The 54,007-nt window shown below is 32.8% G+C and overlaps 1 protein-coding gene across 3 annotated transcripts; it reads left to right on the plus strand.

Moving 5' to 3' along the window:
- Positions 1 to 2,351: 2,351 nt before the first annotated feature.
- Positions 2,352 to 48,856, plus strand: LOC148623203 (coiled-coil domain-containing protein 186-like). Of its 3 annotated transcripts, none has more exons than XM_088573812.1 (19): positions 2,352 to 2,464; positions 7,182 to 8,708; positions 11,260 to 11,380; positions 11,919 to 12,047; positions 18,134 to 18,346; positions 18,931 to 19,050; positions 20,853 to 20,957; positions 22,374 to 22,472; positions 22,861 to 23,090; positions 23,450 to 23,630; positions 28,073 to 28,147; positions 30,819 to 30,903; positions 31,106 to 31,185; positions 33,047 to 33,244; positions 33,846 to 34,003; positions 35,394 to 35,463; positions 38,489 to 38,512; positions 40,084 to 40,233; positions 41,916 to 48,856. In XM_088573812.1, exons 2-19 carry the CDS (start codon positions 7,192 to 7,194, stop codon positions 42,003 to 42,005), a joined length of 3,645 nt encoding a protein of 1,214 aa, XP_088429938.1. In that variant the 5' UTR covers positions 2,352 to 2,464; positions 7,182 to 7,191; the 3' UTR covers positions 42,006 to 48,856. The 3 variants fall into 3 exon arrangements, with proteins under 3 accessions (XP_088429938.1, XP_088429940.1, XP_088429939.1); XM_088573813.1 differs by having other exon boundaries at positions 2,381 to 2,397; XM_088573814.1 differs by lacking the exon at positions 38,489 to 38,512.
- Positions 48,857 to 54,007: the final 5,151 nt, after the last annotated feature.

Consider the following 54,007-nt stretch of genomic DNA (forward strand, 5'->3'; position numbering starts at 1 on the left):
TTTTCAACTATTTTTAAAAATAGCAATTTTCAATTTTCTATGGGGCTCTCGGCTCCCCTTCCCTGGTTCCTCCACTAACTAAATAGTAATTTATTCGATTTTATTTGTAACTCAAAGTACTTATGTACTGAATAAATTTATATCGACCGTTTGTATTTTTAAACCTCAAATAATCGTCAAATTGCAAAAATATGGAACAAAAGTAAAGTACGGTGATCGAACGTATCTAAACACAAGCATAAATGGTTAATATTAAACTCTTTGTTTTATTATTTTTTTTTAATTTAAAACACACACACACAATCACAAATTCACGATGCATCGTAACACTGCGCCAGTTTGCGGTATATTCAGTTTCGATATCGGTTTACATGGAACACCTAGATTAATGTACACAAAATCCTCCTAACCAGTGCATAATTGAACTACAAACTACTATTTGACCATTCTCAGTCTTTGAATTTTCAGCTCGAAATTCAATTTATCGACGTAAGGTCGAAGCAACTATCAATGAAATAAATTGTATCCTTAGATACATGATCCTCTCAACTAGCTACATTTCTCAGTTAGTAAGATATATAGTCAAGTGCTACAGGTTATTCCACAGACACCTATGTGTCACGAAAAAACACTTAGTTTCTGGATATATAGTTCCAAAGACACGTACGTTAACATACTCATAAACGATAAAGCCTTAAAATGTAGTTTCAACAATGGTGTCTAGTGTAGGGACATTAGTCATGCACCTACAGCTCTATTGTAATAACATACAATTGGCCAAAATAGTCAAATATAGATTAAGAATGATTAAGAAAAAAGCAATAACACCAGACCAAAAAACGACGATTCCCGAGATATACATTATCGAAATTTCTATGTTATCGTCTATGCAAAGTTCCATTTTTATTTGTCATCTCCGTGCTTCCGATGTCACGAGACGGTAACCGTAATAAAAATACACGATACAATTGCTGATACGTCAGGATGGTTTTAGGAGGTTATGCTACCCCTTTGTAAAAAATGGCCAAAATATGAACACTGAACCCCTTTTCTTTATACATATTTTCTTGATCGGAACAACCCCCCTTTCTACCCCCTAGGGCCTGCATGAAATATCTGAGGACAGCTACTCCAATTAGTATGCAGCATTCCTCTATATATTTCATTTCTATGATTTATGACTATTTATAATATCGTGGGGTTTCATTTATAGTTTAACATCAAATGGTTTATCATGCATCTAAAATAAATAGCTATAGGTAACTTAAATATATCGAGACTACATATAGAAGAAACAGGTACTGATAAGATGTTGGAGATTAACACTTTTTAATTTGATCGTTGTTAATGCAAACCAAATTTACAAGTATATTCAGTTCGCAGTAAAGTTGTTTATTCAATGGGTTTGTTCATTGGTGTAAATAACACAGATTTGAATTTGATATATTAGAAATACCTGTATAAAGGTGCCCTAACTATCTGCATTTGAACTTGAATGAGGTATGCCAATGGGACTACTTTCCCGTGGTAGTGTAAGATAATTGCAGATGCCACCAGGCTTTACAAAGTTAAAGGCTCTGGCGACTGCTACATGTATTTATCAATTATGCCGTCCGTGCGAGATCCGGCAGGGTAGTCAAGGACGTTAAACCCCCCTTTAGAAGTTTATCAGTTCTGATCTTCGATCTAAATTGATAAAAGTTGAGTTGAAGCGAGGCATCTCAAATCTGGGATCACCCTTTTCTAGGATTTATACTAGTGAGGCTGCGTATTTGATGATGGGATCAAGTCCCTGTTGATGTAACTAGATGAGCTGTGAGCTTTTCCTGATGGACAAACAATCGTTAAAAAATGATTGTTATCTTGACTATATTGATTGAATAACAATTTAAAATTTTGGATATATATGCTTTATAGTAAAGTGTGGTAATAGGGGGAGACAAGTGGTACAAGTTTAGTTTTGAAGTATTATATATAAATCTCCATGTGGACCGGGGGTCGGGACAGACACTTTGAAAAGAAAGGGTGCCAGCCTGGTTTCTTTAGAAAAAAATGGTACTGGATATTATTTACCATTTTTTGTCAATTTCACACAATTTCCAACAAAGGAGGGGTGGAAAGCCCTAGCTGCACCATCCACCTGGAAACGTCACTCAGTGCAGACTTACTCTCGGATGCATTCTAGTAGGACCGCCGGAATGAGCCTATTGCATCGGCAATTGACTTAAGCAAGGAACAAACAAACAAACGAAAAAAAAAATCAAACAAAACATTTATTTATAAATAATATGTTATTTTGCCCTAGGAAATCAATATTGAAGAAACTTACATCGATCAGTCCAGAAAATTCCGAATGAGGTCATGTGACTTTCGCCATTTGTGTTGTTGGCATGTCAAGTACGTTAGAAAATGCCCTTTATTATGGTTAAATTTACAACAAGGTGCATTGAAGTGTTGTTTTAAGGTAAAACTACACAAATCTAATTAAGCTCTTTCAAGTTTCTCTGTATATAGGATAAAGCATCCAGGTAGAATGATTGATTTTATTGATAAAGCACCTAAGAGATCACCACTTACTTAGTAAGGTAGACACCCGAGATTTTTTTGACGTTGAAGTACTTGTATTATTTTCACTTACTTTTTCCTGAAAAGCATATCTCGGCAAAAATCGAGCTTTTTCGACACACAAGTATTTTGACTTATAGATGAAAGGACAGTCTGACTAAGTAAATGTATGCCAGTCCACTTTCAAAATCTATACTTTCACATTTTCAACCCCTGGCAAATGCACTTAATTTCAAACATGCTATACATGTTACGTCCTGAATTAAACTTTCCAGGAAGTATAACCTTTGCTTTTCATTAAAAAAAACAGGTGAAAAAGATTTGAAAAACTTCAACATCCTAACAAGACCTCATTTCCCTTGTTAAAATGACAACAAATACATGTATATCAAATACAAACTAAAACTATAGATTAAGGTATAAAGACATTACAAAATAATCTTTGAAGACATTACAAAATAGAACAATATTTTTTTTGTTCAATAATTCAGAACAAACATTATCTTATGGTAATAATTGTTACTTGTCATATCATTCCATCACAGTTGTTCAAGTTCCAATGAGTCCAATAAGATGTTTATACACTAAAAATTATATAGTCATCATTGTGGTACACAGCTAGATGAAATCCATTATTCAGGATACACAATGCTTTTGTTTATGCAAACTAAGAAGTAAAGTTCTTAAAATAGTAGGAACCATGACACAGACTCCAACAGTGTGTTTCCTGGTATTATAGCTTTGGAATTTTCATTGTCAGTCTTTCCGAAACAGGCTATTTCCGAAATTTCAAAGATTGTGTAAAAGTTAAATCATTTATGGAAAACACATCCATACATGTTAGCCTCTGCAAAACATCTATGTATTTAGGCTAGAAACCACTAATTCCACTTCCCATAGGCTTCTAAGCTAATTTCACAATATTCAATGGCTTCTCTGGACTTTACCTTAACTTTAACCTGCAGAGGACTATATATCAGCATGATTCTACATATGTCAGCTCAGAATCCTCAGAATGGCATGCGGGGTCAGCAGACTTGCAGTGCAGTACTGGTCACCGGAAGTGAAGGGTCTATAAATAGCATGGGAAATCCCAGTGTTTTCACAAGATAGGGGTTATATTTAGAAATCATTATGGAGATTAGGCTGCACATCACAAGAAGCAAAATGCACTTATAAAATGTACAGAAATGTTTTTCCTTTCAGAAACTGTTTAAATTTTTTAAATGAGATGAGAACTTTTTTCACAGCACTATGAGGAACAGGGGTAATTTCTGCGTAGGACTATTTTTGCGTACGTTCCAAATGCTCATTGGTTGAATTGGTGGTCTGTAACCTAAAGAGTCACTTTCTGTCTTAGCAAAAATAAATAACTATACAAGTATCTTCCTATACACATACTGAATGCATTTGCAAAGTTTCAGTGAAATGTGACAAGCACTTTTTTAAATATTTGATTTTTAAATATAGGGTAACCAAGTTGCGCAAGCAAAAAAGTGACAATATTCTACCATACTTAAATGCATTAAATATTTGCAAAGAACTTTTTCTGACTTTTCAATTAAAAAAAATCAATCATGACTTGTTTTTTAACAATATTAATAAAGAGATAGCCTTTAAAAGTAATCATTTTCTGAAAAATTGGTCTATTTTTTTAAAATTTATGTCTGACATGCTTCCCCCTTTTTCTTGATCACATGTCAAAAACCTTAAATCTTAAAATGTTCACAAAAGGTGATATATTTGGCTTTAAATTTGTAAATACAGTGTTTTCACATTCAAACATGATCAGTAAAGGGCACATAAAGCAAAAAAAGTACTCAAAAATGGATTTTCCATGTTGCCATAAGGAAATGCTTATATATCCTTAACCGCAGTAATGAAAGTGAGTTTTTCCTCATTTCTAACCAAATTTTTGCTCAAATCTACACAAAACTTGATTTCAAGTGCTGAGGTAAATATAGCCCTATAAGTTTAATATTTGATATTTTTACTAAATTTTCTACACTTTTTACAAGATAGGACATAAAAATCAGCCAAAAAGACCAATTTTCCATAATTTGGACCTAAAACTTAAAAAAATGCATATTTTGAAGGATATTTGTAGTGTATTCCTCTCATGGCAAAGTTTACAAGATCAAGTAGTTTAAAGCTATTCCAGTCTAAAGCTAAACCACTAATTCCACTTCCCATAGGCTTCTATGCTAATTTCACAATATTCAGTGGCTTCTGTGGACTTTACCTTAACTTTACCCTGCAGAGGACTATATATCAGCATGATTCTATATATGTCAGCTCACAATCCTCAGAATGGCATGTGGGGTTAGCAGACTTGCAGTGCAGTACTGGTCACTGGAAGTGAAGGGTCTATAAATAGCATTGTAAATCCCAGTGTTTTCACAAGATAGGGGTATATTTAGAAACCATTATGGAGATTAGGCTTCACATCACAAGAAGCAAAATGCACCTATAAAATGTACAGAAATGTTTTTCCTTTCAGAAACTGTTTAAATTTTTTAAATGAGATGAGAACTTTTTTCACAGCACTATGAGGAACAGGGGTAATTTCTGCGTAGGACTATTTTTGCGTACGTTCCAAATGCTCATTGGTTGAATTGGTGGTCTGTAACCTAAAGGAGACTGCAAAGCATCTTAGGTCCAATAAATTATAAACATATCTAGAGCTTTCTGTAAAGTCTGAATTTAAAGGGTTTGAAGCATCATTTTGTTCTTGTGATCTCACCAGTGTTGACGTCAGAAAATCTGGTAATTCAAACAGATCCCACGGATTCATGATTTTCAAGTCCAAATAGTGATACTGTTTTAAATTCTCCATGTGAATAACTAGCGATTCTCCACCATTTAAACAACTAGGAATTCTCCACCGTAAAAACAACTGGGGACACGTTGTTCAACTATTAAAGTATAAGTCCAGAAAAGTCAACCAAATAATAAATATGAGCTGGGCATTCCTCTATTTCAAGTATTTAATCCACTGATCTAAATATATCATTTATTATGATGTTATATAGATTGTACAATATTTTACAAATAATTTTACACTCGGTGTTACAAGAGTGGAGCATGATGGTAAGCTAACTAAAGATACAAAAAGTGCAGAGAATATAACACCCCAAAAACTCCTCCCACAAATTATAAATTAAACATTAAAAATTCTAACTCTGACCAATGGCTAACTTTCTTAAGTTCAATCGAACCAAAATATTTACTTGTCAAAAGCAATTAAGTCAGTGGAATGTTCAGCGGGAATAGTGTCATAAAATGTTATCAAAATAAAACTATAGATCTTTATCCTATGATGCTGGGAACAATCAACAGATGGTTGTGAGAAAGTCTCTGCATACAACTGTTAAAATTAATCTTAATCCCGATCTAGCTAATTACCATTTACTATTTACTGACCCATAATTAACCCAATACATAACAAAATGCTGTAATGGTCTTCTTTTGAATTTGTTACCATCAGGGAGTGTATACTGGTCAGAGAGTAGATCTTGCCACTTTTTTCACAGAAGCAGTTCTCATCAATTTGCTGAGCAGTTGTTTATTTTTCCACTTAAATTGTCCTTGAATAGCACTTTTGGAAGATTGTCTAGTCTGCTTTTAATAACTTAATATAGTTTTGAATTTTGTCTTGAATATTTTAAATAATGATTTTTCATAAACTCAAAGAATGTTAAAAAAATTGGTTGGCAAGATCTACTTCCTGACCAGTTCACCACACATTTATTATTTATGATGCAGAATTGTCCCCAGCCCACCCAAATATAAACTTTTTACAGGTAATCAGTTAATGTCTAATATGGAGTAGGCATTGCCTATAAAAGTGAGCGCCATGAGTTTCACCAAGCATAATTGAAATTTCCTTTTACCCTCACGAGCAACTCCAGCAAAAGCTTTTTTAAAGTTTCAAAATTTGTACTTTTCTGTCCCCAATACAAGATCCCCATGGAAGAGGGGAATATTTTGCACATACAATGTAACCTATGTAAACAAATACACATCAAAGATTTTGACGCAACTGACCCTCAATTTCAAGAATGTAATGAATGCCTTTCCTATCTCAGAAAAGCTACTGTTCAATTTGGATAATTGGATCAAAGCTATATTTTTTTTTGAGGCAGGTTAGGTTCTTGAACAGCCTGCTGAACTGAACATAAGAAAATATATAAAAAAAATAGGGAAGACCTCAAGATGATGTGAAAGGACTTATTTATTTTTACTGAGACATGCTCTTTGATCAAACATTTTTTAATTGTTCATCTGAAGAAAATCTAAAATTTTGTCCTTAAGGATAGTAACTTTTTGTTACTTGTGGGACATTACTTTTTTTCATCCAAAAGCCACTGGATTCTGCAGTCCTTAAATACACATATTTCAGGTGATTGATTTCACCAAAAATCTTAAGTGTAAAATGCTTTATAAGTTATTACGTCATGATAAATCAAAGTATTGTGATGTCATAACTTACAACTAATTTTACATTATGATTTTTTTGTGAAATTGACGCTAAAATTTGTGTATTGAAAACTTCAATTTCCATGTTCTTAGTCTTACACATTTATAACTTCCAATGTTTTAAAAAATATTTTCAGACAATTAAAAATGTCAGAAGTACATCTTGAGAATGAAGATATATTAGAAAATCCTGAACCAGAAGCAGACACTGATTTCCATGCAGAAGATGAATTTCATTTGAACAGTCATGCTGAAGATGAGTTTCATATTAGTAACAGTGCACCAAATATACAAAACAGCTACGAATGTGGACATGAAATTGGTTTGGAAGTGAATTTAAATTGCAATGATACAGAACTTCAAAATGTGACTTCTGGCATTGTAAATTGTTCTAACCCAGAAACTAATGATTTAAGACTACCGGACACTGATACCAATGTTGCAACTAGATTCAGTGGATTTGAAACTTTAGAGACTGATGCCAGTGTTACAACTAGTTCTGGGCTGGATGGTTTAGAAAATGTTGAGGCTGATATTTATGATGACTTTGAAGCTCCTGAAGATGAGATAGGTCATGACATACCAGAGGCAGATCTCTGTGATGTGACAGGTCAAGTTGATGATGTCAGAACCAACTTTTGTTCTAATGTGCTAAATAAGAATGATAGCATTCAGTCAAACGAGTCAGCCCAAACATGTTCTGAATCAAATGGGGCTTTATTTGTACCAAATGTGTTAAAATTGACCAAATCAGAAAGCGTTGAATCTTGCGAACCAGAATGTGATCAGGAGTCTTCCTTACAAAACATTGACACAGCTGATGATATCACTGATTCTGTGGGTATGCCTTGTGTCTCAGCTAGTATACTGGATATAACTGAGACTAATTCTGGTTCACATGAAAGTAAAGTTTCTGATGAAAACTCTGCATCATGTGAAAGTAAAGTGTCTAATGAAAACTCAGCATCACATGAAAGTAAAGTTTCTGATGAAAACTCAGCATCACATGAAAGTAAAGTTTCTGATGAAAATTCTGCATCATGCGAAAGTAAAGTATCTAATGAAAACTCAGCATCATGTGACAGTAAATTGTCTGATGAAAACTCAGCTAATAATAGTATTGATGAAACTATTGAGTGCAATGGGAACTGTGATGAAGTGGATGAATCAATTCTGAAGGAAAATTCTAGTCCTGACAATGCATGTGTTCAGAGTACATTCAAAGTAGTATCTAGTCAATCTAATGATGATGACGTGCCATCCAACATTGAAAAAATGTGTTGCACAGACAATATTGGCGAAGGCCTTGGGAGAAGTCCTGCCGGTAGTGATGTGGTGTCTTCATGTAATACTGTGACTAATAATACAAGTGATCAGAAGACTAATGTAGAAGACACTGTGGCTGCTGATGATGAATTATTATCAGAATTAGACTCAGAATTAGGTGGTGTTAATGGCTGTGCTGCAGCATTTGATGATAACATTGAGAATGTTACAGATTATAATCTCAGTGAAAAAGAAAACTTGCAACATATCTGTTCAAATAACAACTCTGACAATACTGTTGATGAGGTTGTCAGTAAAAATGACAATTTCAGTGAAGAGGCGTGGCAAGTAATTCAAAACTTACAGCAAAAACTCACCAAGATAAGGCAGCAACTAAAGTGAGTATATGATAAAAGTGAAATGAACTGCTTAGTCCACTAATGTACTATGTATATGCTTGATATGTACATGTACATGTGTATGGTCAAATTGTTCAGTATGTCAATATCAATCTGCATGCATACAGTGTACATGTTCAAATGTACAATTTATACATATATACTTTTTGTATTTTGAAGAAACAGAACTGACCACAATTAATTTACAAAATTTACATGTAAATCTGACCTATTTTTCTTGCTTTTCTGCTGATACAATGTACATGTATCTCCAAAAAAATGATACAGTGGATTTACTGTATCATACATTTGGACAATATGATACATTTACTTCCACCCATCTACATGTATTTAGGGTTTTATATTATTTGCAGCTTAAGTAAAATAAACTGAATTGTTCATTCATACCATTCATACATTGTACATTGTACATGTATATGTTTACATTTTTGAAATACATGTACACAATGTACACATGTAGGGTTTGTTGCACCTCAAGCATGTCAAGATTAAAGTTATCACTTCAAAGTTACATAGCTGTTATTGATTATTTTGAGTGAGTGTTGTGTGTTCTCATCTTCACTGTCTTGTGTTTTTAGTTTAATTCAGTGTATAGCAGAGTCCGAGTTGCTCATTTGCTTTTTTTACTTTGTATGTATTGTTTTAGTTACTTTGTTTTTTAGTGTGATTGTCTGTTTTCCATGTCTGGTCTTTGTCCCTGGATTACATTCTTTGATTTCCACTAGAATCTTGGTTCTATTGATTACTCTTGATTGCTTATTTTATAGTTTTGTGTCTTTTACATTTTGAAGTTGTTGGTTGTTTCTGACAAAACCCAGTCTCAGTATTCTTTGCTTGGTCTTTGTCCCTTGTAGTGATGTTCTGATGGTTGATTATAATTGAAAACGTAGATATTTTTCAATATCTGGTGATGATCAATTATTTGTCTGTCCATCCATCTGTTACATACTCGTGTCCGGACTGTAACTTTTTTTGTATTTTGATGAAGGCTTTTGATATATTTGTATTTTGAATGTGGGTACATGTAGATCACCTAATGACCATGTGTCATGTACCATGGATAAGGGCCTATGACCTTGAACTTTGACCTCATGGTCAAATTCCTGTTTTTTCATTGACAAACTGATGTCTGGGCTGTAACTTTTGTCTTTCAATTTTGGTTTTTGATGTTTGGCATATGAGTAGATCACCTAAAAACTATGTTTCCTGTACCATGGATAGTGACCTGTGACCTTGAACTTTGTCCTCAAAGTCAAATTCCTGTTTTTGCTATGACTAACTTATGTCCGAGATGTACAATGTACATTGCAGCTATTATCTTTTGATGTGGGCTTTTGATATTTGGAATGTGGATAGATCACTTAAAGACAGTGTGTCGTGTACCACAGATAGTGGCCTATGACTTTGAACTTTGACCTCAAGGTCAAATTCTTGTCTTTTCGGTGACAAACTCATGTCTGGTCTGTTTGACATTTTCTTATTTAAGAAAAATATATTTGATTCCATACCTCTTTCTCAACTGGTAAATATTTCTGTTGAATATGAGTGCTGCATTGAAAACTGAAAATATTGAGTTGGTATGCTTTTCCCAAATCTCTTTTGTATACATGTAATTGCCAAGGTGGGGCCACAGAGATTTTTTTGTCATCTGTCTTGTCATTAAAATGTTTGTAAATTGTCAATTTCTTACCTTTTTAAAGTGCTTTAGTGACAGACAAGATTCTGGTCACATGACGGGGAATCAACAGCGAAAGTTGTTTGACCACTCAGACAATAAATAATTGTCATACAAGTGGAAATATTTCAAGTTGACTAAAATATAAGATGGCCCTACAATTACTTATTATAACCAAAAGCCACCTGTAAACTATGTTAAAAGTCATTTAAAAAATAATTTTATTTTTCAAAAATGTTTTACAGTGCTTAAGCCAAAATGGCCATATAATGTTTAGGGTAGGCACAAAAAAACAGGGTAGGTAGGGTAGCAAGAAACAGACATGTATTATTTTTTATTAAACTTATGTCCGTTTTATCGATAATTGCATCAGACAGGCAACTCCAATGATTCTAATTATTTGATAATGGATTTTCATCTAATCCCAATGTTAGTCCCTTAACTTTCAAGGTTTGGCTTTTGCTCACACATGTAATTAGCTACTTTGTAAAGGTTACTTGTAACTACTCATGATTTACTGTAGTTCATGTTCAATGTAAAGTTCAGCTACTGATAGAACGTGTAGATAATTGGTTTAAAATAAATATACAACATGTAAGTCCCTTGACACATACAAGACTATTGATCTATAGTAACAGATGATGGTTAAAAATAATTTTTAAATATACAGTAAAAACAATGGTTTGATCTACAGTCTTAGTATCATACAATGATTCACAGTGGTTTGTTGAAATCTGTATTGTACTCAATACATTTTATTGGCATGTCATTTTGACATACATGTACATTGTAGATTTTTTAAAAATAATATCTGCAAATTGGAATTTACTATTTAAATAATGTTGTTTTTGATAGAAGTAATGAAGAATATAGTGATCTGAAGATTAATGAATTGGTAGCAGAAAAAGAGAGTTACAAGAAGGAACTTGAAAAGCAGCACAGTTCTGATGATCTATATTTACCACAGATTAAAGAGGTACATTAATGGGAAATATCCAAGAATAAGGGGTCAGAAGGGGACTGATAATTCAATTCTTGTCAAATTTAGAACAGGTTCAAATGTTAAATCACTATCATTAATCAGAGCTGTATCAATCTTGAATGCTGTATCCAAACTTGTCCTAACTCTGCAGGGTTTGACCATTGCTGTCATATCAAGCAGTGCTTTATGAAGCATTTAAATATATACATGTACAACTGTACTTTACATTACTATATTCAAAACTATTGGTAGGAATGTTTGCAGTCTGGACACATACATATTTTTGCATTGTATCATATGACCATGCTTGTACAGAACTCATATACATGTGATAATTAGCAGTCTTTTCATGTCAGTATAACTGTACAATATCATTAGTACATGTACATGTATAGGCAAATAAAACATTCAGTATATTTATAATACATGTACAGTTTACATGTAGGTACTTTTGATACTAATACCTATTTGACCTTTCATTGTTTTAGTTTTGGTTTGTGTCTTGAAGATGCTGACTTCTTGTATTTTACAGTTGGAGTACACAATATCCCAACAACAGAAGGAAATTAACAGTGTACGGAGCAAACTGTCCAATCATGATGCTGCAGCTAAACGTGCTGTAACAGCCCTACAGGGAGAAATGAAACAGAGAATTGATCAGGTTTGTAATGTGCTGTAACAGCCCTACAGGGAGAAATGAAACAGAGAACTGATCAGATAGGTAATGTGCTGTAACAGCCCTACAGGGAGAAATGAAATAGAGAACTGATCAGGTATGTAATGTGCTGTAACAGTTCTACAAGGAGAAATGAAACAGAGAATTAATCAGGTATGTAATGTGCTGTGACAGTTCTACATGGAGAAATGGACCAGAGAACTCATGACATGTACACTATACTCAGTGACATTTGTATTCTCTAACACTAAAGTCAGAGTTTTAAATCCATGTTAGGCAGTGAAACACCATATCAGTCAGATTTTTTGAGAGAAATGTGAGTGTTACATCCACCCAGCTGGGACATCATATATTCTGGTTGTTAATTGTGTATGGAGAATCACTGACCTGCGTGTGAAATTCACCCAATACAGTGAAGTTAATCTCATTGATCTCCACTGATAATATGGATGTTAGTATACCTGAGCTTCCAGGTCACTGCCTCCAAAATTCATTTGGGACCCCTGAAAATCACAACAGGGGGGTCCGTGGACTTGTGAAAATTCTTAATCCAATCGCCGAAATCTATACTAGTAACCCCGGTCAGTCCAGCTTTAATCCAAGCTGTTGGCACAATAAAACAGCGGTTGAGACGATTAGCATGTGGTATTAACTATTGACATAATAATGTGATAATTGCAAAAAAAAAAAAGACATTTATTGTTGAAACATACTTCATAACTGTCCTGTAATGAGTTATAATTAATTGCAGTCCATTTGATGACCAGACACATATCGGAGACATTGTAAATACAGTGAAACTTCTCCAAACTGGACCCTCAGAAATTGGTCTTCACTTCAAACCGACCGTTTTCAAAAGTCCCTGCCACTATATCTTAAAACCTGTGTGTTTTGTCTTCAATAGACCAGCCACCCCCTAAAACCATACATCGGCCAGTTTTTCACAGTTTTAGTTACATATTTCAAAGAAAAACAACCTCTCAATTCCAGCCGCTTGGTTATTGTTCACCTGTAATAAATGTGTCAACAAAACTGTAAAGGATTACATAATATTACATAATATTAATAATTCATTCACTGACCGGTTTGCATTTAATCAGTGGACAGATGATAATTTATGGGGACAGTAGTTTAAACAACAAATTTAATCCAGACATTACATTTTGTCATTGATTGGCTGTTAATTGGTGTGTACACACATCAGGCAACCTGGGTAATTTGATTTTACGATCTTTTAACTGTCAATTAATGTGACTTGTACCCAAGCCAAAACAACATAGGGGTGAAATTATTAGACCTTGTTGATCGGTAATTTACGAAAACAATACAAATGATTAATTACCATCAATAGCCCTTTGATCTTTAATACACATTCTTTCAAAACCGTGAACATTATTTTGTCGACAGTACCGTTTATAAAATCTAATCATTTACAAATGATGCAAGCTTTGAAATGTAATAAAAGGCCAGAAGTTTTGAATTGGCATTAAACATGTCTCAACCAACAAACTGACTAGGTGTAGGGTTATAAACCGGCCACCCCTATAAACCGGCCATTTTTTCTTGTTCCAGTGGTGGCCGGTTTGGAGAAGTTTCACTGTAATGTGTTCATTTAAATTTCTAAAAATAGACAACTATATATGTGCCAGGTTCATCAAGGGATTATTTTTATATGGAAGTAAATATTGGACGGCATCAGTCGTTTAACAAAACTGATCACTAAAATAAAGATATATGTAGATAGTATTTGAAATGTGCTTTAAATAAGAAATGTCTTGGAGTTAACTTGAAGAATTTTTAGCAGTAAAAAATGACCGATTGAGTTTGCTGTCTCGTTGTCATTTGGACAACGTATTGTAACTTATAACTATTACTGACAATGTTCGTAGTTCTGATAAAGGGCTTCTACTTTACAATTCTTATGTACACATTATATAGAAGTCTTGAGACCTGTAATTAGTTTTGGTTATTTCTGGAAAAGCTGTTCAATTATTACATAAAACTATCAGGAACTAAAGCTTACTGTTGTTACACTGGAATCAAATTACAACAATCAGTCAAAGTGTTTGTATAATTAATAGTAATTATTAATTTAATAGGGCAAAATTTAAATATCAAAAGATTGCATTATTACTTTTAAAAAATATAAACTAATATTTCTACATGATATCTCCTAGTCATGGGACATACATGTAACTGTAAATAATGAATAACACATAAAAAATGGTAATCATGTACAAAATAAAAAAAAGTTAGATGATGCCGAAGTTTTTATGACATCACTAAATTTTTATCTTCACTGGAGTGCTCCAAATTACCTGAGAAACAGAAACAGAATATACATCATATCTTACAATGAATTCCCCGTTATGCCTCATTGAATTTTATGACTATTACAATATACAAACGGTCAGTGTTGGCTAGATGGAATATGAGTGTTAATCACTCAAAATATCTGTGTAACATGGAGTTTCACTAAGGTCTAACTTAAGAGTTAGAGAACCATTCCTCTCTGTGTGTAGTGTAGCTTGCTTTTTCACAATATGTAGTTGTGCATACTACCAGAAATTTTTGACTCATTCAATTTTGTGGGAGTAATGCCCATTGAACTTGGAAATAGCATGAAATATACTACTGAAGCAGATTGTACACTCAACACCTCAGAAACAACTGAACCAAATTTCATGATACTTCGTAGGTTGTTAGGACACAATGTGTAGTTCTGCATAAAAACAGGAAATTTAAATTTTCTTAAATATACAAATGGAGCAGCTTGTCATTGCAACTCCTCTGAAATTACTCAACCAAATCCCAATCAAATTGGTAGGTATCACAACATGAAATGCTGCAGTACCTGTAGCCTTCAGCACCTGTGTATGGAGTTTTTATACCACAACTCATGTTATACCAGAGCTTGCCAAAACTATATGTCTTTTTCTGCTGTGCTCAACTTCTTACAATTAGGCTTTTGGAACAGGGTTATATTGTCACAAGATTAAAGTCATCACTCCACAAGTTCTATGGTCATCCTCATGAACTTATGAAGCATTACAGTGTATCCATTTGCATCATGAGGACCTATTTGTTCACTGTGTCATAGTTTTCATTTCCTCTTTCATCTACCCCTGAAGTGACATTTTATGAGCATTTCTAGAAATGCAGAAGACACTTACCCTACCAGTGCACCTGGTCAGTCCTCTCAATTGGAATCTGGGTTGGTCACTTTGTACATGTTATTTTGGTTATTTCATGTTATTTGATGTGTCTAGTCTTTGATTTTTATGATTACCAATCGTAACTCCTTGATTACCCTTGTTTTGGCACTTTGTGTTATTTTTCTGATTACCAATCGTAACTATGTTCCCTTGATTACCCTTGTTTTGGCACTTTGTGTTATTTTTCTGATTACCAATCGTAACTCCTTGATTACCCTTGTTTTGGCACTTTGTGTTATTTTTCTGATTACCAATCGTAACTATGTTCCCTTGATTACCCTTGTTTTGGCACTTTGTGTTATTTTTCTGATTACCAATCGTAACTCCTTGATTACCCTTGTTTTGGCACTTTGTGTTATTTTTCTGATTACCAATCGTAACTCCTTGATTACCCTTGTTTTGGCACTTTGTGTTATTTTACTGATTACCAATCGTAACTCCTTGATTACCCTTGTTTTGGCACTTTGTGTTTAATGGATTAACAGGTGTCTCTTTGTTACTTATGGATAATAAATTTTCATTTCCTTTAGAACAAAGGGAGACATACATTTTAAAGGCAAAAGCATTGTGTAGAGGATGGTAGTCCTTGTTTTTTTTACTAAATGTATAGTATGAAACAGGAAGGAATGGTGACTCCATGTACTGTAAAACTACTTTTATTCGTGGGTACCAATTTTCGTGGTTTAGGGAAAACATATCAGTTCATATCTTGAATTTGTAGATTTGACAACTCTGTCATACAAATGAATAGAAAATTTACTTTTCATCGGGAACCAAATTACCTAACCCATGAAAACCACGAAAATTAGTACTCCAGGAAACAAGAATACTTTCACAGTATCTACATAAACAAAAGGCGTTTAGAAGCCACATGAATGTGTTCATATATACTGATTTGTAATAAAATATATGGACTGATATTTAACTGTAATCATTTGATCCTCTATACATCCATTACAACATACAGTAAGCCTAGCTGATATCTTTTTTATATTTATTATATGCATAAAAATTAAAGATATGTTTATTGATTTAAATGAGTGTTTTAAGGATATACATGTACTGAGGGTAAATATGACGTGTTTCATTTTATGAAGTAATATTACAATATGTAGAATACATGTATACTATAGAAACTAGTTGTAAAGGATTTGATTCTGCAAGGAAGGATCTGGATGGAAAGAACAATATGTACTCATTATTTTACACATTTTTTCATACTTTAAAAAAGTAGACTTAGCCAATATTAAAATGTTATCTTAGAATCATTGGTATTGTAGTGTCATTCTTAGTGTTGTCGTTAGACACTCTGTAGGATAAATTGAATACTAGAATACTACATTTGTATTAGATTGTCAAACTAAGGTTCTATTTCACAAAAGGAAGGTTGGTATTAATTTTTTAATAAGACCACAAATTTTCCTTCAATATTTTGGGAAAAGGCCTAGGACCCATGCAATTTGGAAATGAGCATGAAGACAGCAACTTTGGGAAATAATATATATACTTGAGGAAAAGGATTTTTATACAGTATTATTTAAAGAAATAATTTTTAATTTTTAATTTAAATCTTTTATAAAGACCATTATAGTTTCCATTGTATTGAGGTGACCTCGGGGTGACAAATTTGATACAGTTAAATAAAGAGAGGATTTATCATACAAATATCAGTGTTAATCATGTACAAATCTTGAATCAGTGTTTAAAGTAACAATTCTGTCCTCAGTCAGGAGATGCTGGTCATTAATGTGTTTTCGTGTCTATACTGTGAAAGTACTTTTTTTCGTGGATTAGGCAGGAAACACAAGTTCATGGATTCTGGAATTCGTGGTTTTTAGGTTTTCAGTTTTCACATCTATGAAAATATCTTTTTTATTGGTAACCAAAATGCGTGGTTTGGCCTTTCCACGAAAAACACGAAAATTGGTACCCAACGAACAAAAATAATTTCACAGTATTTGACTTTTTAGTTTATTTTGTAGAAGTGTCATTGTTCTGTTACATTGGATTTAATTACTTTTGTTGTCCAGGCATTTCAGAGCTTATTTAAAGGTGTGTTTACACTTATTGAAGACCTTTAGGTGATCTCTGAAAGTATTTACTATTTTCATAAAGGTTATACGATGGTGCATTTGTGGCGTTTCGCCATATCTGTTCATTTTTTCTATACAAAAAAGGGGCCAGAAACAAGCATTTCATGTTGTTGGGACATTAACTTGACTGTATGTGAATGAATCTCTCTGAAATTGTTGTACAAGGTGCCATACCACAAAAGGATCACTGGGATTGACTTTAGATGTTTTGACTTGAACTGATAGGAATGAGGGGCCAGAAACAAGTAACTTCCAGATAATAACTAGAGTGAAAGATCTCTGAGTTTGTACCTATTGTGCCATACCACAGAAGGGAGGATGGGATTGTTTTTGGGGGTTGCAACTGGAACTAGATATGAATAAGAGATCAAAAAAGGGGACAATGCAGTTCTGATCAAATTTTTTTTCCTGTGTCAAATATTTAATCACAATCAATTTTCAGAGCTGTATCAAGCTTAAATGGTGTATCCATACTTGCCCCAAATGTTCAGGGTTCAACCTAAGCCCTGCAAAATACTTCATTGGGTTATTTATGGTCCCAACTGTTTTGAGGAATAAGGAGCTGAAAAGAAGCATTTCATAAGCTTCAACTACACATGTGTAACACAAGAATAAGCATTTGAATTTTTTAGTAAATTGTCCCACAAGGTCCTAAAAGTCATGTAGAGTTGTTTTTTGTTTTTGTTTGTTTGTTGTTGTTTTTTTTTTGTGTGTATATTTCATATGGTGTACTGTTTATGGTACATTCATGTTTTTTCCTTAGATGAACAAGGCATATAAAGAAGCAGTAACTGAGAAAGATCAGATGGTAGTTAAATATGCACAGGCTGAAAAAAATAATCTTGGAGCTCTGAAAAATATAGAGAGGCTGGAATCTAAAATAAAGGATAATGCCAAAGAGAAAGAAAGTTTACTCGGTAAAATAAAAGATCTGAAGCTTGAAAAAACTAGACTTGGACATGAACTAGATTTAAAGGTAAAAGTCATGGTAAAATGTGACTAGGGTATGAATTAGATTTTAAGGTAGAGGTAGCAGTTAAAAGAGTCTTGGGCTTGAACTAGATTTAAAGGTCAAAGTCATGGTAAATTGAGACTAGGACATGAGTTACATGTAAGATCAGACCAGTACATGAGTTAGATTTAAAGGTTAAGTTCATGGTAAAGGTTTCAAATATAAGTAAAAGGAAAAGATAAAATTACATATATATGTAAGCCAAGGAAGTGTTGTCTAAGTTGATGAAAATTTTGTTGTTCTTATATCATGCTTTACCTTTATACATGTATACAGGGTTACAGTGTTTATATACATATAGCATGCATAGTCCATGTGTATTGAAAACAAAAAAAAATCACAAAGGTATTCACTGGTATTAAATTTACAGTATGGATTAGATGAGCTTATTGATATAGAAATATAGTACATAAGAGACATGAATATTGCAAAATGAAAATGGTCATTCTTATTTTCTTGTGAAAATAAGACAAGCAATTAGCAAAGTAACTGAAGCATGTATTCATTATAAATTGGGAATAAATTGATTTTTGAACATTTTGTTTTAGTCAAATGAGGCAATGTCTCTGAAAAAAGAAGCAGAAAAAATTCGGGAACAAGTGTCCTCTTCAGATGTCAGAATCAAGTGGGCACAAAATAAATTGAAAGCTGAGCTTGATAGCCACAAGGTATTTCTGTTTTAATGATTATTATTGGCCTTATTGATGGGTAGCCTGACAGATATACGGGCATGATTTTCTTCTATTCATAGCAGCCATTTTAGCACACCTAGCCTGAAAGGCCATGTGAGCTTTTGTCATTACTTGGCATCCGTTGTAGTCGTTATCATCATCATTTGTCTTTAATTTTTAAAAAAATACCTTCTCCTCTGACACCACTCTGTGAATTATCACTAAACTTAGTCATCAGCATCCTTTGGGTATCTACTTTAAAATTGTGTCGTTTATGTAGATCAAGAGTTAAACATGAAAATAAGTGGGACTTTCCTCTTCAGCTTGAAGAGCTCTACAAAAGTCTTAATTGGGTCAAAGTTGTCAGACAACTCCTTGTTAGAGCTATTGCCCTTAATGGGAAAAAATTGAACAGGATGAGGGATTAGGCTTCTGGGAACCTCTTAGGAGCCTCTTGTTTTCCAAGTTTTAATGATGGTATGGTGCTATTGTTTTCTTTTTTTGTTGTTGTTGTCATTGTCCATAGTCATTTGGTTTTTGTGCAATTACTTGAACATTAGTTTGTTAATCTTGATAAAATTTTACAACAATGTTCCATACCTTAAAAAGAAGGTTGGTATTGATTTGGTGGGGGTTACGACCCAACGATTTTGGAATAAAGGGCCAAAAGAGTCAAAGATGGGAATTTAATGAAATTTGACTATATACTGGTAGATCTATGGTTTTGTGCAACCAAGTTCTATACTACAAAGGTTAGATGTGGATGGATTTTGGGGGTTAAGAACTAGACTGTGTAGGAATAAGGGACTGAAAGAAATAAGTGTTTTTCAACAGTAGCAGGAGTAAAAAGTGTATGGATTTCTTAAATAATCGGAAAAGTCCATACCTCAAACATCTGGCCAAAAGACAGAACTATTATATAGTACATGTACATGTATATGGATCTTTATGAAATTGTATCATGGGGTTCAATCCCACAAGTTATGCTTAGATTAATTTTATTGATAATAACTGCATCTATTTAGAAATTATGGCCCGAAGAGGGGCCATATACATACATTTTTTTGGTTTCCTTGAGTGAATGTGTATGGATTTATGAACTTGTAGTAATAAGTTCCTTACCATTAAAGGAAGGTTTTGATGGGCTCTGGAGGGTTTTGATCCTTTCCTTTTAGCAAATTTTAGTTCATTAAGGAGTCAGAAATAAGCATTTGCCTTAACTTGGTATAAATTGCTAATTTCTTATGTCTAACCTCAAATGAAAATTATTTGTTTGTCCACTTTCATTCTTGTCAGAACCTTGTCAATCCAAATATAGAGCTGTATCAAGTTTGAATGCTGTGTCTATATTTGTCACAACTGTTCAGGATTCAGCATCTGTGGTTGTATCCACCTGCACCCTGTGAAGCATTTTAGTTCTTTTATAATTTATACAAGGGCAAACAAACATTTAATTAAACTGCTGAACAATTGAAAAAATACATTATTTGTGATAAGGGAATGTTTGTTATGTTTACATTTATAAATAATTTTTATCAGGAAACCAGTGTAGATAGTTCTAGTGAGAATAAGTACGTGAATAATAGAATCTTAATCTGGTACATTTACTGCTTTTGAATTTATCGTTTATAAAAAGTGTTTTGTATATCTTTATAGGTCATGATTCAACAAGATTAATTTATACCTGTGTTGTTGACATAGATGGCCAATTATAGAATAATATTGACATTAATACATGTAGTGTATTGATGTTGAGTATCTCTAACAATGTAAATATGGAAAGTTGTTGTGTCTTACAGGATACTAAAGCTAATCTTGAGAAAATCAATCAGAGATTAAAGGAAGCTAAAGAGGAAACAGAACAAATTAGGAGAAACTGTCAGGAGATCATCAAAACTTATCAGGTAGGAATTGGAACAAATCAGGAGAAACTGTCAGGAGAACATCAAAACTTATCAGGTAGGAATTGGAACAAATCAGGAGAAACTGTCAGGAGATCATCAAAACTTATCAGGTGGGAATTGGGACAAATCAGGAGAAATTGTCAGGAGATCACCAAAACTTATCAGGTAGGAATTGGAACAAATCAGGAGAAACTGTCAGGAGATCATCAAAACTTATCAGGTAGGATTTTGAACAAATCAGGAGAAACTGTCAGGAGGTCATAAAAACTTGTCAGATAGGAATTTGAACAAATCAGGAGAAACTGTCAGGAGATCATCAAAACTTATCAGGTAGGAATTTGAACAAATCAGGAGAAACTGTCAGGAGATCATTAAAACTTATCAGGTAATAAATCAGGAGATACTGTCAGGAGATCATCAAACCTTATCAGGTAACAAATCAGGAGACACTGTCAGGAGAATATCAAACCTTATCAGGTAGGAACTGAAACAAATCAGGATTATTTTTTGTTACAGGGTGATGGAGAAGGAAATAATTAAAGCTTATCAGACTTGACTTTTATTGTAATGTTTTTTGTGATTAATATTTATTTGAAACATCTGATGTAAATGAGTTCTGGTTTATATTATATTGAAAGTTAATGTGTGCATATATTCCATAGGAGTTATGTAACTCTTGTTTATAGGATAATTAGGACCCTTCCACTTTGTGGCATACCCCTTTAGTAATCAGTCTGTCCATCTGTAACAAATCATGTCCAGGCTTTAATTGTGGTGTCTTTTATTTGTAGGATTTTGATAAATAGCATGAGGATAGAGGTGTCATGTACGATGGTTGATGAAGTTTGACTTTGAACATTGACCTTAAGGTCCAATTAATGATTTTTTAATTTTAAATTCCTGTCCATGCTGTAATTTTTTTCTTTAGGTGTATGCTTTTGATTTTGAACTTGAGAGTTTATCAGCTCAAGATAGTGTACCATAGTTGGTAACCTTTAACCTTGAACTTTGACCTTTAGGTCTAATGAATGATTTTTGTAGAACTGTTTTGTGTCTAGGCTGTAATAAATTTTGGGTGATAAATTGAATGTGTTGTGCATGGCAATGTACAGTTATTTTTTCCTCACCACAAAGATAGATAAAGGGTGGGGAAAGTCCATATGAATTTGAGAATGATATTGGGTCATTTTTCGGCTGACCAAGTGTTTTATGACAATATCTGTATGAGGATTAAGTACTTCAGACATTACTAATGTTTACAAGAAGCTGCACTTTATTTGTAGAGAGGAGTAAGTATTGTACAATGAAGATCGTCTTTAGTCAGTTTTTTGGTTTTTTTTATCTAGTATATTATCTCCATATCTAGTATAAAACAATGTTTTGATTTAGATCAGTTTTTGTAGATATATTTTATAGGAATCAGAAGAGATCAAGTCTAACAACTTGGATCAACAGCTCAAGAAAAAGGAGACAGAGTTATTGTTACATGAAACTGAAAGTAAAGATAAAGAGGAGGTAAACACTAAACTATGGTATAGTTGGACTGTAGATGTGGTCGTTTTTATAATGAGAAAATCACTTAAGCAATTGGTAAAATATAACATTTTGTTAAGGTAACTTGAACAGGGTCATCAAGGATAATTAAGCTACTATTATGGTTGCCCAGTTTATCATGAAAAGTTTGTAATCCAAACACCTTTCTCAATGCAAGTGTTTACATATTAAATTGCTTTAACTGAACAAAGAAAAAAATAACTAATGAAACTGTATCCATATATTACGAGGAAGTTACAACAATATTTTCTTAAGCAGTTGTTCAACTGCTTTATTATTCAGTGAGAGTTAAACACACATGTAAATGAAATTCTGCTTAAGAAATACAACCATAATTTATTCTTGACAGCTATACACAACCACAATGAAGGAGTTAGAACAACTGAAGATAAAACATAGAGAAACACTAGCAGAACTTCAGACTTATCAAGATAAAACTCAGTGTTTAGAGGAAGAACACCGCAAAGATGAAGATACAATGAATAAATTTAAGCACATGCTACAGAAACAGAAAACAGAGAATAAAGATCTACAGGACAGAGTGGAACACATAGTTCAGCTGCAGACAGACTTTAAAAAGTAAAATATAGTATTTAAAGTGAATTAGAGGTCATAAAAAAATGAAAATTTTGACCCCATATAGATCTTAAATATGAATTTAAAACAGTTACAGGGGTGATCCATGTAACTATCAGTAGAAAAGGTGATAGAGTAAATTTTGGCTGAATTCAATGTATCTGAACAATAATCCTTATATGTTTAGTAGTGTTGATAAAGGAAAATGAAGAAAGATTAAGTTATTTTTGAATTAGTGGAAAAGCAATTCTTTCTATTGATTATTTTATATGACCACCTTATCTCAGTAATATTGACAGTCCTGTCTCAGTAATATTGACAGTCCTCTCTCAGTACTAATGCTTATTCATTTATTTAAACAGTTCACAAAAGACAGTTAAATCCTTAGACTCAGAAATATCAACACTCAAAATAAGTAATAAAGATTTGAGTATTGAAATGGAAGGCTGTCGGAAACGTGAAGCAGAAAAATTAGAACTGACAGAAAAGCTATCAGCAAAGAATGCAGAATTACAGTCAGAAAACTCAGCCCTGAATGATAAGGTTTGTAATATTTGGAGACTGGTTTACAAGTTAGGCTAATTCAGTTATTGTTGGATGGTAAGGTATGTAATATGTGGAGACTGGTTTACAAGTTAGACTAATTCAGTTATTGTTGGATGATATAATTTAGTCATTATATGTGGGTGGATCCCTATGACTTAGAAAGTTTATGAAAGTATCATATTTTTGTGTGTTTATGCACTCATACAAAAGGGTTTAACAAAGATTTTTTGTAGCCAATCGACCTCCCAGGTGATTCTCTGGACCCACTACTGGTCTGTAAGCCTATTTTGATAATGTGTAGAAACTGGTTTACAAGTTATTTTAATTCAGTTACTATTGAATGATAAGGCCAAAAAAGTCTTGTTTCCTGCTACCAGCAAAAAATAGGATAGGTGGGTAGTGAAATTATTTTATTTTTCAAAAACATTTTACATTGAGTTCATGGGGAAACATCTAGACATTGGTGAAGCTTGAGCCAAAATGGCCATAAAATGTTAAGGATAGGCACAAAACACAAGGATTGGTAAGGTAGCAGGAAACAGACATATTACAGTCAAACCTCGATGTGTTAAACTCGGATTAGTCGAAATCTCGGATAACTCAAACTAATTACAAAGTCCCAGCAAAACTCCAATACAATTTTACCTTGGATGACTCGAACTCGGATGAATCGAAACCTCAGATTACTCGAGGTAATCAATCAGTCCCCTCGATAGGACTTGGAAGTTAATTAACCCTGATGTCTCAAAGTCAACTAATTAGTAAGAAAACTGATTGCTTTATTACAAACCATGATCGAAGTGTGTTTTAAGAAAAATCAGCGTGGCTTTTAAAATTAATTTGTTGACACTCTTTATGGTTTGATTTGTTTATTTAATTAATTTAAAATTGCGCTAGTTGTTAAAAGAAACAAATTTTATTAATAACACATTGAAATTTACACTAACAGTGATATCAGATATTTTGATATTTTGAAAATTTTTTTTAAAAATACAGATGAATTGTAATGATATCAGACTATTTAATGAAATATCAAACAGACGATAGTAAGGGTAATACTATTTCAACGACTACATTCGTTTCGTTTGAATCAAACAAAGCAGCATGTTATGAACTATGACGTTTTTGATATAGAAAAAATAAAAAGGAAATTTCACTTAAACACTCAGTGCCATTCAGTATTTCAAACATGACATACAACAAACAAAAAAAATATCTTCTTATTTGACATGCAAGACATTACGAAGAACCGTGTAAAGTGAAGTACATGTACAACAAATGATGTAAACACAGAAACAATCATGGACCAAACTACTAGTATTTCCAGTTTATCTTCGACCTCGGATAACTCGAACCTTTTTGCATGATCCCTTTGACTTCAACTGAACGAGCTTCGACTGTATTTGTTTGAGAGCAAATAATATAATGGCATTTAAATCTTATGGACAAATATGGTACATCTGGTATGGTAAAGACCTGACCGTATGTACGTACATCCGGTAAAGACCTGACCTTATGGATGTACATCTGGTAAAGACCTAACCTTATTGACGTACATCTGGTATGGTAAAAACTAGACCTTATGGACGTTAATCTGGTATGGTGAAGACCTGACCTTACGGACATACATCTGGTGTGGTAAAGACTTGACCTTATTAACGTATGTCTAATGTGGTAAAGACATGACCTTATTAACGTACATCTAATGTGGTAAAGACTTGACCTTATGGACGTACATCTGGTGTGGTAAAGACCTGACCTTATGGACTTACATCTGGTGTAGAAAAGACCTGACCTCATGGACGTACATCTGGTGTGGTAAAGACCTGACCTTATGGACGTACATCTGGTAAAGACCTGACCTTATTGACGTAAATCTGGTATGGTAAAAACTTGACCTTATGGACGTTCATCTGGTATGGTGAAGACCTGACCTTATGGAGGTACATCTGGTGTGGTAAAGACCTGACCTTATGGACGTACAGTTTGTGTGGAAAAGACCTGACCTTATTGACGTACATCTGGTGTGGTAAAGACCTAACCTTATGGACATACATCTGGTGTGGTAAAGACCTGACCTTATGGATGTATATCTGGTGTAGTAAAGACCTGACCTTATGGACGTACATCTGGTAAAGACCTGACCTTATGGAGGCACATCTGGTGTGGTAAAGACCTGACCTTATGGACGTACATCTGGTATGGTAAAGACCTGATTTTCTATAGATGTACATATTCCAAGTAATTACTTTACTATAGGGTTTGTAAGTCTCGTTCTAGTTTCAGTTTCCCTTACGGAATTTCCGATGTAGAACGTGTTGAAATCAGAAGACGGATCTGCATTTTATTGTTTACTTCTGGGAAATCGAAATGCTGCAATCACAAGGAAAATCTTATATTTTACTCTTTTCTTAACATTTTTATTTTGTAGAACTAGATATTTGTCATTTTTTATCAGTATTTTTACACTAAAAAAATTTGCTTTTATATTGGACCCAATGATGTGCTAATGACGAATCTCCATTCATTTGAATGGTAGACAAGGACCCATTCTCATAAAATCACAGAGTCACGTGATGAGACTTACATACCCTGTAAGTCTACAGATTTCCATGTAATTGTACCATAAGGTTCCTTATGACAAAAGAAAGATTGGGAATGATTGTGTGTTATGGTCCTATTTTTGAAAAATTAAGGGATAAAAACTTGCATTTCTTAAATTTTGTATTAAATGTTTATTTCAATGTGGGTTTAATGTAAAGTCTTGACTTCTTGGAATTCTTTTTTATGCTGAATCTTACTATTTATTTTTTTAGAATTTTTATTTTGGGCCTATTTCCAAGATGGTCTTAATAAGGGTCTAAATTTAAACTGATTGATTTTATTTGAAAAGAAAATCCTTGAGTTCCTATTGATGTCTGTTTCTTACTAGAAGATCCAAAGCATTCAAAGTTTAACTTTTAATTTCAACAGAAAATGAGTTTATGTGGTTTTTTAGCTCACCTGGCCAAAGGCCATGTGAGCTATTGCCATCACTTGGCGTCCATCGTCAACGTTAACAATTATACAAAACTCTTCTCCTCTAATACTACTTGACCAATTATAACCAAACTTGGTATGAATGTTTCTTTGGATGTCCTACAGAGAACTGATGTAGGGATTTTTGATTCATTGAAAAACATGGCTACTGTTACCAAAAATAGAACATATGGGTCAGACAGTGGTTTTTTGCATATGTCTCCAAAACCGTTAATTTTAGCTAAATTCTGACATTGGATAAAAGTTTTCAGCATAATGAGATCTATTTACAGTCAAATTTTGGTTTTAATCTGTTAAGCAATGTTGGAGTTACTGCCCTTTTTCAACGATTTTTGCAATTTTTCATTTTATTTCTTTCAGAAATCTTCTCTGACACTACTTGACCAATTTAAACCAACCAAACTTGATATTTAATGTTTCTTGGGGTATCCTGCTTAGAACTGATGTGGGGATTTTTTATCTGTCAAAAAACAGAGCTGTTGTTACTAAAAATAGAACATAGGGGTCAGACATTAGTTTTTTGCATATATCTTCAAAACCGTTAGGTTTAGCTATTCTGTTTTGGGTTAAAAGTGTTCAACATGATGAGATCTATCTGGTCAAATATTTGTTTTAATCTGTTAAGTCATGTTGGAGTTATGGCCCTTTTTTGACGTTTTATTGCTATTTTTCATGTTATTATTTTCAAAAATCTTTTCCTCTGACACTACTTGACCAATTGAAACCAAACTTGGTACAAATGTTCCTAGTGGTATCCTGCATAGAACTGATGTAGGGATTTTTTCACTTATTATATCTCCAAAACCATTAGTCAAATTCTTTCAATAGCTGAAATTATCATTATTATTAGGACTACATAAGTTTTCAGGGATCAGAGTTGTCAGATGACTCCTTGTAAGAGTTATTGCCCTTGAAAGGGGAAATTTTTTTTTTTTTTTTTTCAGTTTTCAGTCAATATCTTGAAAACTATGATAGATAGAAACTTTCAATTGCTGAAATGATCCTTATGATAAGTCGTACCATAGTCGTCTTGAGTCAAATTTGTTGGACAACTTCATGTTAAATGTATTGCCTTTGAAAGGCAAAATTCATCCAGGTTCCTTGGAGCCTCTTGTTTAATATGTGGTACTGTGAAAGTATTATTAATCGTTGGGGTCCAATTTTCGTGGATTTCATAGATTTGGTAAACCACGAAATTTGGTTCCCAACGAAAAGAAGATATTCCATTCGTTTTTATGACAAAGTTGTCAAATCCATGAATTCAAGAATCTACAAACTGATTATTTTCCCCTAAACCACGAAAATTGGTTCCCATGACTTAAAGTACTTTCACAGTTTCCAATTGTGCATTAGATTTTTTCGTATTTTGCTCACATTAATGATTAGTCTGTTTATTTAAGGTCATGTCGTTATCAGTGGAAGTACAAAGTATAAGAATGGATTTACAATCTAAAGAAACCAACTTAGATGATCTGGTAAGTTTATACTTCCCATGTAAATATCAATGAAAAGAGTCTGAGCTATTTGTTCTTTCCATAATCAAAATCACAAATACATGTAATTATAGAAGATGATTTACTCAAATATGAATCCAATAGTAATGTGAATATACCTCCCTCCAATACATGTACAAATCAATGATAATTTGAATATACCTCCCTCCAAAACATGTACAAATCAGTAGTAATGTGAATATACCTCCCTCCAATACACGTACAAATCAATAGTAATGGGAATATACCTCCCTCCAATACACGTACAAATCAATAGTAATGGGAATATACCTCCCTCCAGTACATGCACAAATCAATAGTAATGGGAATATACCTCCCTCCAGTACACGTACAAATCAATAGTAATGGGAATATACCTCCCTCCAATACATGCACAAATCAATAGTAATGGGAATATACCTCCCTCCAATACATGCACAAATCAATAGTAATGGGAATATACCTCCCTACGATACACACACAAATCAATAGTAATGGGAATATACCTCCCTCCGATACATGCACAAATCAATACCAAAATTCACTTCTTCTATGCACAGAATAACAATTCATTTAAGAATTAAATGTGTCATTTTCATACGATCGTAAAAAAAAATTTTTTAAATGTTATGACGCAGTCATTGTTGATGTCGTTTGGAGTCATTTCGTTTCCATGCAATAACTTAAGTTGAGGTTGACTAATTGTTCTGAAAATGGAAAGATTCTCCTTACCATGGGAAAAAGGTTCCTATTTAATTAGGACTTGGTGGAGCCTACTGTTTTAGGAAAAGGGGCCAAAAATTGGTGTTTCATTAATACTCATGTAAAATGTTTGGGTTTTTTCCAATTTTAATGATATTATTCTTTTTATAATGTGTTCCTTATTTTATTCAGGTAAACAAACGTATCAGCAGATTTTATGTGTTTTGGACATCAAGATTTAGGGGGGTCAAATTTTTTTATTTTAAGTCCGATTGCAAAAATTCTTTTTTTCATTGGATTCCGCATAAAAATCTCTGCCGGCTCATTTATTCAGATTTCAGAAATCTCTTACAGTTTTCCAATTTAAAGGAGTCAAATGGGCCACACACTAAAAAATCCGCTTTTTAATTTTGGTTCGATTTTTAAAAAAAAATTTCTTCATTGGATTCCTTATAAAAATCCTGCCTGCATTTGGTAATCAGATTTCAGATATCTGTTACAGTTTTCTAGTTTTAAGGAGTCAAAGGGGCCACACCTGAAAAATCAGCTTATTTATTTTTGGTCTGATTTGAAAATTTTTAATTTAGTTTAAAATTTTATGCAATGTAATGTCCAAACTATTTGACATGTCCATAATAAATTGTAAGTCCTTATGCTTAAGTGTGTCAAAAACTAATGCTGTGTCTACACTTGTCCAACTGTTCAAGGTTCAACTACTGTGGTCCTATCATGCTGCGCTCTGTGAAGCTTTTATTGATGTAAAATTGGCGTGTAAAAGTTTTCTAGGTTTCATGTAAAAAATTTGCGACCCGTATATGCTTTTACACACCATGTAATATAAAAAAAAATTCAGTTCTTGTAATTACATTTCCTGCTTGTCATTTCTAATATATTTAAGATTTATATAGAAAATTGGCAATTCATAATGATCAATAAATGTTGTCTAATTATAAATTGTGGGCATGGCCTCTATAAATATCAAAGATATGTTTCAAAGACTCATGAAACATCATATGTAAAGCCCATTATCCAATTGAATTACAGTCCAACTTCACTCGATCGAACTCCTCGGGATTTCTCAAAAACAAATCAAAGTACTAAAATTGCCTTTTATGTAATCAATATAAATAACCTTGGATTTTTCTAACTTCGATTTCTCGAACACTAGAACTGACTAGTCGGCCCATTTGGTAATAAATCTTAGAGAATAACCCTCACTAACTTGAACTCGTCACCCATTTTGTCAGCTTGGGTAATAAAAGGTGTGAAAAACTGAAACCCTATCATTAATCAGTGTCATTTTAATTAATTGCAGGTATTATATAAGTCATCACTTATTAGGTAGTTTTGATCTTAACATAGTACTGATTGAACTTCGAGAATGTTCTGAAGTTTGCATGACGTTTTTAAAAGCAAACACAGTATTTTTAATGTCCACAAGTCAACATAATCTTCCAAAACTGAATAAAAAAGGTCCATGAACTAACAAACTTTGAAGGACGTAGGCAGTTTCTAATGATAAAATCGAACTAGGGCAACAACAAAAATCCGAAAATGTTCAAACTTCAATTTCTCGAACTCCCAATAACTCGAACAAATTTCAATAGTTCTTTTGAGTTTGAGTTACCGAGGATTGACTGAAGTTTATTTTAATGATATGCACCATAAATGTATTTCTGCTTGTTATCACTTTTCCCTGTTGGACAGAGGTGAACATCATTAAAGCAGAATGACATCAAAGAAAATACCAAAGCATGATAAATAAGGCAATCAATTGACAAAACCTAACTTTTTATTAATCATTTTACATTTTGTTTTTGAATCATGATCTGTCTGGGTTTGTTCTCTTGAAACTGCCTTTTATATATTACTCCAATATTAAGAAGAATATATTTGAAAGACTGGTATCATTGTATGTTATTTCACCTCTCAGTTAATTCCTTTTTTTCAGACAAGGAGGTTGTCTGAGGAATCAGACAAGAATCAACAGGAAATCTCTCAATTGTCTGAGAAGTTAAAGGAAAAAACAAAGAAAGGTAAGTCATTTTTTATGAATTAAAGCATTTTGTTGTATTAAATGGAGTCAATATGTAAATAGTTGTGGTCATTGTTATGATGAGGTAATAAGTTATTTACCAGTGATCAAATCTCTCCTGAGGTGCCTACTATTAGGATATTGTAAATTTAAAATCATGTTTGAAGTATATTTATTTTAATATAATTATGTTACATTTGAAGTTGATGAGCTCTCTACAAAGATCGATGATGAAAAGGATGAAATAAAAACGCTAAAGAGAAAACATGTCAATAGCATGAAGGTATCTTAATGTCAGAATAATCTGCATGTCATACACTGGAAACATCTTCTGTCATGTCATTGATTGATTGTTTTTAACAAATTATATAATACGTGTATTTATCATTTTAATGTAGTCATTAGAATATGGAGTAGGCATTGTTTAAATCAGCGAGCACCCAGCAATTTTTGCTTTGCAAGTGCAATATTTTTATTTATATTTAAGCAGCAAGTGAAATCCATATTTTGGTTTGAAAATCTGCCTTCTTAAATAATGAGGGAATTTATTTTTCAATGAATGAAAAATCCCAATCCCATACCCCTCTTTCCCCTCGCTTTCAAAATGGTCAATAACTTTATAGCACTTTGACATACTTTTTTAACCCTTAAAGACATCTCTAGCAACATCCTTTTCGGATTTGGCTGATCAGTTCAATCTGTACAGATACCGGAAATATTACAGTTCTCCACAGATTGTGGGAATATTTTACATATATCATGTGATGTAAACAACTGACAGCTGCTAATTCCAAACAAGAAAATGAGTGCCTTTCCTATCTTAGAAAAGCTATACTTTGATTTGGATTATATAATGGGAGTTATATTTTTTTTTAAAGGCAGGTAGGTTCTTGACAACAGCAACAGTGGAACAGCGGAGATACATATACATACATCCATGTGTTGCCCAAATTTTTTAAAAACATCATATTCACTTCTTTAAATGAGTATAAAAATAAAGGAAGACTCAAAAACTCTGGAAAGATGAAAGTTATTTTTACTGAAATGTAATCCTAACCTATATTTTATTATTTGTTTGATTTAAGGAAGCGATGAATTTTTTTCATAAGGACAGTCATTATTTGTTACTTCCAGGAAATGACTTTTTTCGTTAGTATATTGGGGAACCTTAAGGGAAATTTAGATAGTACATGTAATAACCGTAGAGCTCTCACTGCTTTACGGCGCTCGCTATAATACATGTATTTATCATTTTGATGTAGTCATTAGATATTACATGTAGTTGTTTTGATGTAGTCATTAGGTAATACATGTAGTTATTTTGATATAGTCATTAGATTATACATGTAGTTATTTTGAAGTAGTCAATAGATATTACATGTATTTATCATTTTGATGTAGTCATTAGATAATTCATGTAGTTATTTTGTAGTAGTCAATAGGTAATACATGTATTTATCATTTTGATGTAGTCATTAGATAATACATGTATTTATCATTTTAATGCGGTCAATAGATATACATGTAGTTATTTTGATGTAGTCATTAGATAATACATGTGTTTATTTTGATGTAGTAAGTAGATAATACATGTGTTTATTTTGATGTAGTCAATAGATAATACATGTGTTTATTTTGATGTAGTCAATAGATAATACATGTATTTATCATTTTGATTATTCAAAGAATACAGGGTTAAAAATTGGGAAAAAAGTTTGTAGCCCAGACCATATTCTAAATGTTCAACTAAATTCTACCCATTCAGTATGTAAAATAAATTATCCTCATGAATTCTATAATTATCACGTCATAATTTGAATGTTAGTATGTAAAACAAATTATCCTCATAAATTCTGTTATTGTCGTGGCATAATTTGAATGTCAGTATGTAAAACAAATTATCCTCATAAATTCTGTTATTATCATGGCATAATTTGAATGTCAGTATGTAAAACAAATTATCCTCATAAATTCTGTTATTATCGTGGCATAATTTGAATGTCAGTATGTAAAACTTATTATTCATATGATTACTATGATGTATATTAGATAAGGGAATTTAAATATGCATAACATGGAATTAAACTTTCTTTGATGCCATAGTCTAATACATATCAGAATATCATAAATTATTTTTATATCAGGATTTAACCAGACAGTTACAACAGGCCAGGAGGAAATTAGAAACTTACGAAACAAATGGAGACAAAGACAGTACTAGTCTGGGATCAAGGACAAGTTCCACTGGTTCTTTAAATACTTTAACCAATGGTGATGGTGCAGGTCATCCAGTCACACAGGTCCCACAGTTAGCTTACAGACAGTCTAGTCCCCCAGAACAGGTAAGTAACCAAGTAACACAAGTCCCACAATTAGCTTGCAGACAGTCTAGTCCACACAGATCCCTCAGTTAGCTTATAGACAGTGTAGTCCCTTAAGAACAGGTAAGTAACCAAGTCCCACAAATCCCACAGACAGTCTAGTCCTACAGGTTTGAAAGATATTTCATTGTAAATTTTCGATATGGCATGCCATACCTTTGAATAAATTTGGATCAGCACTCTTAGTCTAGTACTTGAAAATAGGTTGGTGATGCAAGACCTATATTTAGCTTGCAGACAGTCCAGTCCTTTGAAACAGTTAAGTCATCCATTCACATATTTCCTTACACTCATTAGTTGACGACATTACAGCTCAACCCACAGTTTTGCAAAAATATTTATTAATTTCAATCCTACCATATTAGATATTATAGTAATTTTCAAATATCAATTGTTTTTAAATTTCAGCAGTTTTGTAATGTCATTGTACGATGGATTTTTTGTGACATCACCTGTAAAAAATTGAAAATACTTGGTTTTAAATGTTTTAACAGAACATTACATCTGTTCTATTGACTTCAGAACTGTTGGTATTCTTAGTGATAAGAAGATTTTGTTTCAGGAATACCCTGTCATCACAGAACAAGTAGAGCCAGATAAACAAATGTTGATAGAAAGAATTGTTAAACTACAGAGAATGTTGGCACGACGCAATGAAAAAATTGAATTTATTGAGGACCATGCACATCAACTTGTGGATGAACTTCAGAAAAAAAATAAGTAAGAATATGAATATTATATTCTCTACAGCTTCATGTTGAAGTTCTTAGTCATAGTAAAATACAATGCCAGTAAATAGTTACACCATTGGTTTAAATTTCATTTTTTTTACTAATAAATATGTGCTAAGTAAGTCCCATTTGGTTGAACTTTGACCTTTTAAACATCTAATCTGCAACTACTATAAAACTGCTGAAACTAACAAATTTGTTATCACATGATGCCTTTGTGCACCTCTTATTAAACCTGTCATATGTCCTGTCTGTCTGTCCTTCTGTCCGAACTGTTTCCTAAGCAGCTTTGAGCATTGTTATACAACTTTGTGGGCTTTAATATAACCACATAGATTCCTTTTTCAGGAAAACTTGGTCTGATGTGTAGTCCGCAACTCCTCCTCAATGACTTGCAGGATTGTTATGAAACTTAATGGGTTGTTAGATTACCATATGAAAATATGCTTATTGTCAGGAATTTATGTTTGGACAGAAATTTTAGAAATGATGGCAGTTGGAACGTAGGCATTTTTTAGCAAAACTTGGTCTTATGTGTAGTTCACAACTCCTCTTTAAGGACTTAAGTTTTATGAAACTTAATGGGTTGTTAGATGACCATATGGATATTTGCATATTGTCAGGAATTAATTATGTTCTGTTATTATGTTGTCAATGAAAATTACCGCTAATACTGATTGCTGTTTGGAGTTGGGTGTTTTAGAAATCACAGCAAATTGTGTGTCAAAAGTATGTAGTCTATCCACCATAAAAACTGTGTTCAGTATGAATTGTATGTCCATTGGTTCCCAAATGTACATGGTTCAACAGGCTTTAGGGGATATTATCCCTTTAGGGGCTGTGTCTAGTTTTGTTTTTCTACCTGAATGTCTTTTGGAGTTTCATGGACTTGCACCATTGGTGAATCAAATAAGGACCTTCTTTGACAACTTAATGGAATTTGATGACACTTTCACATATTCCATATCACATCATGCCATTTTGCACCTCTTTGGTTTTTCCATCTGATTGATTTCTGAGGTTTCCTAATGCTAAACATAGGTCTTTTCATTAGTTTACCAAAGTGGGACCATCTATTCATCTGTAATTCCTCTGAAACTGCCTAATGGAATTGAATGAAATTTTCACACTCTTTATCATATAATACCATTTTGCACCTCCTACTTTGCTTTTCCTGAATGTCTTTTGGGTTCCTTATACAGTGATTTTCAATTTAACAAATTTCAGCAAAAAACAAGGAGAAAGTGTTTTATTTTCTACAGTGAATGACACAAGCTTGACTTTGTCTTTTATTGTCATTCTAAATGATTGATTACTTGATTAATACACCACTTTTGAATTACAGAAGTCATTATACATTTAGTATTAACTATTTTTAGGATAATACAGATGTATACATTACGTGAAGAAACTGGTACATTGACAGCAGAGGCAGCAGATCTCAGCAAAGTATAACTATTTCTTTTATATTTATATTTTGTATTTTGTCAAGAAATTGATAAACTGGTAAAAGTGTTTGTTCTTCAGGCAAGTTGTGTCTGACGGTTATTTGGATTATAGATTAATGGGTTTATCTCTTTAAAAGATATGTTGTTTCTAAACCAATTATCATGGCACATCTAAAGCACAAAAGATTTGTTGTTTTTAAACCAGTTATTGTGGCATATCTGAAGCACAAAGAAGTGACGTTTTTACAGTGCATGATTAGTGTAATCTCTTGGTTAGACACTAAAATAACATTCTATACAAACAACAATCTAATAGTGATTATATTGACTGTAAATTCTCCATGTTTTCTGATTACCTCGGTATTTGTGACTGCCTTTGTTGCCCCCATTGTAAAGCAATGCAGGGACTTAAACATGCCTGATGTTGGTAACACATCTCTTTAGGACTGTCATATCTAATTTTCTCAACAAATTTCGCTACTTTAAATTTCGCAGACAAAAAGAAAAATTGTAGCTATGATTGGCTAATATTCTTACATTTATCAGTGTTCCAGCTAGGCCCTTTTCAAAGGGTGGTCTGCCTGCCTTTTTCCAAGTGATGCCCTGGTTCCTTTTTTGGTGCCCTGCCCTTTTCCAAAGTCAAAAGGTTTTTATTATAGGAAAACAAATCATTTATTTTGCTGTTTAATAATGGTCTACCAATTTTGTAAACAATATGTGTGCATTGTAATTAACAATATTCTACATGTTTACCTTGCCGATGGGCAGCCAATCATTTTCTACTGCACAATCAATCTGACAAACGGGTCTAAATTTTGTAGAAACAGATGTGTATGCCTGTGTATACATATTACAGCACTTTGTATGTTTGTTTATTCAAAATGTCAGTTTTCTCGCAGTTTTTAATCTCTTCATCATTTTCTGCATTTTCAACACTATAGTATAGTTGCCTTAAGTTTTGCTTGCAGCAGTTATGATAAATACTATTCCATTGGAATTTGGAGGCCTTGCTCAGGAACGTTTCTCGAAATATGTGATCTAATATTACATAAAGAAAAAACTGACTAAAGACGATCTTCACTGTACAATACTTACTTCTCTCTACAAATAAAGTGCAGCTTCTTGTAAACATTAGTAATGTCTGAAGCAGTTAATGTTTCATACAGATATTGTCATAAAACACTTGGTCAACCGAAAAATGACCCAATATCATTCTCAAATTCATATGGACTTTCCCCACCCTTTTTCGACTGACCAACCCTATTTTTGTCCCCAGTGATGCCAATTGGAACACCTCAGCCTTTCTAGTTACACAAAAGAAAAACCTTGGAGGCAATAGGCAATCCTATTCTAAAATTATATTTAAACTGGTTGAATTTTTTACCATATCTTTTTCTCTTAGCTCCTCACTTAGCGCTAAAATTCATAGAAGAGTATTTGTTCCTTATTTCTAGTGATATCCAACTAAAATTTTTAGCACCACCTGATGGATAGAATTACTTTGATTCGTGTATGACTACAATTCCGGCAAATTTTTCAAGAAGAAATCCTCCTTTCTGCATCCGAGGTTATTTTTTAGTGTAGCGGATATGGCCAAGTATTTCCGATTGCTGTGATGCATCACAAGAGTACTTCGAAATGCAGGCATTCATCTGTCCGCACTATTTGTTTGTAATGCTTTTACTAAATGAGTTTGTATTTTGTATATGACCATTTTATGAAGAGTTACAGATTAAGTTCGACTTCGGTTACAGTTGAATGATTTTTACGGAAGTTATGGCCATTAGACTTAGAAAATTTGTTGTAGTCTTACAATGAGTAGTTTCAGATTAAGTTCAATTTTGATAACAGTTGATTGATTTTAATGGAAGTTATGGCCCTTGGTCTGTAAAATTGAATTTACAGTTTTCCGTACTTTTTTCTGTTATGCTTTTACCAATTGATTTTAAATTTTGTATGTAGTCTTACTATGAAAAGTTACAGATTATCTTGGACTTTATTTATGGTTGATTGATTTTTATGGAAGTTATGGCCCTTGGACTTAGAAAATTTCAGTGAATTTAAAGTTTTCCACACTTTTTTTTTCATGGGGGACATTGGAACACTGTTCTTTTATTCTATTTAAAAAAAAAAAAATTGTTATAAAACACTTGGTCAACTGAAAAATGGTCCAATATCATTCTCAAATTCATATGGACTTCAGGCATCCTTTTTCGACTGACCAACCCTATTTTTTCTATTAAACAAAAAACAAAAAAAAAGTTAAAATTAAAAATTCCTAATCTTCACCTGTACTTGTCAATGCTTACATTGTTCACCTTATTTTGCTTAACTATTCAACAACATGCCAAAGTGTCCTTTTTCAGGACATGCACCCTGCCTTTTTGAAATCCAAGCTGGAACACTTGTTATCCTTTGAAAAATGAAATTTCTTCAATATTTGTTTTGTAAACACACTTATGTCTTCATTTCTCATCAATTCAGATTAAATTAATACCAGATGTTGCTAACAATTTTCTCTTAGACAAGTTCAAATATTTGATGACTTCTTAATATTGTGAGAGTTTTCTCCCATGGAAATTGAAATTATTTGAGGAGCTTTCATTCTTGAATTTCTCAATAAATTAATTTTGTTAAAATTTACTCCAAATGTTGCTACTATGAATCTCATTAAAATGTAAAAAAACTCAACAAATGGTATTTTGATGGCTTTTATGTCCTTATTGCTGTCAAAAACTGTGGTGACCAGGGAACATAGAACATTATATTGAATTCGATAATTTATACTGACAGATGTCTGATATTCCTAAGCTTCATCTGTACCTTTCAATGCTTACCTTATGTTCTTTTTTCTCCTCACTGCTTTAACTGTATAATGACTCTTCATGAATCTAAAGTACCTAAAATGCACAACAATTTGATCAATATGATTCCTGAACAGTCTACCAGAACTCTATCAATATGATTCCTGAACAGTCTACCATAACTATATCAATATGCATGTGTCTTATCTTACTGTGTTTTAGCCACATCAGAGGAAGTTAAATCAGGTAAATTAGTGACCAAATAAGTTCAAAGGTCAAGAATTATCAGCATGAATAGATATGTGCATGTATAAGATGATTTTTGTTGTTTGTTTGTTTTCATTGTTTATATATTTGTATATTGAACTGTGAAATTAGATTTTAGTTCAGCAGTTACATTTCATGCTCAGAAGGTAGTAAACTAAGTATTTAGCACTGTGTATTGCAGAAATATTGTGTATTATAATTCCTGTTTTGCTGTGAAGTACCATCAACATTAGGGTTTTATTTTCCTTTCCTTGATTTAATTTTAGATACAACTCAATATTAGCAAATTTTAGTTCAAATGTTTTGGTATTATCCTGGCTTCATAATGTGTGCTAACTGCAGGGCAAGCTAGCTTGAAAAGAGGGGCCAGATATGGCTCAGAGTAAATTCAGGATAGAGTACCTCTGTGGGGGCCGGAAATGACTGTAGAATGTAAAGTCAAACTATCCTGTCATGACCGGAAATTTCAAAGTAGAATTAAATGTTAGCTTGATGAGGGCGAGAAATTACTAAGTAGTATTGAAGGTCAAGCTAGCTTGGTGGTTAGTGGTAGATACTTACTTGGACATATTTCAAAGATTTCTTCCCAGTCTAAAAAAATGAAAATTTGCATGAATCATGTAAAGATAGTGTTGTGATCTAGACAAATCAGACTTCCTCTGGTGATGTTCTATGTAGAAAAGAATGTCATAAATTGAAGATGTACACCTCTTACTATGAAGAAATTTTATTGCTGTTTTCCACCAATGACAGCATGTTGAGAATGTTTCGTAACTTTATGTTGTGGGTGGTACTTTCTTACTGTAACTCAAATTTTATTAAACAATTTTATTGTTTAAACTTTGCACAGTGTTCATATAAATTTTTGAGATGTACACCTCCTATTATTCTGAATTTTTTCCTACATTTTTATTTACCTTATTAAACTTTGCCATTCTTTGCTACTTAATAATGTTGTATATAATAATATGGAAGTACTGAACTGATATTATTCAAACTGTGCACAATGTTTATATCCATATTGGAGATGTACACCACCTATTATGGTGAAGTTAAATAATTTTTTGAAACATTTTTATCATGTGAAACGTAGTCAGTAGTGAGTTACATACTGGTGTAAAGTCATAGACCAATATTCTTGAAATTTTCACATATACATATTGAATATGTGCACCTTATAGTATGGACAAATTTAAAGGTAATTTGTAACCCACACTATAATTTATTAACTTCTTATATTAAATGCTGACAATTTGTGATGATTAGGCAGCCATGTTATCAGTCATATTATTGACAGCAATGATGTCAGCCAACAATTTACACACCTGAATTAAAGTCAACTAATGCCATCAACTTTTGTAAAATAAGTCTATAATATTTGATTGGCTACTTAACAGCTGAATTTAACCAGATTTGACGTACATGTAAATGATGCATGATACATCCTCTTCATACAGCTCCTATTAAACAAGGTAAATCCTCTACTTGAAACAACTTCAGATAAATCATTTTCTTGCCGAACTGAACAAGGAGTTGTTAATTTTTTAAAGGCTCAGCTTGCCAGGAAACACAGTATAATGGGTTCTGTTTATAGTTCTCACCAAACAGATGGCACGATGACACTTGATTTATCTCTGGAAATTAACAGGAAGTTACAAGCAGTACTGGAGGATACACTTCTTAAAAATATGACCTTAAAGGTAATGTTAAGGATAATCTAATACCTTCATTGGGTTGAGTTATATGTTTCTGGCTGTTACTTGAAGACTCCCTTAGCCTTATATTTTCATATTTATACATTTGTACAATATGTTTACATATTATATACAAGTTTACACAAGCAGTTAATACTTTAAAGCAGAAGGTAAATACATTACTTAGGACCATTTGAGGTTCATCAGTACCTTTAGACAAATATGGCCTCAATTTCACCACTAATTTCCCACTGACTAAAGACAAAACTGTGTATCTTAGAATAATTTTAGGGCATTGCATCCCCAAGATATAAAAAAGTTGCATACATTTATTAACTTATATCAAAAACTGGCCTGACTATTGCTGTTTTAATTTTATCAATTCTGCAGAGAGGGCAAAAATGAAGTTATTCTGGATAATGTTTTGAGATGTATTAATAGTAAACTGTATTCACATTGACATGTTGGCCTATTGAAGGACAGTAGCTACCTATACATGATAGGTGATATAAACTGTGTAAATAATCTCAGGTGTTTGTTTATTTTTGCAGAATTGAAAAAAAATAACCCTGCAAAAGTCAGGCCAGTTTTAGATTTAATTTTACATGAACTTGATGTATCTTTTTCATATCTAGGGGATACTATGCCTTAAAACTTTTCTAGGTACACAGGTATGTCTACAGTCACAATGAAATTAATGGTGAAATTTGGGCCATATTTGCGGAAAGGTAATGATGAACCTTGAGTGCAGAACAGATTTTATTAGACTGTCACACCATTTGACTGTTCGTGTGTTATTGCCGTTTTTTGGTTTGAGTCTCTGTGATCACAAGAGAATACTTTCTTTAGTTTAAAATAGATTTTATTCTGGAGATTGTGTTACATTATTATAGCCTCTCTATTTTAAGTGATTATGTTGTCTGTCCATTCTTATGTCCTACCCTTCGTGCTTCCATTCTTCCTTCACATTTTCGTATCTTCAACTCATCCCAATCCAATATGAAATTGAAAGCGAATAATTTAACAGTTAAATGGATTCATATGAAATTATTCCCATTAGATAGATTTACAAGAAATTTCTAGGGAATAATTTAATCTTTAGATGGATTCATGTGAAAGGAAACGATATTAGGTAATGCCATTGTGAACAAGGACTTTACTAGTAAATTAATAAGATGGTGCAGGTACATTTTGTTGTTACTACTCCTCCTAAACATGGATTTTTATAAATAAGAGTGTATGTGAAATTATTATTGGTTATTTTCTTTGTGCACCTGCTATTTAGATTTTTTTTTTATTTTAATGAATTTGGGGTTTCCATGTGGTAATTCTGATTCTAATGAACTCTCAAGATATGATATTTAAATTCCTTGGTGCACCTGCTATTTCAATTTTGATAAAGGGAGAGTACCATTTTCTTTCACTACTGCTTGCTAACTACATGGTAAACCATTATAAATATTCAGGAAATGAGGTTATGCCATTGTGCACCTACTATTTAGATACTATATAGTTTAAAGGTTAACTCTCACTATGAAGATCTCAGCATATCTTTAATGTGTAACAATGTTATCATTTTAATTAGCCTTATATAATTGTTTAATATCGTAATCTTATGATACATACACGTTTAAGAAACATTTATATACACTATTTTAAACAATTTTATTGACATATATTATTTTTAGGAAAGTTTAGACACCCTCGGGGAAGAGATATCAAGGCTTTCTCAGGAAAATAGACAAATACAACTGAAACTGGAGCAAATGAGGAGATGATGTTCTATTTACTGACCTATAAAGCATAATCGTATTATCTCTTATGACAAGTTTTGTGATGTGTCAATAGGCAATTACGAAGAATCTTATTTTATACCCACTGCCTGAAAAGTGGAGGGTGTTTAGTGATCATACTGTCTGTCCATCTCTCAAACAACTGATTGGAATTTGATGAAACTTTCACACTTTCTTTATCTTATGATGTGTACCTATTTTGTTTTCCTATCAGAATTACTTATAGGGTTTTCTATGGAAGGAAGAGGGGTTACATGTATCACCAAGTAAGCTTTGATTACAGTTTTTATTTTCTAGTTAATTTCTTTAGAATACTGACATATAAATTTGGAAGCATTTAGTTCTAGAGGGTATTTCGATAGAAAATTAGAGGTTATTTGATATTATATAGTTCATATATTGAAATGAAAGACTTGAACTAGTACCATGATAGAATAGTTAATATTTGGTACTAGGATTTACCAACGAAAAAGTTACGGAATAACATAGATCTGTAATTAAAGAGATTTGCTACTAACTGGTATCTCACATTAACACATGACGGGAAACCAGATCTCGTACTTACTTAATGGACAATGACAACTTGACTTTAAATGACCATAACTAAAAAAGTATTGCGAGTATTGAAATAAAACCTTCAGTTTCCCATTTACAATATTGTAGCTTCATGTTCATACCCCATTTTTTTTCTACCAAAACAAGTAAAAAAGAAGTATTAAAAAAAGCTACCTTCCCTTGATTTTTTTATGAAAATGAATATAATTCAAAATTAAATTCAGAATTTTCACATAAACCTATTACAACTTTTTTTGTTTTTAAAGATCATTAAATAAAATCTTCAGTTCCACATTTTTACTTCTTTTTGGCATCTGTTACAATTTATTTCAGATTTTCAACAAAAGGGAAAAAATTAGTTGAATGAATAAGTGGAAAGGTGAGGGAATCTGGTTCTCTGTCGCACAATTTATTACAATTTATTTCACATTTTCATCTAAAGGGAAAAAATTAGTTGAATAAATAAGTGGAAAGGTGAGGGAATCTGGTTCTCTGTCGCAGATAATTTTATGGATATACTTGCTAATTAACAGGTTTCTTACCTTTTTAATTATAGGTCTCTATATATAAAATTTAAAAAAAAAAGATCATCAGAATTCAGTCATTGCAGCATAAAATTAGAACAAATGAACACTTGTATTAAAAAATAAAATCACAAACGCCATTATTCACATTTTTCACACCTGGCACCCCCACCCCCCCCAAAAAAAAAAAAAAAAAAACTGAGAAAAAGGTGCCTGCAGTTGTTATTTATTGAAAGGGACTTTTATTTTTTATTTTTAAAAATCTTTCTTGTGTTGACAGTGGACCAACTTGGTAACATTCCATCAGTAAAGTTTTTTATATATCTTGCTACTTAAGTTGAGGGGCAATTAGATTTCTGTCATGGCATCAACTTTACTATTGTGTTGACCATGTCAAACAGTGATAAAGGCAACAAATTATAATATGTAATGTTATACTGCTTATATTAATAACTTTATGGTTGATATTTACTTTGTTCTGTAAAATTGTATACAGGACCTATTTTATCAGGATAGTTCTTAACATTCAGACAGTTTGCTTTAAAAAATCAAGCATGCATTGAATTTTAGCTTAAATATTTTCTAAATTTCAAAACACTGTTAATTTGTAAGAGGTCAATGAATTATTATTTTCATCATTGTACATTTCAAACCATGTACAAATCTTCTGTTTGACAGCACTTTTACTATGCTGTGTACTGCAAGTAAGCTTTGGCTGCATTTTTTATAGGACCCCAAAAAATTGTAGTCGTATTATTTTATCATGTCATCATTGTCTTTGGCTTTGTGGTCATTGTTAATTTTTTGTTTCCATGTGATAACTTAGTTCTGGTCTAATTTTGAAAAAAAATCATTGTATTCCTCTTGGAAATCTGTTCCTGAATTTTTTAATCAGTATTGGAATATTTCTCACTGTTTTTGAGAAACAAAAGGCATAAGGTGCCAAAAATGTCATTTTTGAAAGACTCTATTCTTTAAAATTTTTCATCAGATTCTAATGATTTTTATAAACCACAAAACATTTGCAGTAGTATAATGTTATGATGCCATCATCTTTGTCAGTGTCAGCAGATTTTATGTGTTTTGGACTGTTTTCAAATTATAGGTTGTCAAAATTTGGCTGCCCAAAGAATTAAACTTTTTTATTTTTGGTCCGATTTCAAAAATTTTTTTGATTGGATTCTTCATAAAAATCCCTGCTAGCACTTACAATCAGATTTCAGATATCTCTTAAGTTTTTTTAGTTATGAAGGGTCAAAGGGGCCACACATGAAAAGATCTACTTTTTAGCTCACTTGGCGTTAGTCGTCGTCATCGTTAACAATTATACAAAATTCTTCTCCTCTGATACTATTTGACTAATTAGAACCTAACTTGGTATGAATGTTCCTTGGGATATCCTGCGTAGAACTGATATGGGAATTTTTGATTCGTCGAACAACATGGCCGCTGTTACTAAAAATAGAACATAGAGATCAGGCAGTAGTTTTTTGCATATATTTCTAAAACCGTTAGGTTAAGCTAAATTCTGACATAGGGTAAAAGTGTTCAGCATGATGAGATCTATCTCGGATCAAATTTTGGTATTAATGTGTTTAGCCATGTTGGAGTTTTTGCCTTTTTTTCAATAATTTTTTGCAATTTTTAATGTTATTTCTTTCAAAAATCTTCTCCTCTGACACTACTTAACCAATTGAAACTAAACTTAGTATTTAATGTTCCTTGGGGTATCCTGCATAGAACTGATGTGGGGATTTTTGACTGTCGAAAAACATGGCCACCATTACTGAAAATAGAACATAGAGATCAGACAGTAGTTATTCACATATACATCTCCAAAACCGTTAGGGTTAGCTGAATTCTGACAGCATGTAAAAGTATTTCGCATGATGATATCTATCTGTGCTGAAATATTGGTTTTAATCAGTTAAGCTACGTTGGAGTTCTTGCCCTTTATTGATGTTTTTTTGCTATTTTTAATGTTATTTCTTTCAAAAATCTCCTCTGACATTATTTGATCAATTGGAACCAAACTTGGTATGAATGTTCCTTGGTGTATCCTGCATAGAACTGATGTGGGGATTTTTTATCTGTCATAAGACATGTCCGCTGTTACTAAAAATAGAACAAATTCCTTCAATAGCTGAAATGATCCTTATTATTAGGACTACAAAAGTCTTCAGGGATAAAAGTTGTCAGACGAATCCTTGTAAGAGTTATTGCCTTTGAAAGGGGGAAAAATGACTTTTTTTTTTTTTACAGTTTTCAGTCAATGTCTTGAAAACTATGATAGATTAAAAGGAACTTTCAACTGTGGAAATGATCTTATGATAAGTCCTACCAAAGACTTCTTGAGTCAAAATTGTTGGACAACTTCTTGTTAAATTTATTGCCTTTGAAAAGCAAAATTCAACAAGGTGAGCAATTCAGGCTCCTGGGAGCCTCTTGTTTTTAATTTTGGTCTGATTAAAAAAAAATTTTTTTATTGAATTCCTCATTGAAATCCCTGACTGTTTTTTAATCACTTTACATATATCTCTTATAGATTTTGAATTATAAGGGGTCAAAGTGGCCACACCTGAAAAAATCTACTTTTTTATTTTTGGTCTGATTTTGAAAATTTTTAATTGAATTTTAAACTGTGCAATATAGTGTCCAAACCATTTGTTGTGTCCATTATAAATTGTAAGTTCTAATGCTTAAGTGCGTCAAAAACTAATATTGTGTACACACTTGCCCCAACTGTTCATGGTTCAAGCACTGCAGTCATATCATGTTGCACTCAGCAAAGCTTTTTATTTTTGTAAATTGTTCTTCTTTACATTGGCTTTAAGAAGTATGCTAGCAAATGTTTTATTCTATCATTAACTGTATTTGAGATTACAGGGTACAAAGTGATCTATGAAAGCACCCTGAAAGCAGAACTTTTACTTAAATTAAATTTAAAAATAATGTGCAATATTGTATCCAAACCAGTTCTTGTGTCCATAATGAACTGAAAGTCCGTATGTTTAAATGTGTCAAAAACTTTTTGTCCACACTTGCCCTAAGTTCAACTGGCTGTTGTCATAATGTGCTGTACTTATCAAAGCTTTTTATTTTTAGCTGCTACTGAATTATTTTGTAGCTAGTAATTAACTTTATTATAAGTATGCTGTCTCCTATTTTGGATTATGCCAAACTTCCAGCTTAATGATTTCAATAAGGTTTGAATTAAGTGGGGAAGATTGATATGATGATTTTGTTTCATCCACCCTTCTAACATACTTGTGATGCTATATTTTGTGCATCTGAAGTGTTTCAAGAAATATGCATTGAGCCAAATTGTGTTCATATTACATCCATCAATCATAATTTTGTCCCATCCACTAATGATGTTACTAGTATGTAAGGGAATATGTGTGTGTAAAATAATATATCTGTTGGATGGGAGAATCTGCTGTTTTTGTGTCCTTTGTTTATCATTTTGTGTGTGTAAGGTGTTGAATGTGCAATATGATTACATGTACTATATTCTTTGCTTTAAAGCCTGTTTATACAGGTTATCATTTTGTTTAATGTAAAGGTTGTTATGTCAATACATCTAACTTTAGTTAAAATTGAATGTCCTTTATACCAGGTATTGCATGTTTCTATACTTTACTTCTGTACTTGACAGTTTATAGTGTGTCTATGTACTGGATTCCTAAACTTCACAAGAATCCATACAAACAACGTTTCATAGCTGGATCTGCAAAATGTACCACCAAACCTCTGTCAAAACTTTTAACTTCTATACTCACAACTGTCAAAGAGGATCTACAGTCCTACCACAACACTTGTTACTCCCGTAGTGGTATTAATTCAATGTGGATCCTGAAAAATTCAAAAGATCTTTTGTAGACAATCAGTTCAAGACTATTATCTGAATATAATAGCATTAAAACCTATGATTTTTCAACACTGTATACTTCTATTCCCCATACTCAGTTAAAATCCCGACTTAAAAACATTATAGATCGTTGTTTTTCCAAAAAAGATGGTACACCTAGATACAAATATATAGTTCTTGGTAGAGATTCCTCATACTTTGTAAGAAATAATTCCAAATATACAGAGGAAGATGGTTACAAAATGCTGGAATTTTTAATCGACAACATATTTGTCCAGTGTGGTGGACGTGTTTTTCAACAAACGGTCGGCATTCCAATGGGAACAAATTGTGCTCCTTTACTAGCTGACCTATTCCTTCACTCTTACGAGGCTGACTTTATAGCTGATCTGATCAGAAAGAAAGAATATTGTTTGGCTAGATCCTTCAATCTCAGTTTCCGCTATATAGATGACGTGTTATCTTTAAACAATCCTAATTTCGGGAATTTGATACATTGCATCTACCCAAAAGAACTTGAGATAAAAGATACTACAGACACTGTGAAGTCAGCCTCATATCTTGACCTACACTTAGAAATCGATGGTAAAGGAAAACTATTGACCAAACTTTACGACAAACGTGATGACTTTTCATTCAGAATTGTCAACTTTCCTTTCATATGTGGCAACATTCCTTCTGCTCCTGCGTATGGAGTGTTCATATCACAACTCATACGTTATGCCAGAGCTTGCCGGGACTACGCAGACTTTTTGTATCGCGCTAGAACTCTGACAAATAGGCTTCTGGAACAGGCTTATGTTGCTACAAGATTGAAGTCATCACTACAGAAGTTTTATGGTCGTCATCATGAACTCGTGGATCGTTATGGTGTATCCATCATTACCACGAAAACTGATTTATTCAACGGGTCATAGTTTTCCTTTCCTCGTTTGTCTACCCCGGACTTGACTTTTTATGAGCAACTCGGCGGGTGTTTGTAGAAAAGCAGAGGACGCTTACCCTACCGGTGCACCTGGTCCATGCTCCCAGTTTTTAGTGGAGTCCGAGTTGCTCATTTGCTTTTGTTACTTAGTATGTATGATTTTAGTTACTTTATGTTCTTTGTTGTGTATGTCTGTTTTCCATGTCTGGTCTTTGTCCCTGGATTACATTCTTTTGATTACCGCTATAACCTTGGTTCCCTTGATTACTCTTTGACAAAATTACATATTGTCATATAGAACACATTATTATAACTGTCGAGATTTATATATGTCTAAAGATAGAATGAATTATATGTGTTTCTGTCATGCCTTCAATACATTAATTGGTGAAGTAGCATGAAAGGTTGCGATATTATCAGATTGTGTTTGATATAAACAGAAAAGAGTTACAATTGTAATGGACATAAACCAAATGAAATTTGTGTGAAGTAATAAGTTTACTGTTACCTCTCATGACTTTTTGAACTTTCTATGAAGTATACTGATCAGCTGTTGTAAGGCATACCATTTGATTGAACAATATTTCAACCATATCATTGTATACAGGGCTATTTTTGTAGTATAGAAATTATAGTGTATTATTTATTTATTTTATTGACTGTGATATTTTATTAAGGTGATTATACAGTTGGCAAGACTAATACTAGCTAATTATTAATGGAGGAGCATTACATTGCTCTGACTTGGTGGAAAGTATATTCACAGAACACAATCCAGTTTCCCCAGTTTTCTGTTGTGGTTAGTTATCTCCAACATCAAGTCTGAATCTTTCATAATTCTATAATTGCTTTTATCAATGGTTTCACTGTTTATTGTAAGATAGAGTGTTCGAGTTGTTATTGAATGTTACTTTATTTTCCTGATAGGAATACATGTGATAAAATAAACTATAAAAGAGACCATGGTTGTTGTGTCCAGTTGTAAAACAAACCTTCTAGCTAAAGTAATTATATGTTTTTAGTAGGATTTCATGTATGAAAGGAGTATGATTTTTTGAAAACATGAAGATATATTTACCATACTGGTCCTAGACACAAATAACATACTTTGGATAAACCCGCAGAAAGGGTGGACATTTATGATGTCTAACCACTTTACACCACACTACCTCATTAAACAGAAATTTTCTTATCTTATCAAATGGTGTTTCGATAAAACAGATCAAAATTATGTTTGCTGTAATAAAGAAAGATCATTTTTCTCAGACGACCCAGACAAGCATAAAAATTATATTTGCTGGACTTGTGAGGACAAGATTAATTTAATTCAGTCAATTTTCTTGACAACATTTATACCTGTTTCGGGGATAAAATTTATCGGCAGGTTGTAGGAATTCTGATGAGCGCAAATTGTGCTCCTTTAAAGCTGCATTAGCTGTCAAATTTGTTTCGTTTTTATTCTACTGAATTTTGCTGATTCAATGAAATAAGTTTGTAGGAATGCAATTGAAGCAATAAATGTCGATAATTCCCACAGAATATTGCAAAAACAACGTTTTTTTAATCAGAGAAGATCGATAGCTCTGATCTAATTATTTTTCGCCATTACTTCCGAAGATTGCCGACAGGACATTCACCTGGGTTAAAAATACTTTAACCTTTGTAAAAAAAAATAACAATAAAAGATACATAGGTAAGCACGTGTCTTGTTTTCATTTCATTTCATCTACTTCATGATTAGTTTCAAATAAACAATATCACAATAGGTAAATTTCAAAAGGATCCTTGCCTTATATTCGACTTTTTTCTTTTACGGCTTGAGTCCGTCGTTCTTCCTTACCGTTGAATAACCATTTTTGCTTTGCAATCAGATTTGTTATTAAAGAAGCGACCCTTACAGCACATGCGCGGATTAAGGTCACCAGAAGTCACATGCATACGAATTTACTTAGGTCGATTTTTTGTCTTGCAAGACAATAAATATATAGACACCTATTTCATGTATTAAATGCATTTTATTTGTGGATATCAAATGAAATTATACTGGGAAAGTATAATTTAGTAGAAATAACTCAAAGTTAGGTATATCTCAACAGAAACAAAAATTTACGAAAATGACAGCTAATGCAGCTTTAATAGCAGATCTATTCCTGCATTGTTGTGAATCTCAGCTTATGGTCAAACTTCATTAAGATCCCTCAAAATCTTATTTAACAGGCAAATTAAATTTCATAATACTTATCGCTACCTTGAGGATATTTTTGCGCTGAATAATCCTGATTTGTTCGTATACACTGCTGAAACTTACCCTAAAGAATTGACTTCGAATAAAACTAGTAAGGTCAGTTTTAATTGTTTCCAATTCACAAGGTAAACTCAAAACTAAAATTAACGGCAAGAGGGATGATTTCTCTTTTCTAATTGTTAATTTTCCCTTCCATGACGGGAACGTTCCTTTGGCTCCTCCATACGTACGGTATACATATTATTCAACAACTTCGATATGCCCGTGTTTGTAGAGGTTTTTGACTTTAATGAACGAAATCTCTGTATTATCGGTAAATTGTTGAGTCAATGTTTTCGTTACCATAAATTAGTTTTACTAAATTCCTCTACAAATATAAAGATGAGATACTGAAGTTTGGTTGACAACTTGTACTTGCCGTAACTTAATCAAATATGGGATTTCACATCCTAGTTTTTATGGTAATGTAATAAAGCTCGAAATCCTGGTAGTATGGGGAAAATATTTGATTTATTCTTCATCGTATCATTGTTTAATCTTTAAAATTATGTTTTTATTGGGTCTAACATTGCTTACAGAAAAGCGACCACTCTTTCGAGGTTGGTCCAGCTTTTTGTAATTTGTTGTATTTGTTAAGATGTTTGTATTCTGTATCAACCTCAAGAGTTCAATCCAAATTAGACAGATTTTATAGTTCGTTTTATTGTTTATTGCGTATTTTCCACCTCTGTTGCAGGTTCGGGGAGGGTTTGGGGTTTTTATATATGGCTAGAATAAATAAAGACCTTTCTAAACAACATTTGTTAGAACGATTTAATAACACCATAAGATATTTAGAAGATATTTTGGCTCTTAACAACGACGACTTCGATTAATATTTGTTTTTGTTCGTATTTGTAACAATGTTTCAGATTTTAACGAAATAAATCTTTATATAACCGAGATACAGATACAGATATTTTATTCTTATAAACCATAAATACAATGTATAGAGAAATGCCATAATAAAAACAAACAAACAAAAAACAAGACAAGACTAGACACACTTACACACTCACCCATTCATACCCCAGGAAAACATTTACTTCCTAAGAAATAACCTGTAAGTTACCGCTTATGGGGAATTTTGGATCATAGCATGCCCCTCTTGATTAAATTGGTCTTTCAATTTTGTTTTTAATGCAGCTATTAACCATTCGGTAATAAAAACTGCTTGGTATAACCATATATATAAGTAGCTAGTATCGTCCAATGTTTTCTTCACATGTTTTAACCAGGAAAACTCATAATTGTTTTCCATATATAACTTGAATAAGACATCGTAGGAAATACGCGAAAGTTTTTCTTCTTTTCCATTTAATAGACGCGCCCAAAAAGATATTCTTATTTTGATATCAACATTTACTGGCATCATGTCAAGTTCACTATATATCATATAGTTGGGTGTTGATGACTTTAATTTGTGTAAGAGTTTGCAAAACCTTAGTTGAACATTTAATAGGGATGATATTGATTTGCTAAAACTCCATATTTCAGCGCCATATAGTATTCGATTTGACACACAATTGACAAATTTTGTGTTCTTCCTCGAGTAGTTTTCGGTATCGCAAGCTTGTACAAATATTCACAAAATTGTTCAACCGATACAAGGTTCGGATATCTCCCGCCCTATGGTAATTTTCTACACAAAGCACAGAAAGCTCAATACTCACCCAATAAGCGAAGTAAACCGTTGAATTCGTAAGAGATATGCATTGTAGTTATTATTATATTGTTATCATATCGTTGAAGATATCAATTTTATACGCAAATTGAGGTCGTATATAGCAGGGACTTCATATAACATTGGTATGACGCTGTCGTCGTCAAAAAAGGGGCTTAAAACAAGCATTTCGTGGAATTTCATTATGGAACTCCAATAAAAGCATAGGAATGGCTATGATATTGTTCCGCAATACTCTATACCAAAATGGTCAGACTTAGATTGATTTTTGGGGTAAAGACTTGAAATTTTCAGAAATTTGGGACCAAAAGGGGGGCCCAGAAACATGCATTTTCCTGATGTTCAGACAATAACTTGACTATTAGTGAATGAATCTTATTGACATCGTTTAACAAGATGCCACACCACAAAAGGAAAACTGGGTTGTGACTTGAGCCAAGTAAGAATAAGGGGTCATTAAGTGGTCAGAAACAAGTTTTTTTGTATTTCTTAACGATAACTTGTTAATTTCTGGTCAGATTTTGTTTTTTTTTAAATAAGATTCCTCGTGATAATCCTTGCCTGCATTTTTCAATTAGGCTTCAGATACCTTTTACAGTTTTCGAATTATAAGGGACCAAATGGGACCACATAACAATATGGACTTTTTTTTGGTGCGATTTTGAAATTTTATTTTCTTGGATTCCATTTGAAATTCCCAGCCAAAATACAAGAGCTTAAAAAGTAGGCTTACAAAAAAAATCCTATCATTTACTGAGATAATGAGGTACAAACTGATCCACGAACCTTGAACCAGACCTCTATACTAAAATTGAATTTCAAAATATTGTGCAATATTGTGCCCAAATGAGTTGTTGTGTCTGTAATGTACTGTAAGTCCCTATGTTTAGTGTGTCCACATTTGCCTCAAGTGAACTTCAACTGGCTGCGGTCGTAACATGCTGCTTTCGGTGAAGCTCTTTATTTGGTATTAACATTGATCTTTACATAGAAACGAACACACTGTAAAAGCAGTTTTCGGCAAAACACGGGTTGTGTCCTAATTGTATGACATATGATGTACCGTGGTTCTAAACCCCGTATGTGAAGAATTGGGATTGATATTGCATACGGTGAGGGCACAACTTTTTTTAGGTTTAAACTGGTCTGGCCCTGGTACGTCAGTTAACTGCTAGTAGTCCTTTGTTTGTGCAGTTGTATAACGTATAATCAGTTTCTGCATTTCTGTTTTAACAAGGGAACCAGACCCTGTAATGTTTCGTTTTACTTTCAGTTTACTTTTATGTTGTTTGAGCATATGGGGCAACTATTTCGCTGTACCTGTATATAATGTTGTTTTGGGAACAGCTGCAGCCTGACCAATGGTGCGGGGAAGACCCATTGGTGGCCTGGACATTTTTCATCCAGGTGGGATTGTTATCTCTTTCACATGTTCACTATATCCATTCTAGTTATATATTACATATGTTTGGTCGCTGTTACTTAAAATAGAACAAAGGGGTTAGACAGAAATTTTTCGCATATCTCTCCAAAACCGTTAGGGTTAGCCAATTTCTTTCCATTGACGTAATGATCCTTATTATAAGGTCTACAAATGTCTGTTGGGATCAAAGTTGTCGGACGACTCCTTGTTAGAGTTATTGCCATTGAAAGGTAAAACATGGCATTTTTTTACCTTTATATGCCAATATCTAGGAAACTATGATTGATAGAAAGAAACTTTCAATTGCTGAAATGATCCTCATGATACTAGTAAGGCCTACAATTAAATGTAAAGATCAAAGTTGTCAGACGACTCCTTGTTAGAGTTATCGCCCTTGAAAACGGAAAATGATGTTTTGACAGATTTCAGCCAATATCTATAATAGATAGAAAGGAACTTTCAAACATTAAAATGATCCTTATGATAAGGCCCATCCGTCTTCTTGAGTCAAAATTGTCGGACAACTGCATGTTAGAGTTATTGTCCTTTAAAGGCAAAAATTGAAACAGGTGAGCGAGTCAGGCTCCTGAGAGCATTTTGTTTTGAAGACCCCCAAAGTAGCAATCCTCTAGAGCATGCAGTGGTTACACACTGTAGGTGTTTATAGGTACAACATCATACCTGTCAAATTAACCAGTTATGGTGGGCTACATTCACCAAA

The sequence above is a fragment of the Perna viridis genome, chromosome 3, assembly GCF_037379345.1.
Source record: "Perna viridis isolate PV_CMFRI_1.1 ecotype Kerala chromosome 3, ASM3737934v1, whole genome shotgun sequence".
Taxonomy (NCBI): domain Eukaryota; kingdom Metazoa; phylum Mollusca; class Bivalvia; order Mytilida; family Mytilidae; genus Perna; species Perna viridis.

Bases quoted from the DNA above. Each gene is read 5' to 3' on its own strand.
- LOC148623203 (XM_088573812.1), top strand. From the start codon at position 7,192: ATGTCAGAAGTACATCTTGAGAATGAAGATATATTAGAAAATCCTGAA. The intron at 12,048-18,133 runs GTTTGTAATGTG...TTTTTTCCTTAG, and splicing joins TGAAACAGAGAATTGATCAG to ATGAACAAGGCATATAAAGA. The intron at 22,473-22,860 runs GTAAACACTAAA...TATTCTTGACAG, and splicing joins AAAGTAAAGATAAAGAGGAG to CTATACACAACCACAATGAA.